Below are 72089 nucleotides of genomic sequence, written 5' to 3'. Positions count from 1 at the left end.
TTGTGTCGGTCCTTGGTTTTCCTTTTGTATATTGTCTGTTTTATAATAAAATAAATTATACAACTAAGTAAAAATATAATATGTTAGTTTGATACTAAATTATTTTTTGCAAGATATGTGCAATACGTTTAATGAGTGTTGTGTCAGTCCGTATTTATTACGTCCAGACCAGTGCACTCTTAGGACACGTTCTATCAGTCGTTGGGGCCGGTCCTTAAGACTGTTGGTACTTTGGACTGGCATTACCGGAACTAATTAATAATAAAAAAGAAATAATTTCTTGTGACGTCATCAAAGAAGGAACTTTATACGTTTTAGGACAGATATGAAGAGATGAACTGGGCTGGGCCGAGAATGAATTGGACGTTAGGTTAGTCTTCAGTTCTAAATAGGGACTGACACAACACTAATCTTAATACATATATCTTATTTACCTTTATAAAAAGCTATCGACATATTTAGGAAATATTTCATGAACAGACAATTAAGGAACGGTCCCAAAAACTCAAGGTCATAAGGACCGCTTCCAAGGAACTAAGTTCTTATGACTATACCAAAGACCAACATTCCAAAGGACCGATAGTAACGGTCCTAAGACTGGACTAGACCGAATAAATAAGAGCAGACACAACACTATTGATGAGACGTTGTTTCTTGTTGATCGTTCTATGTAAGTATGACAGTAACAATAATTCATCCCTCATTTATGATCCGCCCTCCCTCCCTCATTCTCATATTTGCTGTAATCAAAATAATGAGTGAAATAACTTGGGAAACTTTTTTTTATTCTTTTTCTGATGACGTCAAGGAACTTATTCGCTCCTCCCCCCTACATATATATATGAAGATTCAAATTTTTTAATGATTGTAGAAAAGTTATTATAAAAGGAATTTTTTATTTTTTATTCTATGTTTTCGTACTTTTTTTAAAAAAAACATCATCTGCATAAAATATATCACTGTTCTCATGACATGTTCCTTCATAACTTTTGGAAAGCAGTGAAGAATATTTCCTTCATTTTAAAAAAGGAAGTGGTTTTAAAAAGAAAGCAAATTGGAATACATAAGAAAGAAGATACCATGGCTATTGTGTTATCTTACAATCAAATGAAAAATTGATGTTTTTTAATCATTCCAAACTCGTTTCATTTAAAAAAAAGCAATACATACTTATCAATGTATCTTTTATATATACGAGTATCTTCAATTTACATATTATTGAATGATAAATTAGTGCACAAACAATTTGTCAATATATTAGTACGTAAATACATTAGTATAAATATATTTTTGTTTATATAATTTATACATTTTGTCTTAGTTCATTATCTCAAAAACTAATTTACTCATTTAATATTTACAAAATGTTTAAATACTTAGATATGTATGTATGTATATCAAATCCATGCGATAAAAAGCATTAGTTTTTCATAGAAAAACGGATCACACGTAAATCTTTAGATAACTTTGTTTATACAAGTCCTAATTAGGAATAAGCATGAATATATGTAGATATCATATTATTATGTATTAATATTGGATTAGGCAGTTAGACAAATAGACAAAAGTCAAAATTAATGAGAATCTATATATCTATCTATTTATTTCCATAAACGAGAAAGGAAAAGCCAGGGAAAAGTATGTCAGAACGAAATATAACTTTTTTAACAGTTAAATTAAAGATATAAAGATTCTAAAATTTTGACTTCTTGTACTAAATCTTAAGAATGTGTCTAAATCAGACGCTCCGTGGAACAATCTTTGCTAAATTACCTCATCATTTATAGATATAAGTGAGTAACGTCATGATCAATATACACTGACAATTTTGGAGTTGTTAGTTACATATAAGAATTATGCATACTTTAATTAAGACTTCCTATTAAAAATAGTGGCAAACTATTATCGTACATGATAAATAATTGAAATTTTACAAAACGAATTGAATTGGTAAACTTTAATTTATTATTTGTGATAATGATAAAATGTGTTTTAAAATTTATATAACGTTTTTTTGCAGATTGTAAGCCTTATATTATGGACCGATTCAATGTTAATATTACTCATATAATAGAATAGTCACATTGTTACTTTTTTTGTATCTCTTTACCTTTCCGTCCAAAAGAAACAGAAAAAAACAAAAATTACTGAGTAATAAGTCAATTCTTCCCAACTGTGGGACTATTTTTCATTAATTTTTTGAAAAAATTTCACAGTTTAATAAGTACTAATATTAAATCAATCACTCAATGTTCAAAGCATTGATATTAAGAAAAGAAACAAAAAAAATTGCAGACTGATAGAAAAATACAATGCAAATTTTTGTGCTAGTGAGGTAACGCCGCGAAATCTAATTAATGAATATAAATGTAATCATTACAACTTTGTTCTATGAAATTTATGATTCCAATTCATATATTAAATTTACCTCATCAATAAACAATATAATTCAAATTTTTAAATAATTCATTATATTGTATAATAGGCTCCAGAATGGATAGTAATAATAAAAATAAATAATTACTGAGATTATAATCAAGAAAATAAGTTGAATCTCAGCCCATCTTCATTGGTTGAATCGTGAAAATAGTAAAATTTTAATACATGTTAAAATAGGGTCCAATCATTGTAAAAACTTGAGGTCACTGATGAATAAATTATTTCTTAATGATAACTAAGAAAGGTGTCATAAACTAACATTATATTATGTAAAGTTTGGGGAACCAAATTAAAACATTTATCCCTGTTAACTTTGACAAGATGACTCACATAAACAACAAAAGTTAAGCCAATTATTATTTTTGCAAGAGGTACAAAGAGATAACTGAAAATACAAAATTTGTTTTTCTAAAGGTAGCCTACCCCTCTGCAGCCAACATGGACTCTACAATGCCCTTGAACGCCTTGCATGACGAAATAACGAGCTGTAGCTTTGAGATATGCCATATTTTAGCAAAGTGTCGCATAAGCCTCCCTCTCAACTTTGTACCACACAGCATACGAGAGGTAATGAAGAAACCACCTTTTTTAAAAAAAAGAAGTGTCCCTTTCTCCACCTTCTTCTCATTAACCTTGATGGTCAAGAGTTGACGGCGGTGCTGGACTTGGAGCTCCTTGGCAAGGCTTCGTATGCTTATTGTTGATTTGGTCTTGACTTTTGCGGATAAACCGGTCAGGAATTCATCAGTGCGTACTTTGTTGTACCCAACACTACCAAGCCTCCTGTCGAGAAGATCTGATACACTCTGCCTCTTGGACTCCATTTTGATCTTAAATGTAGATAAAACAATTTTTGAAGGATCATAACTTGTCGAGTTTGAGTTACTTATCAATCTAATACCAAAACAAAGATGTGTTAAAATAGGAACTATGAAAATATAAGTAATCCAAGAGATGTTTCCCAGTTCCTTCCTCACACTGAAGATAGACAGAAGATTTTTACACAAAGGTATTTTATAAGTTAATTTATAACTAAATGAAGAAGCAATTACCTTCTAAGACCATTTTTGTATAAACATTTCCCTTATTACAAGAATCCTTTCAAGTAATGCAGTGCGCAAAATAATAAAGCATTTATTAAATAAGAGCAATTTTCTATTTCCATTTAAAACAAACAATTATTGAATATAAAGATTGACCCACAAAACTTTTTCTTTTTGATATTGCTATAAAAAAAAGACAAATGGATATTTTTCAATAATTTTTTTTTATTTGAAAGCCTGAACATCCGGTTACTGGTGGAACACCATTGAGCTCATATGCCCACCGTGGCTGGCCTTACAGTAGCCCATTCTGTCGACCCAATTTTTCAATACATTTTCAATTGTGTGAGCTTCAATAACTGCAATGGCGACTCCAATTTCGTGTTTCAAATCGTCAATCGTCTCTGGATGGTTGGTGTAACATTTATCCTTGACGGTCCCCCACAAAAAATAGTCCAACGGAGTCAAATCGCAGCTACGATGTGGCGAGTTGACGTTGCCGTTTCGGCTTATGATGCAATTGTCGAAGGTAGTGTGCAAAAGATCCACTGTAACGTTGGATGTGTGGCACGTAGCGCCATCCTGTTGGAACCAAATGTCGTCGATGTCTTCCTTTTCCATTTGGGGAAACAAAAAATCTTCCAACATGGCCCGATAGCGCTCACTATTGACCGTAACGGCAGCTCCTTGCTCGTTTTCGAAGAAAAACGGGCTGATGATACCGCCGGTCCACATTCTGCAGCAAACAGTCGCTCGTTGAGGATGCATTGGCTTTTCCAAAGTTGCTTGCGGATTTTGTGATCCCGAAATTCGGCAGTTTTGTTTATTGACATATCTGCCGAGGTTGAAATGCGCCCCATCCGAAAAGATGATTTTTCGGTAAAAATGTTCATCTTCGATCAAGCGGTCTTCGGCCCATTGGGCGAACCGAAAACGCATCGGATGGTCGTGTGGCTTCAGTTCCTGGACCCATTTGATTTTTTATGGCTTCAAGCTGAGGTCTTTTGTCAAAATTCGTTGCAGAGACGTGCGAGAAATGTCCAATTCCTGCGAACAGTGTCGAGTTGATGTCGATGGGTTTTCCCTTACACTTTCGAAAACATTAGCAATGTTCTCGATTGAGCACACTGGACGAACATGGGAACGTGTTATTTGATCCATTAACGAGCCAGTTTCACGCACACGCTTCACAAATTTATCCACAAACTGCCTGGAAGGCGCTTTATTTCGACCGAATTTCGTGCCTAATTTTCTTGCAGTTTCGTTTGAAGACTCTCCATTTTGGAAGTAAGTCTTCAGTATTTCCCAATTTTCTTCGAGCGTAAACTTAATAATTTCGTAAACCAGAGACCTTTTACAAAATATTAGACAGAATGAGAATGTTACTACAGCTGTCAAACGTCAAAAAAGTGCAACCGCTAGGTGAGATAGTATATAAAGGGGTTTCCAATAAGAGGTGTTATTTTGAATAACCCCTATTTTGGTAGTTGTCACTTTTGAACCTCTAATTTGTTTGCATTTGAAAGGTATAAACAATACCATTACTAAAAATGTGATACACGCCTCAACAACGCATTGAAATTATAATAATTCAACATAAAAATGAGGAAAACCTGGCAGAGACGGTTTGTAAAACAAAAACATTTTTGGGTCGTCGTGAAGTACCTTATCGGACCCCAATACAGAAATTGGTGGAAAAATTCGACCTGTTGGGCAGGGGCAGGTTAGTGATTTGATGAACAAAATCCGTTCACGTCGCTCAAGAACAACTGAGAATATTGCTGCTGTAGCCCAAGTTGTTGAAGAAAGCCCAGGTTTGTCCATTCCTCGTCGTACTTTGGAATTAGCCATTAAACAAAACGTTATTACACCATACTTTGCATGAAGACATGGGTCTTAAGGCTTATAAAGTTTAGTTAACACAAGAACTCAAGCCGACCTATCATCAACAACGTCATGTCTTTGCTGATATGTCCTTTAAATGCAGGTAAATGATCCAGAATTTCATCAAAAAATCATCTTTATTAATAAGGCCCATTTCCTCCTCGATAGCTACGTCAATAAGCAAAACTGTAATATCTGGGATCAGAACATCCAATATTTATTGTTGAAAAACCTTTCCATCCTCAACGTGTAACTGTTTGGAGTCATTCGACCTTACTTTTTCGAAAAATGAGACTTGAGCAACAGTTACAGTCAATGGATTGCGCTATTGAGAGATGATTAATAATGTATTATGGCCGGAATTGGATGCTATTGATCTGGACAACATTTCCTTACAACGAGATGGCTCAATGTACTGAGATTTTGGGATTTAACACCTTGCAACTTCTTCCGTTAGGGGCACGTGGAAGATAAGGTCTACACCAACAGCCCAGTGGCAATTCAAGACCTCAAAGATGGAATTCGTGAAGCTATTGAGGGCATACATTTCATAAAAAGGATACAGTCCTGTAAGCGTAGCTGTGGAGGACATTTGGCTGTATTGTTTTCCATTATTAATGGCACACTTTTCTATTTACATTGAAATAAATATCCGATCATTTATATAAAAAAATGCAATATTTCTTTGAATATCAAAATAACATTTCTTATTAGAAGAATACTATATTAGAGAATATTACCTTAATATCATAATAAAATATTTTGTTAATATATAAAATAAATAAGAGCGAAAAGTTTTAATAAAAAAATATCTCAATTTATATCTTGGAATAGGTGTTTTGCGGAATGCTCCAATGGCTTTTTTATAAAAACATGAAGTCTCATCTCTTTTTTGCCCTTATCGAATTTGATTTAGATCTTCGAACAATTTCAAAGCAATTATTAAACAATTTAATTGACTAACTACCAAGTGCATTTAGACCCTATTTTTGTGTCTTTTTAAGGAAAGGTTTCGAGATGCAATGAAGATAAAGTCATGTTAAGTCATAAATACGAACAAAAAAGTCATTAAAAGATTAATTCCAAATATATTTTTGAAATCACAATGATGTATAAATGATCCATATATATAATTCATAGCCATATTTCGATTAGTAATGGCCTATACGTAGATTCTAAATTTTTTCTTATTTTAAGATATTTAGAAATATTATAAAAAGTGTAAATTCCAGTGGTTATTAACTGTAGTGGGGGGTATTGAGATTTGGTGTTGAATGGGAAAAAAAAAAAAAAAAAAAAAAAAGACCTTCCTAAAAACAATAAAGTCATATAATTTAGATATTTAAATAAATACATATAGTTGGCTTTTATAAAATAAGAAAAAAGACCCTAAAATGAACTAAAAAAAAGGAGGGGGGAGAGTGTTGTTGAAATTCTCAAATTGAGTGTTGGAGATAAAAGCTTACGATACCTTGATATAAAGCCTCTAATTTATATTTACAAGACTCCAATATGGCCATTTAAATAGAATCTATCAAATTTTGTGCAATTTTTAAATCTCCCCGAATGATTAATAAAAGTACTTCATTAATTTAAGTGGAATCTAATTAATTAGTTAATTAGAATACATTCTAGATTCATTTTTTGAAGAAAATTCCTAATTGTTTTTCTTAGGGTTGAGAGTCCATAAATTTAAATAAATTAGAGAAATACCTTGAGCTACGTGTAGGAAGAATCTATAATTAGAGGTAATACTCAATATTAGGTTTAAAATAAACAATTAAAGATATCATTATGTTATGTACAAGTTGTGATGTCTGTACAATTTGGTATTTGTATAATTAAATTGTACAAGTTGAATGTCTTTGTCTTTAAATAAATTATTAAATTACAAGATCAGTCATTCTAATTACCAAATATTAATTGATACTATCAATTAATTTTGATCTATTAAAATTTATAATGTGATACATAATATTTATTTTGCATTCATGTGTATAAAATAGTCAAAAATTAGACTCTTAATATATCGATTATCTATGGAATATTAAATTATTGTGTTATCCTCATCCAAAGTACTGTAAATAATTCATTTAAAACTGTTCATCTAATTTTTGGTTGAAACTTGTACAAAATTGCAAATTGCTTCTGTTTCTCCAATTGCCATAATTGATTTAGTCATGAATTTTTAATCATGTCCATTAGGATACATCAAACGCCTCATGACTTTCAAATTTTTGTGGAGTTTTTTTACTTATGATCACTATATGATAAAAACATATATGAAATAAATTAATAAAATCGAAGCTTGTTCTAGGTGTCCACAGAGCGCTTATTTATATCCTTTCATGGTCATAACATAAAAATCCCTAACTTTCTTATTATTTCCTTAAACCATATCATGTTTACTATCCTTGCATAGTATATTTATATTTTTAAAAGTTTTATTTGATAGCAAACATGACTAGGTTTAAGGACAAAATAATAATGTCTATGATATTTATGCTATGACAATGATAACATATTAGAAAAGCGCTCGTGGTCACCAAGAACCCCCTTTTGTTTTTTTAAATTATTAACAAAAATGTTTATATCAATAAATGCTACATGAAAGAGAATTGATAAGGAAATTCAAAAACATGAAGACATTTGATGCATCATACTTTTCATGCATTATAACTTTAGGCTTTAAAAAATTTAACTGGATATGAATGTAGGAAAGAATCTTAGGTTTCTTGAAAGCTGGCATTTGTCAAGAAACAGTGAGGATGTGAAGTATTGTTGGATTCCACAATTACTCCACTAAAAAATATCTTGACTTAAATTTACAATATTCTATAAATTACTCAAACTTGCCGGACCTACTTTCTTTAATAATTGAAAATTTGTTTTTACTCAAACTAAATAATCAATTACAACTCGAAACATTCGAGTAATAATTAATTCAATAGAGCTACAGACGCTCCTTTCTTGTTAATAGAAGTGTTGATACATTAAAAAGGAGAAACTACATAACATATGTAGTTTGTGGAAATTATCAAAAGCTCGAACTCAACCGAACTCGAAAATCTATATATTGTCCTAATGCGAACTCTATTCGAAGCAGAGCTTAAAGATTCAACTAAAATTTTGATTTGGATCCAACTCAGTGTCCCCGGGGTAGAGTGGGATTGTTAAAAACCACCGCCAATTCTTCTAGTACATTCAAGGACCCCTGCTAATACCACAAACTAGTTACAAGACCTGGGGTTGTGCAGGGTACTTGATGGTGACACTGGATCCTTAAAAACCAGACTGCCAAAGCATCAAATAAATCCAAGGAAACCTTCGAATATTAAGAAATAGTTCCAAGGCCTTCGTTTGCACGGGGTGGTCGAGGGTGCCCCTGAATCCTTTAAAAATACCGCCGAAGCATCACATACATCCAAGGAACCCCTTTAACACAAAAAAAGAGTAAAGCCAAACACGAAAGTAGGGTTGTTTTTAGCAATCCCACACTACCACCGGGCCCATCCGAGGGTGGAGGGCATTCAGCCATATTTTAGGAGGCTCTAAGTTATTTCCATATCCCCCCTACTTACCAATTCTGTTGATCCATTTTTTAGAAGATTGGAATTAATCAATAAAATTTCTAGTAAATTATTTTGCAATAATATTACTAACACTTGGAGGTACTCCCTTGGGGGACGGTACATACAAATTGGTTACATATTTTTCATAAATAATTAAGCAAATTTAATAATGTGTTATTTTTCATCCTGAAGTTTGAACAAAATACTGGCAATACTGGAAGTTTTCCGAGTACCGCTTGATACAGTATTTGATAAAAATTCGAGTTATTCCAAAAGCAGTATGGAATGTTTGCTCAAACTTAATCTATCTTCACATTTTCTTAAAAGTGTTTGAGAACATCATTCTTGAAAGGCGAAGTTACATAATTCTTGGTAAGATTGTAAATCTCTTCATAGATTCGTTATCTGATTTTGGAATCAGAATCTAGATTGGTTTTCAATTCATTGCTGTCTACGAACTGTTTTTCCAATTGTTCTTCAGAAACTGTTTGGGTATTGTCATCCTTTTTTAGCTAGGATTATTTCAAATTTATTGTAATTAAATTAATAATTCAGCATGTAAAATAAGTATAATTTAAAAGATTGCTGATTATATTTTAATAAAATAACAGCTTATACTATATTAGCTAACTATTATATAGCAAATCTCATGAAGAGGAACGTGACTGTTGTGGGAAGTGTGATCATGACGATATCAATCTACTTCTGTTTTTACGTTTTTGTGAGAAGTTGGGAATACCCTAGATAAATCCGGACAAAATTCAGTTGGTAATAGCACTGGTATCCTTTCACTGAGTTCACATCTGAGTGTCTCAATTAAGAGGTTGCAGTCTTGTGTATAATATTCTTTCGATTTTATCTATAAAAATAAACACTTATAGTCATAGACCAAAACCAAAAGATCCACTAAATCAAACTCGTTCGTGAAGGCCATGTAGCAGTACATATCACAAAGCTCACGGGATACGCCAGTAGCACCGTGTACAACATCTATACCAGGTTCAAAACTGAGGAAAAGGAGGAAAGATGACAATGACCGCTGATCCATCCTTGAATCTGAGAATACTGTTTAGGAGGAAGGGCGTGGCTCGCAGTACCATCCAAAAGGCATTGGAGGACCTTGGTATGACCTCCTACAAGTTGGCCGTGCGTCATTTGTTGACTGAGAAACAGAATGAGGTCAGGTTGGTGGTTGCTGCAAGGCACTGCACCCTAGGCTCAAGACGTCCCATGCAAGTAACAGCATCATTTTCTCAGATGAGAAAATATTCACTATTGAACGCAAAAGGAACTCTGAAAGCACCACTACAGCGTAGACAGCCTGAGGGCAACCATGAAAAAGAAATGGGCCGAGGATATTGGCTTCAGTAGTGGAGAATGCCTGCAAGAGCTATAGGGCAGGATCAAAAAGTGATTTCCGCTGAGGCCAGTCTCATAGAATAAAATAATACATAATTTCAAAATAATAATTGTCCTTTAATTTTAATAATTGATTTATCTCGGAAACACTGCTTAGTAGGAAGATAAACCGGATGATACTGATTATCACTGGGTTAGTTACATATAAAGTGGAAACCACATATAAGGGTATAATGTGAAGGATACTCGTCAGAAACATCTTGATTTTTCCTATTGACAGCTTTTTGCTATAATTCACCCTGCTTCAGATTGTGTATAGGAAGGGATGAGCGGCTAACATATTCACTGCCTCAGTATGATTTTATTTTGATAAATCATTGCTCAAAACCTGGCACTTCGATACATTGCTTTCAGCTAGAATTGCTCACTTTTCATTATGATGGTTTCACTCATAATTATTAATAATTGTTGTCTATTAATTATAGTTTCTAGTTTCAACTGTGAGTTAATTCCGTAATACTAGCACCATACATCAACTGACATATAATACCAGACGTTAAACATTCCCTATTCGTCATTAAATTGTTCAATTGCCCAGCTATAAACCAAGTGTTTAAATTCGTCCGTTAGCTTGAGTAGATTCCTTGTATATGTGAAATGTTTTCCCTCCGCATGATGTCTCTTTTATATTAGGTATTGATGAATTTACTACATTATATTCTTTTATGACGTATGTAATTTTTTCTTCCTTTAACAGAATTCAGCTGATTAACAAAATTAGTTATTTATAGAATAATATTCAAGTAAACTTAAGTAGATCAGTACTTTTAACAAATATTGATTCCATAGTTTTCGTTTTACGATTGTGTTATACCCTTTTATAAGTTGACAAAAATAATATAACGAATACCAACTAATTTCAGGCCCATTTTCCTTTCTCTTTCTGTAAGAAGACAGGTTACGATATAAAAAAATACAACTTTGTGTAAAGACGTGTTGGATTTCAGATGAATGACAGTAAACAACTTGTAAGTTGACTTCTTGGTTTATGTAAAATAAATGTAAGTGAGAGGGTGAAAAAACACAATTCCCATGATTCATTAGGTATACAGATACAAGGGCATTATATACCCTGAAAATAAAATAGATATATGTATTACATATAATTCAATGACAGTTTTGGAAAATTTCAGCCAAGTAAAAAAAAGAATACTTTGACTGCATCCTTTTCTTTTCTCCTTTTTTATTTGACTTAAAAGCTTTTTTTATAGAATTTCTTGCTACCTTAAGTAAAAGACGGTATTTTTTTTATCCATACGGTGTTTCCTTAAATTTAACAACAATTGTACTTTATAATACATAATACTAATCATTATTTACACGGCTTGTCCACAAAGGAACGAGAGAGAAAAAACAATAGTAAAAGTAAACAACAATAACGTAAAAGGAAGGGCATAAGAAGAAAGGGTAAATAAGTCCTCTCCTTAAAATTCCAGTTGTCCTTAAACCGTTCGAGAATATGTACCCACTGCTCCATATATTGTACAAACCCACTTTCTTCTACATTGGATCTCAAAGAGGATTGAGGGGACGCTAACAATCAAACATTCCATTTTTCTGTAACTTGAGTTCCGGATCAACTTCTTTAGGATTTTATTAAATTTCTTAATAAATATTAAAGATTAAATGATCTAGTTGGGAAGAATTGGCAAACTACCAACTGATTTTGTGCCTTTTTCTGTTTATTTTTCGAAGAAAGGTTGCGAGGTACAATAAAAGTAAGGACTTTTAAAGCTACGTCTAACTGGACCCGGTAATAGACGTTATTTATTTCACATTTATGCATAAGTTTTCCCATAGTACCGATTAGTGTATAAGTCTTGCACCACCTTGCATGCTATACTCCATTTTAATCTGAATGAACACGGACATGAAAAATATCAAAGAGAGATTTATTCAATATATATACAGGAGTCGGAAGCAAAATGTGGACTGTTGATAAAGGCTAATAACGTAATCAAAATAAAGAGGTTTTGTAATTTTTCCCTACATATTACGCATCTCCTGTTCTTTTTCCATAAGTAGCAATAATAAACATTTCTTAAATCTTTCATCATGAGTGAGAAAGAAGCAAAAAGGCAGAGGATCTCAGACCTTCTGGATGCCAAAATTGAGGCAGCAGAGATTATGGACATTGTGAAGTGCTCCAGGAGCCTCATTTTCAAGGTGTCCAAGATGAAAAAGGATGGAAAAGACCTCTCAAGGAAAGAAGGAAGTGGGGACAACAACTTGAAAAGGGATTCTGAGTTTCTGGCGGTCCTGAAGAAGAAGATCAAGGAGTACCCCCACAAACTCTATGAATCGCCTCTCTAACGAGTTTGACGTGGACGAGGGTACGATCAGGAGGGCTGTCGAGAAGGACTTGGGGTGTCCTCTTACACAAGGGCCCCAAGCCACCTGTTGATAGACACTCTAAAAGAAAGGAGGCTGTAAAAGTGCAAGAAAATTCGTGCAGGGATCACCAAAGAGGTCAAGAGGTGTTCCATACAAAACATCCAGCACAAACAATAGTCCTGGGGTTCGTGGCGTCCGACAGCAAGAAGATGCCTCCCTTCTTTTTTAAGGCTGGGGAGAAAATCAGCCAGGAAGCCTACTACAAGGTGCTGAGGTTCACCATACTGCCAAGGCTCAAGGCCACCTACCCAGAGGACAACTATATGTGGACCTAAGATGGTGCACCATCACACACATCACCCAAATGCCAGAAGTTCTACGCCGACAGCATGGCTAATTTTTGGCACAAGGACATGTGGCCATGGCCAGATTTGAACCCGTTTGACTTTGCTGTGTGGGATACACAAGAGATTGAGACTAACTGGACATCGAACGTGGACTCCCAGAAGGCTGCCATTGAGAAGGAGTGGAACAAATTATCCAGGATTTAAGCCCATTTAAAAAAAAGTCTTACACATTATCTTGATGGGTCTAACGTATAAAGTTTTATAATAGCTTGATATCATAAAATGAACAATAAACAGTTTATTAATTCATAAAATTAAAAAGCAACATCCTACATATAAGAATACTGATCATCTTTATGTTCATATTTTGTTTCTTTTCTCAGTTTTCTTTATATTCATAGTCATGAGTACTTACAAGACAAAATTTTGTAATGATTTTTATACATTTAAGTAAGATTATAGGTCTACAATTAGACCTCTTGATTCTTTTTCCACGTTAAAATATGGAGCTATTGAAGCTTTAAAACAAAGTAGAAAAACGCGACTCTTACTTTTTCTTCACGAATCCAAATACCATTAAAAAATCAACAATAACTAATTAAAAAATTTCGACAGTGTCTGTCAGATTTACTGGTTTTAGTACATTTTACTATATTTATACGTAAAAAAATAACTTTGTCTTGGTATGGACCAATGACCAAATGAAAGTAACATAGATTTGACTTCATTCAATTATATTCAATACCTAATTAAACATTCGTTTGTGCTTGTAAAATCAACGGAGTAACTTTGAGGACTTTTGTGGAGTTATAATTGTAAGTCCTTGTTGGACTCAAGATATACTTGAGGATCGATATAGATGTCATTCTTGCCAATGTCCTTGTTTATTTTGTTGTAGGCTTTAAATAAACTTTTGAAAAATGAATAAAGTTTTAATACCTCCGGTGGTTTTAAATAATCTGTAAAAATACATATTCTTTTTTGAGGTTAAAAATTGTGTCCTTTTTTTATAGTTGTTGAGTATTAAATTATCTTGAATTTTACATTTGCAAATTCAGCATTTTCAAATAGAAAGACTATGCAATGTAATAACCTATATAAATACTGCATTAATAAAGATTCTAAGATTCTCTCCGTCCTCATTGAAGGAAATGCTATAAAAACAAACGAATTTATAGATAAGTTTTGAGCATCCATATATAATATAATTATAAGTAGAGCTCGTTAAAAGTTCAAAAACTTTTAGAAAGTCTATCTGTGTATTTGTACTACCATAAGAAAAGTAATAGTCAAAGACCAATATTTCCTTTGTAGATATTTTTTTTATTAATTGTACCTACTGAATAGGAATGCTTCCGGGTGTTCCTCGTACATTAACGTAAAAAATACCCGCATTTGCATACAAAAATGGATACTCTATGTATAATTATTAATTTGAATTTAGAAAAAGTATTCGGATCTTTATTTATGAATAAGTCCTTGTTTTTATTGGGCTTTTTTTATGTATATCACTATTAATGGGTAATTTTAAATTATCTAACTTGCCAAATGATGTGGCTAATAGTTTTTGGTTTTTTTGACGTCATCATCCACTTTAAATACGCAGCAAAAAATATTTACTATTACGTCACATATATTTATTTGTATAGATTCCTTTTTTCCTCCAAAAAGAAACATGGCCCAAAATCATCCTGTAATTACCCAAATAAGTTAATCATATCTACTGTTTTTTATCTCTTAATACTTCCAGGCCATCATTTTCGTATTATTTAAAATGAATTACATATATATATTTCATAATATTAAAAACCTGATGATTTCCGACATATCAAGAAATATTCAAACTGGAATTGAGAGAGTACAAAATAAGGGAAATTTTGGGGCAATAATTGCAATTGACTTCTGGAGAGCCTTTGATATCATTATAAATGGACATATGTTGAGACCAATTTCAATGGTACGTCGACTATTGCATTAGGTGATTTGGAAAGTGATCCAATAGTTGTTTTTTTTAAAGTTATCGCTAAGGGTGTCCCTTAGCTCCACTACTTTTTGCTGCAGGGATTAAAGATCTTGAGGATGCCATAAGAAAGAAGTTTGGGGGTTTTGGAATGTCAAAAAATATTATTAATATGTATGCTGACTATACCCTTTGATATTGGAGGCAAAGTCAGAAAACCAATTAACATGGAGGATTAAAGTTTTAATGAACTACTTCCGGAAATATGAAAAGATATTCTGGTTTGAAGATTAACAACAAGAAGACAGTTATTCACCCCTGGGTAAATGGGATCCTTTTGAAGGACTTAGAATAGTTGATTGCTCTATCAAAAAGAGTATCAATATTTTAAGAATTCAGTGGGAAAGAAAGGACTCTCCTATACAAACTAAACTAATCTTTACTTTTTACTACTTCTTTAATTCACAAATGGAAGAAATTTAATCTCCAAAAAAGAATTGACCTCTTTAATTACGTAATTGTTCCTGCTACTCTTTATAGGGCAATGTTTATTCCATGGTTAGCCTAAAAGGTCATGGACGAAGATAATTACTGACTCAATAAGTTTTTTCATCGAAGCTACATAGATTCCATTAAAACACCCAAAAGTAGTTTAGGAGGAGGGTTGTCTTTGCTCTCTAGAATTACTCAGAAAGTTTATGAAAAGATTTTAATTGACCTTCCAAGAAACGAAACTCTGAGTGTGAGTGCCGTGTATCTATTTTGTTCCATTCCTGCCTACAATTGGTTAATGCTAGGAACTGATTTTATTAATGATAAAATTGATGAATTTTCTTATTCTTGGGGAGCTGTCCAGAGGCTCATTTGGAAAGGGAAACCAGTCTTTTTTATTCTCTTCTACTATTGAAATTGTGCGTCAGAATAGTCTTCCTTTAAAAACCTCATAGATCCAAAAAAGTTGGAATGGACAGCGTTATCTTATAATATAATCACAGTTCATAACCTTAACTATAATTCTTTCTTCAATAGTTGAAAATCTAGCTGCAATTATCCATCTCACTCCAATTCCGTAGCACTTAAGAATGAATTTTCTCTCCAACTCTGAAGAACAAGCGGATAAAATTTATTTAAATTGTTTGGATTTATCTAAAACATGGAAGAAGAGGATCACGAGTTCTATATATAAAATCAGGGATGGAAAGCGATTTACTGCCCAATTTCAAATATCCTCGATTTGTTTGTGTTTAAATACTCCCTGTAAGGACTGTCGCAAAAAGTTAAACACAGTTATGCATGCGTTTATGAGAGATTTTATCACACTAATAAAATGTAAACCCGAAACCCATTCCAATACTGAGGATTGAAAAATGTATATAATCTATACAGTTCTTCGATTCAAATTATAAGATTTCCTACAAGGAACGCAAAAGCTTTTCAGGGGTAATAATCTATTTACATTCAAAATACTGACAAAAAAAAACTATCCATCAAGTCATATTTTCTGAAACCTTTAAATATTATGTGAAAGCGAAGATGCTCTTATAGAAGTTTTCAATAAGGTTTTTTGATCATTCTTGAGAAAGAAATGATGCATCAACTTGCTACTAATAAATCATATAATATAAAAAAGACCAACATTTATTAGGAGGACAATTGTAAATTTTCCTATATAAAATAAATACGTAAATAGATACTCAAAGATGGATAAATTGACGTACGTTCTTTGAAATTATAAATTTAACAATTTGATGAAAAAAGTAAATAAAGCGAATAAAGTTCGAGTTAAATGGGTCGATGATTAGAAGTTGTGCAGACCCTTTGAACTGTAAATGATAGATGGAAATCTTTTATGCACCTTGCAATTTGAATTTAGCTTATTTAAGTAAGTAGCTGCCATGAACAATTTGTAGCTAAAAAATAAAACGAGATGAATAATCTATAGTATTTGTGATAAATATAACGTGATAGATAGTTACTACATTAGGGAGCGTATAAAGTTTTCAATATTTATAGGGAATGTTTTTACAATTTTGATGAGAAATATTAATTAATATGGATTCTATGACAAGATATTTTGTTCCGACACCCTAAATTAAGTTACAACTAGATACATAACAAATTATTATTTATAATATGCCAAAAAGAAATGAAAATATCAATTAATAGTTGGTAATTAAAAGAACTGATGTTATAATTGAATAAGGAGGGTCACCAAATGTATTGGGAATGTACAATAGCCTTTTCAAATAAGACTTTGTATTTCTGAATTATGCAAAAAAATTATAAATTATTCAAACTTTTATCTAAATTATGCAAACTTTTTCTAAACTATGTAAATACACCAGCTAATTTGATTTTGGACTTTGGCTACGCTGCCGCAAGAGCATTGCTGTTGACTTTTTAAAAAAATGGTTCAAAGATAATAATATAAACCCTGGTTTCATGTAGATTCTTAGATGTTGATGTTATAGCATTGAAAACGCTACAAAATTATATCTAAAATATTTTAGTAAGGCCATAAATAATTGTTTAACTTTTGACAATTTTTAATGGACAAATAATTGGGACTCAAATCAAAAATCAATTGTCAGATAGGATGTCAGATGTCTTCGAACCATGTAATTCACTTGTCAATGTTCCTTTCGTGAGAAACTTTCACATTTGTTCCTGTGTTACTCCATAACTTGTAGTAAGCAACTTTTCTGACTTGAGTCAGTTATAATACAAGCCGTGAAGTAACATTCATCATTCTGTCACCTTTTTGAACAATATCATTGGTCACTTGTACGGACCTCACAAATTTTGCACTGAATTTGAAAACCCTCACCAATAAATCTACTTGGATTTTTATGCCGATATAGCCTAGATTCAAAATTGAAGTAATATTTAATTAGTGTAGACCTTAGAGAATGCAAATAATATCCGTTTACAAACGTTGGATGTAAAAGGTAAATTTGAGCAGGTCTGGAGTACAAATATAGACGAAATATGTGCATAATAATTTATTTCTAAAAACTTTGCATATTATAATTTTCAAAGCTCAACAACTCTCCCTTTCGAAGAAAAGAGTTTATGCGATGTAAAATGGCTCTTGTTCGTAGGAGGTAAAATGCAAATATAAATTAAATTTTGGAGGCACGAAAAGGAATAGGGTGGCATTACACTAGTCATTCATAAATGGTATACCTAACCTGCTGATTGGACAGAAACAACATTTTGATAAAAAAATTTACCCAAATGAACTCTTAAATAAATGTATTCAAAAACTGAATGAAGTATTATAAAAACCTTGTGTGTAAATCTTCTTCATATGATAAGGAAACTTTACAGAATGGGGTTAATAAATCTGATTATTTTTGTGGTCATAGCTTTTCTAAACAGATTTTTAACCATACATTTTGTTGTAGCCCAATATTACTAACATACTACATGGTTTTTCAATAGGGACGCTCACATTTTACGTTGATAGGTATCGAAAACGACGTCATATTTGTTATTGTTTCTTTGACAGCTGTGCTCAAAAATAATTGTATTTTCATCATGGAGCAGTACACACTCAAGCAACACTTGCAAATTATTAAAATGTATTATATTAATAGCGTTAAGATAGAGTAGTCTCCTGTTAGAAAAGTCTGTATTTTTTTTTAAATACAGCGTTTAAAACCATAATTTTCTTTATTTTTTTTGTGATTTGCTGGTTAGAATTGTTTAGAATATAGAAAACTCATAATTTTCTGAAAATTTACGTAATCAGCTATTACTTAAAGTTGTGGTGTTGTTACAGTTGTAGTTGTAGATAATTTTCTAGATCTTTATCCAGTAAATGGGATCCGTATCTAGAAGTCTGTTGTATTGGTACAGGTGAAACAGCGCCCTTATTATAAGAGTCTTAAAAAGATACAAGCCACAAGCAATATCAAGTCGATAAAAGAATTATTTAATATTTTTATTAATTAAAGGTAATGCCATCAAAATAGTATAAAAAGTGCTTAACTTGTTCTTTCAATGATAAAAAAATATTTACCCATTAGCTTACACATAAAAAATGTACTCCATCAAAAGATGTTGAAGAAAAAAAGTACTAACATTGTAGATAGAGAAATATTGGATATGCATAAAGCACTTAAGAAGTACTTGTAATTACCATTTTAAAAGTTATAGGTAGTCAAAAAATTATTCTCATAAATTTTGGAAACATATATTTTGTCCATTTAATTTACTTTCGAGATAGTATGTTTAAAACAAAAGGATTAAATCAAATTCCAGTCCGAAACATTGAAGAGATCCAGGGTTTAGTGTCATGTTCCATACCAATTCATATCTCAGCTCTAAAACTATTATATTTTATTTTTAATAAAAAAAATTAAAAATTACATTATAATTACAACTTTTTGCAAATTAAAGGACCGTTTTCTTTAAAGTTCTCCTAAATATCGAGTTCTCTTTCTACGATTTATTTCAATATGTATTGGAATCGGAACCTGTTTTCTTCAATTTTGCTGTTAATCAATTTTACCTTTAAGGCATTCTTAGAATTGAGCCTGGTTCTTATTACCCATTAAAATTCTGTTACTTTCGCTTTCAAGTTTTCCTCTGTCTTTACTGCAGAGTTATAAATTAATACTGGTTCGTTTTGTTTTTTGGCAAAGACACATTAAGTGTGTGAAAATTTATGTAATATTTTGACAGAAGGGGTCAGCTTTGCTTCTTCCTTCAATACAAGACTTGGTAGTATATAGTGCCGATGTTGCAATTCAATAACGCTGTCACTTATATTTTGTTGTCATACACTAATTTCTAAAAATGAAATTTGGATGCAATTAATTATAATTTATTATGAAATAATCTTTAAAATTAACTTTTTTTATTAAAAAAGGTAAATTCTTTTTCTTTTTTCCTTGTCTTTTATAAAAATTTATTCATGGTATGTTATTTAATTTTTAGAAACTTTATTCCATGCAAGGCCCTAAGTCAAGAGCACGGCCTGGGGAAAGTGCACCCCTCTAAAATTGACTTGGGGAAGGAGCAATGGTTCCTTCTTACATTGTTTATTCGATAGAAGGCATATATAAAGATAAATGAATACTATATATACTTTTCAACGTATAGAATATTAACTATCTAATATTTACTGTACGAAATAAAAACTTGATACTTACTTAGATATCAAATTCAATACAGAGACCACCATTCATTCTTTATCAAATATTTTTTTGGTTTTTGGTTCAAGCAGAAATGAAAGATGTGGAGATAGTTTATTTATACATTCCAATATACTTATTTCTAAAACAATAGGAAGCTCTTGTTTTTAACCAAGGATGCAAAAATGAGTTATTTTATATTAAACTACTTATACACTATCAATCGAAAGAAAAGTGTCCCATTAGTGATGTTACATATATATTATGTATACATTTATTTTGGTTGATTAGTTTTTAATACATTATATACATTTCAGTACATACATAAATATTAGTGTGAATCAAACACCCCATGACATTTAAATTTTTGATGGACTTTCTTACCTATTCTATCCCATGTGACACTTGATGATACAAAGATGCATGCAAAAAATCAACGAAATCGGGTATGGCCCTGGTTGGCCACCAAGTGCTTGTATATATTTACTAGGGCCATTAAGATTAAAATCCTGAACTTTCTTAGGTAGCTATGTAAATTGTTTGTATTTTTTAGCTGCCCAGTATTTTTAGAATCGATAATCTGAAGAATAAATTCTCTTTTCCTTAGCTGTTATCATTTTTATTCAATTCCTGAGTAGTGAACTTCAATTTAATACTATATGCAATTATATTCAAAACCTGATTGAAAATCGTTGTGTGCTCATATAAATTTTAAAAAAGCTCCTAAATAGGACGCAATAGTTTTCCCATCCATCAATCTTTACTAAATGATGTCATCATAGATATCTGACAATTATTAGACATAATTTAAGAATAGTGACAAATTATCATCGTGCATGAAAGATACTTAAAGGCTTAATAAACTAACTAATTTCTTAAACTGAGGTTCTTTACAATAATATTAGTGAAAAAATGTCTTATAGAGGACGATCTAAAATTTGGATCATTTTTTAAAGACAATAACAGAAACAGGACGGGACAACTTTAAAATCATATATTAACCTATTAATACCTACAATTCTTTTGGAGTAGTTTTGACTCCTGAACAATTAAACTTTGTTTATCTTGATATATGTATACATTTTCAACTTTTTTCAAGACTAAGTATAGGAAGTATAGACCTGCAGGACTTCTAGCCACCTTGTAATTAATGTTTTTTTCATTAATTATTGAAATAATAAAATTACTGAATCACAATATGATATGATTAATTACCCTACTATTTACATATTTTTCTTTAAATGAAATTATTTAAAAAAATGAACACAACTTTCAGTCTTGATTTAAAGGTTTTTGCTATCGTTTCTCCTTTGCAATAAAACGGGTGTCTTAGAGAATAAAAAGCATTGTACGATTATTTATATAAGTATAAACCATCAATAGAATATTCATAAACTTGTAAGAACACTATTCCACCTTATTATTTCTCATTTTGATAGCAACAAAGTAGTTTTTATATGTGGCAAAAATTTTGCCACTCGGGATTATTGGGTTAAGGGCCGATACAATACGTATGCTCATGAATGACAAAGAGTAACAATGATAATTTGATGGGGAATTGAAAGTGTCATAATTTGTTAAATCAGAGTAGAATTGACGATCGACATCGAAGTAATTATGTCTTACTAGATACGGAGTAATATTTGGGTTTATCTTCTTAATCGTATAGCTGCTCGTAGCTAATATAATAAAACATCATGACAGCACAGTTACTCTTCTCCCAAAGATTATTTCAATTGTTAGAATTGCCATATCATTCTTCGGTTATTTTTATTTTAATATCAAATAAGTTATATTTAACAACTCTAGTTGTTGTTTTTTGGATTTTTTTAATAAGGTATTTATTTATATTGGTCATAATGCACATATAAAATTAAAACAATATAAAATATTAGTAAGAATTGCCCTTCTAAAAAACATAAATTAGCATTATGACTTAAAATTAGACTACCTAACCAAGACTTAACAACAATACAAGAATTGACTAACTAATTAATAATAACAAAGATAAAATAATGTAAAACGAGTTTAAAAATCCTCAATTTAGTGCATTGATATCTTCATAAAATGTTCATACCGTCGGACGATCCTCTTCAACGTCAAATAGTATCGGAGGGAATCAGAAAAACGATACCGAATCACCTCAAGGGCATAGACCCAGGAGCTATTATCCAAATTTGGGATTTTGAGATAAAAAGTAGAATATCTCGTGGAGGAAGATATAATTATTGACCTTACATTTTGCATGTAATAAAATTGCCTACTTGCGCTCAGTTCATCGTTTGACTCGTGTTATTATTAGACACGAGATTGTTGTAATTAAATACTCCCGTTTTATTCTGCTCGCGCTCTACGAAAGTGATGTCCATTATTATTTTTGATCGAAGGTGTGTGAATGAGTGAATATTATAATATGTCCTATTTTTTAAGAGTATCTACAATCCATATATAGGTATAATGTCCGTATGTTAATTGCTATCTTGAAAGTCACTTAAAGAAATAGACAAATGACACAAATCCATCAACTCTCCTTTATGACATTTATTTGGGTTGTATAGATCCTTAATATGGAACTTCAAAATGGTCGTGTCCTTGTAATCGGTCCTTAAAAAATGTCCCGAAATTTTAGAAGGAATCATTTATAGTTAATATAGAAAATTACATCGGTTTAACATTTTTATTAGCTTAATAAAATCTTAAATACCTTTCAAACACAAGAATAGTTTGACATTATTCTTGATTTAGACATAATTTTTAGTATTTATTTTTTTATAAAAATGAGTGAAAATTGCTCCATGATGACATCACTAGCTGAAATCTATGATAACGTCATTTAACAAAGATTTTTTTTCCATAACGCGTCCGATTCGGACGCGTTCTTAATATTTAGGACGGAACTGGGTGGGATGTCAAAATTTTGGGACCCACATAATATTTATATAGCACTTTTTTGTTTCTTGCAACTCTGCAAGCTTAGACTTAACATGGTCCCAAAGTCAAAAGACCAACGACTTGATTAAGAACTCATAACTTAAGGAACTTGTACTATAGAGAAGGAAATATATGGTGACAACAAAGGGATTTCGATTGGCAGTTCAGTTATAGTATAGTAATTAATGGTTCGGCATAGTAAGTATTAGGTTTAAATCTTCAGCCTGCAACAATAACGTCATCTATGAAAAAGGATAAAAACAAATTTTCAATAATACCTTGAGATACGAGTGCCACTACATATGAATTTTTATTAAGACACGAGCTAAACGAGAGTTGGCGACGGAACGTGAGAGTCACTTAAAGCTTAATTATTTTATAGTTATTTCTTATGGGGATATTGCTTTAACATACGAACTCTGCTACAGAAAAGAATTACACTCGTATACCAAGGTATTACTGTATATTATTTTATCTCTGGGTATTGTAATTTCAACGTCAGCTATAGGAAATAAGTTGATTGATTAACTTTTTATAACACCATCAGTGTTTCTCTAATTGGAACAGCAGAATAATTTTAAATGTAGAAAAAAAAAAAAAATGTGACGTCATATTATATTTCTTTTGTTAGCTGGTACCTTTGCTCAACGATGTCCATATATTGTCGCCTATACGTATTTATTACTCTGACTATTGAAAATGGTTCGTGTGAGCAGCTCTGTCAAAATGTATCATGATACTCGTAATTAATTATTATCGATTTGTGACTACTAGGTAGGTACTAATTGAAATAGGATACAAAATATGTATATTTTGAATGTTTCTCTAGAGCTTTCCGTAATCATATAACGTGAAGAAAGACCTTTTTGTCTCATTAATTCATTAGAAGAATCTATGGATATCTACTATCTAGTAATGTATAATTACTCAATGCGCCTCATTTGGCAACGGTATGTAGGGTATTTTTACTCATTGAGTAATATTTGTATGTATAAAGATAAATATGTATTAGGAAAAAAATTACATATTCATTATTTGAAGAAATCTAAGCATCATTCCAACCGAAATAAAGACTTTAAAACATACCTATGCATTTACAAATTTTGAAAAAGACTTAATCAAATGCTTTAATCAATATAATATGTACATTAGCGTCAGGATGGTACCCAATACATTCTTAAATTAGGACATATCAGCCTTATTTTTTATTTAATGTTTATGGCTATAATCAGGGGTAGGATTTTTGTATTGATAAAACATAGTTTAGCAATAGAAACAAAAACATGTTTGTGCATTTCTTTATAGTTCCTTCTTTAATAGATTGTTGTGATGTTAACACCTCCTTCTGAAAGAATGATTTTGGCTATCTTTGCTGTAATTTGTTTTAAAATGCATACAAAATAGATGTATATGTATTTAAATATACCTATTTATAATATTTTACCTCCACTAATGTTATTATAAATGTTTTCTTCGTTATACCAGTGACTCATTTTCTCCCAACAAACTCATAAAAATTATGATGGATCTTAATTCAGAAATACTATAAGTTTCTTTTTTGCCTTATCCGTGCATTCTCTAAAAAATCCCATCCATATTTCTAATGAACAAATTTGTACCATTTTATTGTACTATATTCATATATACCTTGAGCAGAAAGACGAGGAAATTTTTGAAAAAAAGTGACCAAAACTAAGAAAATCATACTTTTTGTTTTTTGAATGTACCAAAAAAATATTTTTTTTTGGATCAATACACATATGGTTTTTTGGAAAACTTCCAAAAAATGCATGATGTTTTCAAAAAATGTCCACATTTATGAACCTCATATGTTGTACATATATGTTTTATTTTAGAGGCGAAGTTTAAATTTTTATCTTAAATGTATTTATAGTAAAAAAAATTATTAGACACATTCAAAAACATAAAATATAATATTTATAGTTTTTGTCACATTTTCCAAAATTTCAATGTCTTTGTGCTCAAAGTAAATATGTATATATTTCAATTAAATTACAAAGATGTGTTCATTAGGTCTACCCACAGTACCAAAAACAAAGGTTAAGCCAAGATTAATAGGAATACAAGGTTATACCACAACGCGTGTACGAGTGATGTTTCACTTCCACCACGCTTTTTTAATATTGAAGTCATAGTTTATGAGTGGTTGCGTGTTTTGTCAAAATCTGACTTTCTTTCCCAACAGTCGATACAATACATCCCTTTGAAAATTCTAGCAACTTGATGGTCTAGCCTTGTATTTCTATTAAACTTGGGTTGAGCATGTTTGATTAAAGTTAGGACATCAGACTCATCCTAATATACACGTGTAGTCACAAATATAGGATATGATACCTACCTACATAGTTAAAAAATATTAGCTTCAACTTAAAATTGATTTATGATCTCTTAAGATGGAAAATACATAGCCAGATAGAATACTCCAAGACTCAAGTTCCTACTCAATTGAAAAATTATTATCTGAATGTTACATTTGTGCTAATGAGAAAGTCTGATTAAAAAAATATATTCGAATAGGGAAGGATTCTATAGTTTTTTCAGAGTACTGGATGAGGACTCAAAAATTAGAAAATTTAAAAAGCCGGTTTAATTTCTACATATTTTTCTTTTGTGCATTTTTATGGCAAACTTTTGAAACAAAAGTCGATAATTCAATAATTTTCTGCACTTTTTATTCAATATGACCCCTCCATTCAGAATGATGGTTTTAATACAGGGACGAACAGAAGCACAGCTGGCTTTGATGAAGTCTGAGGGAAAGTAATTCAACTCCTCTATAATCACAGCCTTCAAGTCATCGACATTCAGGTGGAAAGTTTTGTTCGTCTTGTCCTCCACGGCATACCAAGCAGCGGAGTCCAGCGGGTTCACGTTGGATGAGGACGAATTCCAGAAGTCTACCAGCCAGAAAGCAGCCATGTTCTACCTGGATAAATGCTGTACCTTCTTGGAGGTGTGTATCGGGGTGCTGTCTTGAGTATACACATAGTTGTCCCTGGAGAACGAGCTCTTCATCCATAGCAAGGGATGGTACCAGAGGACTTTGTCGTAGACGTCCGTGTTGACTTTCTCGTTGGCCTTAAAGAAATAGGTAGGCATCTTGCTGCCGTAGGACGCCACGACACTGATAACCAAGACCTGAGCTGGATGTTTGGTCTTTAAAGTTCCTTCGACCTGAGCTCTTGATACAGCTAAGAAGCGATCATTTATCCAGTTCATAACAGCGTCCACTTTAAAGATCGACTTATGTGCGGAGGATATTCCAAACCCTCTGCCGTTTTGCTTGTCGCTGGTCCATTTTTGATCGTCCAAAAACAAAACAAATATCAAGTTATAGCTTTTTGTCAGCTCTTTTGAATAGTGCCAAGTACAAAATTGTCAAACTTTTAAAACTGAGGCTAGATGGCCTCGGATAGGATTCTAATTTTTGAGTCCTCACCCTGTAGTTGCAAAGAAAAAATAAATCTTCATTAGAATTATTCATGAAACTTTTCAAAAAATGTTATATGCAAGGTGATAAAATATTTTTAAATCTATTATATCATTTTCAGAAAAAAAATGAAAATGACAATCTCATGTTATACATCAGGGGTTCATAACCTGTGGGTACACGAACCCAAATAGGGTCGGCTGACAATTTGACTGGAGTCGTCTAAGGTATGATGCTCAATGTCATTGTTTTGTATTCTTGTGTTAATATTAATATACTCTAAATATAGGTTAACTAAACTAAAATATATTTTGAAAAATTTATAATTGCCCATGATGAATCGAGGGACATGTATTATGAAAGAAAAAATACTGAGTAATTTTAAAGTATAGATTTACTTTCACAGTTAAAGTAGGAGCTGAAAAGCCACAATGTATCATTTTCAATGAAATTATTGTTTGCAAGTCCTATTCTGTTCTGTCTGAGATATCATTGCGCCTGATTATTCTTATTCCAAATACATACCTTTATGAAACAGGCTTTTCAAACTTGTTGGTTATCAAATTCAAATACAATTATAGAATTGGTACAGAAGATAATGTGCGCTGTGCCCTTGCAAAAACTGCTCCAAGGATTTCAAATCTGGCAAGAAAGAAGGATGTGCAGCGTTCTCAATGACACTTTTTGGTTTTCACTATTTTAACCTTTTTATTGTTAAAATAAAATAAATTGTTGTGTTGATAAAATTGTTATAATTCAATTATTGAAAATCACATATGGCACTCGTCTCCCTACCTATAACGTTTGGTCCTCGGTGATGTCACTGAACTATATTTGTTCTTTTTTAAATCATTTCTGGTACTGACACTCCGAAGTATCGGTCTAAAGACTGTACTGGACTGAGCAGAATAAATAAGGTATGCCACAACAATAATTAAAGGTATGTAAATAATTACTATTTCTGTAAATATCCTTAATAAACTGATAAACAATAGTAACAAACAGTAGGATAATACTCCATTTGCAATTCCATGTCGTATTCTTTTCCTCTTTCAGTATTTCTAAAATGAGTAAATTAAAATTGAAAGTGATCTTGTACTCCAAATATCAGTGAACGAGTGGAACATAAACTTTCTCAGTTGAAAAAAAGTCAATGGCAAAGAAACTTGAACTCAGTTGTTTATATAAATAATCTGTTCATGAATGGTGAGGATAAAAATGGAAAGCTATCAAACTTGGAATAAGGTACACAATATGTTCATAAAGTATTGAGACTGAATGTGATTTTTCTGAAGTAGGACTTTTCTCAACTAATTGTAAGTTCCACTGAATATTACTGTCAAATAAATTTAATATTGTGTTTTTGAGAAGCTATTATATAAATAACAGTCCTTAAAAGTCGATGAGTAATTTTCCTTTTATGTACAATTTAATCTGGTTACTTCTTTTAAAAATATAACTCATCTAAAAGTTGAAGTTGTAAACTTTTTTAATACTAAATTAAATTTTTTGAGAAATGTAACCAGACTTTCGAATCATCAGAGACTTGAAAAACTTGTAACCCAGACACTTTGAACAGTCGGGAAATGTATCAAGCTTGGGTGGTACAAAATACTATGTAATTATAAAAATCAGGATGGTATGATTATTCTAATATTTCTAAAATAGAAGAAGCTTGTCTTTAAATTTTATAATATTTTGGTATCTTTACAAAAAGTTCATTGTCAAATCAGGAAACTGATTTCTCTCAATTAGTTTTGTGTCCGTTCTAATTTCTTCGATGCAGTCCAGTTTAAGACCGGTCCGTAAATACAACTGAATAATATTAATTCATAGGGAAGAAACAGTGATCAAGTTTTCCTTGGACTTATAAAGTGGGACAAAACTGGACCACAGTCTCCTGTCCTATAGAAAAATCGACAACACACTACACTTAATACCCACCCTTCAACATTGAACACAATCCATATATATATATTAACCATATAATAATCAAGAATAGAATATGTAAATAATGTACATAAATTTAAAGTTAATTACATATATTAATGAAAATGTTTTAACAACTTTGAAAAGCTCAAATGTGCCTAAGTTATACCTACTATTAACTACATGTATGTAAAAATGATCGTATCAGTTTATAAAAAATTGAATGTCCTTTGTGAGGAGGGGGGTTTCTATAATTAATTAACTGGACACATTTTCATGAGAAGAGGATAAAAGTATTTTTTTTCTTCATTTTAATGGGTATTTTCTTTCTTTTTAATGTGAGTATTGTGTCGTAGTAGGATTCTTAAATTAAGGCTCCTTACAAATATACACGCTCACATTCACTCATAAATAGATAACTTTTTTTCGCGGCTCACACAAGAGAAGAAAGAACCTTATAGCTCTACATACGGTGGTGTATAGAACTTCTAGAAGACGACGAGTAGAAGCAGAAAATACGCTATTTTTGACTTTTTCTGCCTCTTTTTTTCTTCTTCCCCTTTTGAAGGTCCTGTTCCTTCTTTTACCAATAGATTCACTCTTCATAACTAACTTCATTCGACCATCCATTATCAGCCTAATCGGATATCTAACCCTTCACTTCTTTCTACATATTTTATAGATTAACTTATAAAGGTACTAATAACATTTTTTAATTATTTTATTTTGAACTTTTACTAATGTATATTAACAAGTGACGTTCAATCCAAATTTGGATATTATTCCTCTTTCTTAAATACTTCTTAATTTTTGATACAACTGCTCTATTGAATTTCTTTTAAACACTATATATACTCATTAACATAAACACAATATCGACATAAGTCAAGAAAGTAAAAAAATTATACCATAATTTTTTGCATCATTTATATGTACATACAGCCTAATATTTTATGGACACATTTTGATAAATTATAGAGTTTGTATTTAAACTTTTGGGATAAGTTGAGATACCCCAGAATATCTCAAATAGTTAACTATCTATATATAAAACATAATTTGGGTCTGATATGGTTACAAATGTAATCCAGACTCAAGTTTGAAAAATATAATTCTACTCGTAACTTGCTTTTGTGTTAACGAGGCAAAATTTTAACTTTTTTGCTACTGAGGTTTTTAGAATAATATTTTCAATCCATCAATTGATCAAGTAAGTCAATTGGATCATCTATTGAAAAAGAAAATTATTAACAAGTAGAAGCATGTTAATTGATAATTTGTAAGAATATATGAATTTTTAAGCATACGATGAAATAAATTACCTTGTACATATTATTATATCCCAGTTGTAACTTCTACAAGCAAATTGTACAATTTCATTCTTGCACACTTGAAAATGTGCGCATTTTCACATCTCTAATGATATGAAATAAAGATTTATTTAAATCAAAATGAAAGTATTTTTTAAATATGTGTCATAACGTAACTTACAAGAAAACATACTCTAATCATATTAGAAACGAATTGGCTCTCATAGGTACTTCACCAAACCAATTAGGTAATTAACTGCTATTCACGATAATTTTATATTTTTAGAAAATATAAAATCATCGTGCCTTTTTTTCCCTTCAAATTGATTGAATGAGTGATTCTTCCTTAAATATCTAAATAAATGCAGGATACGACTAACAAATAATTATTTGCTATTGAATTCATCAAAAAATGTCGTATATATGGATCTTTTCATTCTTTTTCATAGATTAAAACAGTTTTTCTCAAACAGAATTTTATCCCTGGGTGTATTTACAGTTTTACACCAAACGGGGATTGGAGCAAAGATGATTTTCGGGACTCTTTTATTCTTTCCTTTTTTGCAAAAGAAATTTAGAATATTTAAAAAATAATAATGTCAATCTTTTCTTTGAAAATAAATATAAAATATAAATTTGTATTTTTTCTGATTGACTTTTTTAAGAAATACGTATTTTTTTTAAACGACCATTTTTCATGTACCTATATTTATTATCTCAAACGGCCTTTTTTTATCAATCATGTTTATATTTTATAATAATTTTTTGCTGAAAATAATATATATTTTTTAAATGACCTTTCTATTAGAAAACCTCAATTCTCTTTATGGCCTTTTTTTGATACATAAATTGTATATATATATATATAAATTTTTTAAATCTATTCAGATATCAGCCCTTAATCAAGAGAGGAGCCTGAATGAAGTTTCTCATATGCCCTACTAAAAGCAGTTCTCCTCATGGAGAGTATTTTTCAACATTTTTTTTTGGTTTTGTTGTCTTTTACAGGATCTCGATTATTTTTTCATAATAAAATAGTTATTTTGAAACTTTATTTGAACATATTTGTAGGAATGATGAATTTTATGCAGTATTCGTTTTCATGATTTTTGTTCTGGAAACAAAAAGAAATAGAAATGAAATAAGTAAGTCTTCAGCTGCATTTCAAACTTCAAACATTAACTATTAATGTTGGATTTGAGTCAAGAATTACGAGTTCCATGTCGAGTTAGATTCGTGTTCAGACAATATATCAATTTTCGAGTTTGATTGAGTTCAAGCTATTGGTAATTTACATATGATATGTAATGTTCTCCTTTTTCTTGTAATATCTATTTTTCTTTTTTTTTAGCCCATTACAGGGGATATGTTAATTAAGTTACCACTACATATAAGCAATTTTAAAGTCTAAGTACAAAATTTATCAATTAGTTTCGGTTTATTGATCTTACTCAGCACTTTACGTAATGGGTTAATTTAGTTACATTTTTATTTCATTTTGTAATTAGGTGGTTAAAAATTAACCGTTTGCCATTAGGGTAATTTATAAAAATTTATTATCTTCATAGGAAATATATTCCTGTTGACAAATTTTAGATGTAAGTTCAAATATATTCCATTTTCTAAGGCAAGAGGGTAGAATAGAGTTGAAATAAAGTATATGAACTAGACATTTCCTAATGGCGTTTCTAAATATAGCATTAGCATAAGGGGAATTGATCCCTTGGATAAATTAACATTTGTCCGTGAAGGGATAATTATATGAAGAATAGGTTGATGGCATAAATTTCATAAGTCAGTAGTGGTTCTGCTGTTCAATCTTGTCAACTTATAAAAGCTATTATGACTACCTTTTTTATAATTTCTACGTCATATTGACAATCTCTCGATCTATTTTTGAGAGAAGCATTAAGCAAAAGCCTGAGAGGCGACAATTGCCTTCCCTTTTTTATGTTTACCCTTCAGTAAGGATGTCCAATGTGTAAGCCAAAGGCAAAATTTGGGGTTTCTAGATACAATATTGGACAACATCCACATTGCTTCTATAATTATTACAAGCAATAGCAAATATACTAGTAATTAGGATATATTTTCTTCAAATTTTGTTCATCTAAATACAAAATGAACCTATATGAATATGTTAATATAATTTTTCAAGATTTAATCTAATAATATAACAGAAAATATGTATCCACATCATTTAAATATGTATACTACTAATACTGTTGATAGGTTAATTAATTAACCGACTTCTATAGGTGCCCCAGGAATCTTTTGAGGTTTTTTTATAAATATAATTATCTTATTTGAGTCATATATATAAATTATATACCAGAATGCTTCTAACTGTCCTACATAAGTATTGCTTATAATGGGTTAGAAAACAGTATCTGTAGTTTTTTTAATATCCTTTTGAGTGATCAAAAAATTTGAATAGTTTTGATTATTCGAGTTTATCTAAAGTCATTTTTTTTATTAAATATATTTACATCGAGTTCGAGTAATTTGCAGATAATTTTTGGGTTTAGTAAAATCGTATTTTTTTTTCTTTCCGTGTGTGAAAAATATTCAAATCTAACACTAATGATTATAAATATGTAACAAGTAGAATGTCTATTTTTTAAAAATAATTATATCTGATTATTTATATAAAATATCATTTTGTCAAATACCTATTTATTTGGAAAAAATAAGTATTTATAACACTAACTACCTATTTTTTGAAGAATTTTTAAATGTTGATACCATTTAAAGTTTTTTTTTACAAACACTTTAAAATCATAATGAAAACCCCGCAAACAGAAGATATGTATTTTTCTGTTTAAACTCAATTTATTAATGAAACAGATCAATTAAGTTGATTAAATCATTTAAGATGATTAATGATGGAACATTTTTCCTCTTATCCAATTTGAATCATCAAAAGGACTTAGAAATATAAATTTTATGTTTTTTTAATCTATTATTGTTTAAAAAAAATGATTATTTTAATTTGAAGATTCAACGGTTACTCAATTAACAATAAATCCGTGCTTTCTTTTTATCTTAGTTTTTAAGAGCATATTTATAAAATATTCATTTTATCAAATTTACATATAAGTACTGTAAAAAAAAATTACATACTGTGCGAATTGTGTAATGTGTTTAATAATATATGACGAGAGTTTTCAATTATTATTGTTTTGTATGACCATTTCAATAAATACAATTATATATTTCATTAGTAAAATATATAATGTTTTTCGCACGGAAGAATTTGAAACAAATACAAACGGTATCATAAATAAAAGTTAAGGGTCATTTTTTTTCCTCACACACAAAGGAGGTATAACTTTTTATAAAAAATTAATTGCAAAAAAATATATTCTTTATTTAACTGAACATAGTTTAAACAATTAAACTTTTTTAATAACCACATGCCTATATATAAATAAATTTACCTATACATTGATATACAGTATGTCTCAATATTGCTGGGATACTTTTATTATGTAAGCAAAAAAGTAAACAACTTTCTTAAAATTTGCTAATTTTTTCTGGATATAAGAACTCCTTACTTATCAAAATTCTGATAATTTGAGATCAATACGTTCATTAGTTCCAGAGTCTAAAATAGCAAAATTAAATATATTTTCCACAAAAAAAAGGCTCCGAAATTTGAATAGACTGTTATTTCAACATCAATAACTAATTACATTCATCCTTAAATTTACAAATTACATATTCTTATATAAATTATACTTTGTGCATATATCATTAAATAAGGGATTATCTTGTTATTTGTTGGATAATTCAAGTAAATTTGTCCCGATAAATCTGCATGGGTCAATAGGTATGTAATAATGTTGTATTTTTTTGTTGATGTAATACATAAAAAAGGATATTTGATGAGAAAAGTTATAATTAATTAATTGAAGCAAACAAAAACAAGTAGCCACATAGTTTTCAATCAAATATACACTCTTGAATAAGGTTTCTGATTAGATGTGTCTTTTTCCACTTGCTCGGCTACTCAAGCTATAAGCGTTTCATTAATTTCGAACCTCTTCAGCACTCTGATGGATCTTTTGAGTAGTCTTATCCAATAATGTTCAAAATTCGTTTGCAAATTATATACGCTTTCCCTATACTTTTGGCACACTAACTTTATAGTTGAGGCTGATATTTTGGCCCAGTACTCCTCCATGAAGATCTTCAAGTTTGTGATATTTTGGTTTGTAGGTAGACTAGGCATTTTTCTTAATGGTATTTTACACATAGGAGTCAAGGAATTCAGGTTTGGGGATGACAGAGGCCAAAGTTATTTCGAACAAGATCCCCCTGAACCTAATTTTCTTTTTAAGTAGGATTGAGTCACCAAAATACTTTTGGATTGGATGTTACTCAAAATTTAATATATATTTTGCACTTGGTACCACATCTTCAGGATTCCTGGTGTTGTCCACGCAAACCAAAGTAAATATTTTCGCATCTCATTTCCAGCCCATATCTACCCGTGTAGATTTATTTTTTTTTACCTCAGATAATTTCAATATGGAATCGCCATATCTCAGTAACAACGTGCTCGGGAGATATTATTCTCTTGAACTCAATGTGAATTCGGTAACAGGTGATTCCTAGAGAAAGAAGTATATAATTCTTTATGTATGTATATCGATGATTTAACAAAAAATTTCTGGGTTAGATTGGAGTAATTGTAATACTATAATGTTTACTTATACTTAATCAGTGCAACTCCATCTAACCAATTAAAGGAACATTAAAAAAAAAAGACAATTTCATGGTAGCTTCTTTGTTTGTTGACATAGAATATCGATTGATGTAATGATTTAAGCTTTAAAGTTTTTAAGACCTGTCCAAATGGAAAATTGAAGAAGCTATTGTTTCAGAGTGATTTTGAGACATACTGTAACTAGTTATACTTTACAGTGTACCCATTTTATTCTTACTTGGGATACTGCAGGCAAAATAAATAATTTATATTTTTATTGATATCAATACATCTAAAAGATATTATTAATGTCCTGTTTCGTAAATATTTAAAATAAAATGATTTAATACCATTTTCCCCATATTTATACGTTGAAGTAAATATTGAAAAAATATCTAAGAAAACAAATTGGAAAGCTTTAAAAGATGTGTTGAGGTCGTGTGATATTCTTTTATATCCATAAAAGTTCTAAATATTACATATTGGCATAACATGATGTCGGTAATTAGAGTGTTTTCTCTTGAGGAAGGGGCGGCCTTAAGTATTGAGGGGCTCTACGCAAAATGGATCGCGAGATATCTAAACTTGGTTCTAGTTAGGGATGAAGATTATTTAAAATTATATGATTTTTTTAAATATTTATATTTCTTTTACAATAAAAATGTAGGGTTCTTTATCCCCCTTCAAATGACTTTTTTTAAACAATATTTTTCAAAGACCTTTTTTAATGTCAGTTTTGAAAACTTTAAGGAATGACGTTTTTTAGATAAGATTGCTGCCTTTTATTTCTTTATATGCTCTTTTTTTAAGGAGAGGCCAAATCTCCTGGTGTCATTTCTGAGTAAATTGTATCCATATTTAATGAAAGGTTTTTTAGAGAAGAATACATTGTTTTAAATGCCTTTTTTATGAAGACGTTATCTATTTTTCTCAAAAGAAGATAATTGTTAATCAAGCGCGAGGCCTTTTTAAAGTAATTGTTGAAATGCCCTAAGACCGGTCTAGACATAACGTCATTATTCTATAAATCAGTCATATTAAATTGAGTTTCCACATATATTGGAACATGCATCACACGTTACAACGTGTAATTATTTTTTAATGAAGCAATAGATAAAAAAGATCAACAAGTCTCCTTTTTAAAATTAAGAAGCTCTATGATATAAAATTTGTCTTATTTCAAAGAGTGAAAATGCTTGATAGATTAAATTTTGATAGAATTCCAGTTACTAACTTATTTGGGTAATTCATAAGCCCTTTTTTTAACATAATTTCACCCCCCCCCCCCTTCACGCTCCCTTGACAAATAAAAATTAGAAAATAAAATGAAGGAATATAAACTTTTTGACCTCTTTTTAAGACATAAAAATATTTTTTACCATATTTATCAAATGATGGTCTTTATTTTATTTTTAAGGCCTTCTTGTGGCATTTTTGAAAGAATTTGATCTCATGATGTTTTATTTTAGAAAAAAAATCTTTATTTATGTTCGTAAAATTAATTTTTATTTTAAAAAATGTGACCCTTTGGTCCAAAAAAAATGTTCAATCTTTATTCTATTTTCTTAAATTTTGTCCCATGTTCCTTATGGTGTCATATATCCCACCTTGGCATATTATTAAAGACTACGTGTTTTTAAGCTGATATCTCCCTAACGAGGATAGAAGTCGTTTAGGCCTTACCTACTGCCCCACTTATCCCCCTAGTTGCCACATGGTGTTTTTCCTATACATATTAATTTTTTGCCTTATTTTCTCTTTTACAGACAAAAAATATTTTAAACCACAGAAACTCTTCATTTTGGAAGGGGTAATTACTAGAAGTTTTAAAATTTTGTAATATGCAGAGCACTTAGACCAAATAGTACATTCCAAACATGTGACGTGTATGTACACATATCCAATAGATGTGGAAACTCAGCTTCAGGGCAACTACAGTTTTTAGTACAAAAATTCTGCAACAATTTATGTAGATAAAGTTTTTTTCATTCTTTGGGGGGGGAGAAATTTATTTATTCATAATATATGATTATATTACCTATACTCAAAACTATACTTTCAACATGGAATCACTTTCGGTTAATTTCACAATCTGTGACGTCAGGAAAAATGTATTATAAGTTGTGTTGTTGCCGGGATTAAAAATGCAAAACTATTTATATTTAATTTAATATAATTTTTATAATGTCAAATAGCCTTTATTAAATATTTAAACAACCGTGGCTAAAAAATAATATTTTTCAAATAAAAGCCTGATTATATTTCTCCATGTAACATATAGTTTATGTACTAAAGTTATGTATAATGTAGTTTACTCTATGTAGAAATTGTACAGTGTGTGAGGTAAAATGGGGTACTTTTTTATATCCAACAAATAGCATAAACTTTTACTAGAATGAAAAGGAGTACAACATTGAGGCTTTATCCCAGACTTCTTTATTGATATATCCTTCTATTTTTCAAAATGATTTCCTTTGGATACTATCATGGCCTCCAACCTGGGTCTAAAGGTACCACAACACTTCTTTATGAAGGCCCCATCCATGGCCACCCACTGCTGCTCTAAGGAGGCCTTGACTCCATCCAAATTTCCGTGAGTGGTAGAACAGGCTCTTTTTCTTGGACTACGCCCCAAATGGCATAGTTGATGTGATAACAGTCTGGGGAGGAGAGTGGACAAACTAACGCTTATCCTTTAACCAAGTCAACAGTTTCTGGCCTCTCCACACCCGCGGCTCTTTGGTTATGTTGAGAGCAGTTTCTGATGTCTTCGTGCATAAGAGGCACTCTAAAAATCCTTCACATACATCTTCAAAGTTTAATCAATGACTTTGAGTGCCTTTCCATGCTGTTTCATCAACATGGTGAGACTTCTAGTGATCAGTGTCTACGTCCTCCCTGATTCTGATTTTCTGGCGCCTCCTACGGTCAGGGGACATTTAAAGGCTCTAACCTGAATCCCCTTTTCTTTAAATCTGGTAAACAAGACTCTTGAAGCACCCTATGACCTTCATGATCTCCCCGACCCTCACTTGGATGTGGAGCAAATTAGACACACTTTGGCTTTTCGCCTCCATTCTGACAACTGTTGATTTTTGAAAGTTAAATTTTTTATTGCTTATTAACTGGAATTGTCTTACTTTTAATAACTTAATCTAGTATTTTGAAATATTAACCCTAAAGTAATCCACATTGATTTAAATTGAAGTCCACGATTTTACATCGCACTCAGTATATTATAAATATTTATACTATAAATGGTAAGATAATTCATATTAGCCACCAGACACAAAGGAGTTCTCTCTCAGATCCTGTTTGCCCAAGATTTTTCGAAGTTTTACACCTTAGGGAAATTCCGTGGAAATTCTATATTTAATTATTTGATAATAATTCATTAAGTGGAATGTTAATTATAAATTGAAGAAACGTTCTGTTTTATTTTTTTTATATTGTATTCCTTGCAAATAATGTAGTATATACATCGATAATAAATTATACCCAAAATGTTTCGAATGATAGAACTTTACAAGTCCAGTAATATGATAAGTTCATAGTCGTTTTTTATTGCTCCCTACATACATGTATGTTAATATAGGGGCCGCGACTTAAGTTTCACTATAGATTTGTCAATGAAGTTTTTTGTAAAAATTGTCTTTCCTAAAAAAAAGTTTTTTTTTGTTTTTGTCACTTTTCTAAAATTTATTTCTCAAATTGGGAATTTATAAAAAGATTAATATTCTGTCAAAAAAAAACCAACCTCAAAGAAGAAAAAAATAATAGTAACGATCCTTTATTAAAACATACATACAAATGCACGTTTGATACTTGGAAAAAAGACTAAGAATTTACCAAAAAAAATTATTATTTTCTATTTTTTTTTCTTCTGGGAAACGAGAAACCCTAGTACACACCATGCCTATGAAGTATGCAGAAAAATATTATCATGACACATATGGGAAATATATTTTTATTTCATTAATTGACATTTATTTTCTTTTTTTTTTTGTATCCCTACCTCATAATAATCAACGGTCAAAAATATTTATTTTACAATTTACTCGTATACGTGAATGGAAATTATGATTTTCATTATGTTGAACATAAACACTATACACACATAATGTGTCATGAATTATTGGACCTCAAAAATATATTAATATAGGCTCATATACAAATATAATATCTACCTCCTACTATGAGTAGAAAAAAATGCTTAAAAGTTAGAATCTACAAACCAAAATAGCTAATATTTGTTTAACTCATTAATATAAATTGTATAATTGGGAAGTATTGTATTGATATTAAATTACACAAATATATTTTTTAGGACATCGCTAATGAACACTTTTTACTTTTTAAACCTATTAATTAATTGCTCCATCTTTATAACTATTCAATTAGCATCCCGACGATACCATTCCAGTTGTCCAGTTCGATGTTGAGTCTTAAAGACTATTCATTACACCTCTATTTTTATAATAATTTTAATTAAACATAAAAATTTTATTTATTTTAAGCCCGGCTGAAAGTCTAGGTTCGGAAATTTTCCCCAATTCTATTTGTAATTGAATAACTTTGTCAGAGTCATGAGCTTTTATATTTTCTTTGAAATACTTATCAGCAGTAATGGCCTGGTGGGGATTGAGGGGGCAAGGAGACTGTTTGACTAATATTTCATGGGCATATGAACTCCTCAAGAATTTTGGAGCAACAACTGATACAGATGAATTTTTAAGACACTATTTTAGGAAGAGGGAAGGCAAGCTCAACGCCACTATTACAAAAATTAATCAATAATATATCCAAAAGGACTAAGAAAGACTTAAACCTTAGAGGTATCATGACCATTATTCCTTTGTATATCAAATTTATTAAAGAGATTGACAAGTTTCTTCAGTTAACTAAAGACAATGCCACTAAAATTACTTTATTTTTTATTGTTCTTTGGTTGTTTTTATATTTACCTTTATTTTCAGTTTGGATTTTTCCCATGTGTACCGTTCCTTTTAACTTGAAAAATTACTTTTGCAAAAAAAAATATATATACATATATCTTGTTTAAAAATTTTATAACTTAAAAGGGTGACAAATGTAGGTAATAATTAGTAGATATAAGGGCAGTAATTTTTACAAATGACCCCTTCTGTAAAAGTTCAACTAGGCAGCCACTGGTTCACGGCCCTCAACGAGCTACACTTTTTCAAAATTAAAACTTATGTTGTCAATGTAGAATTTAATCCGGTTTAAATAAATAAGCGAAGCTTGCAGTTATTTTTTAAAATTTAGATGCATCCCAAAAAAAAAGTTACTATAGAACTTTCCAATAAGTTTTTTGTCTCTTCCAAAAAATTAATCCCCTCCCCCTGAAATTCAATCCTGCAGATGTCCCTGAACGGCCCCCATGGTTCTAACACTAATGATGTACAATATCAGGACCCGTGCGCTGTTCTTAGCATGGAGAGGCTAGAGATAACTAAATAAAGTAACACATTCTTTAATGTATTTAAAGTACTACAACAGTAACGAAATCGAACCATATCCTACGGTGTTGTGCTTATATAATGATCATTAATGAATAAAAAAATATTATTCTATTAATTTACCTATATATGAGAAGAAACATATTAATTGTTCCATTGCAAATTAATATAACCTAAGAGAGTATAAACAAAACCTATTTATCATAATATCATTTAAAATTGAATTAAAATACAGATATATTAATAAAATATTAAAATATTACATATATCAATATTAGTGTTGGGGTTCGGTATGAAAATCTTTGACCAATCAGAGACTGTTATGATTTTTATTAAACCGAACTAACTGGGCTAGGACATGTCTCATTTAAAATTCTGTTTAGATCGATTCCATAGATAAATTGTTTATGACGCGCCAGAAGCTCCAAGAGCTTGGATGGGAAGTGCACCCTATGCATCCACCCTACGGTCCGGACTTGGCACCAAGGGACTACTACTACTTGTTCCTGTACACTTTAGACCAATATAGAGGCCTCTAAAAATTGGTTGTCCAATTTTTTTCCTAATAGGAACAAGGGCTTCTACTATAAGGGAATTATGAAGTTGAATTCTTGTTGATAACAAGTTATCCGACTGAACATTTCTTATAAAGCATTTAAATAAGGCAAAATATAGGAAATTACTTTTCTCCCCAACCTATTATTATGGACCTGTAATCCTTATTTTGTAGTTAAACGTATAAAATGTTACATTTTAACTCATATATACTCGTAATTATATTTTGAATAATGTATGACTAAAGGGAAGATATAATGGGATTTTAGCATACATCATAAAAAGTACTAATGTATCAATAAAAGAGAGATATCGAAATTAGGAACATTTTATTTTGAAATTATATATTTCAATGTTCCTTGTAGCACAACATAAGTAGCTATACGTAGACAAGTTTGTTTTTTATTCTAACCTTTTCAATTGAATAAATAAATCACGTTCAATCAATCATAAATATTTATTCATTTGTTGAAGCTTTCAAATCAATTAATTATAAATTTTGGATGTCTCCTAATTCAACATTCATTGATTAAATGGGAAATGTAGTTATAATTAAGGTCAAAAGGGTCTGAAGCAGTAAATAAAGGGAGATTCAGTGGGAAGTGTAACACATAGGGATAGGTTCAGGCAGTGATCAAGCTCTGTGCTACTAGGATTTTTTTTTTTTTTTTAGGAGGGGGGAGGGAGAGCAGAAGGCTTTAAATATTTTCTTTCGAATTATAAATTTGGATTCATTTGAAAATCACTAAGGGACAGGGGCACAAAACTCAAGAAATTATTCGATGAGGTTTAGTGATAAAAATCAAGTACATTCAATAAAATAATATAAATAGTGATGTAAATCGTGTGTATTTTTTAGTTAGCCTGTATTTTTTTTTATAATTTGTTAATCTGAAGAAGGAGTTTTCTTTTCCTAAGTTGTTGCCATTATTATTACTCCTGAGTTGTGAACTTCCTTTCTTACTACATTCAATTATATTCAACCCCTGATTGAAAATTTGAGGGTATACTCTTAAAAGAGTTAAAGTTTTGTTGAGAAGTTAGAGTTGTAAGCCATTGTTGGACTCAGAATAGAATTGAAGATCGATATCGGAGTAATTCTTGCAAATGTCCTTATTTATTTCATTATCTTTCTCCTCCCTTGTCACAACTGATTGTAGCTCATCAAATAAAATATCATGACAGCTAAGCTACTCTCCTTCAAAAAATTATTAAAATTGTCAAGCTTTCTGCAAACCAAATTATACACGATTTTCATCACTTAATATGAAATTGACTCGGGGTTTTTTGAGCATTTGAATTGACTCGAAAAATCATTGGCTCAAATTGAGTCGATGATTGTTTGATTCGACACAACAATAAACCCAATATTATATTTACTCTGTATAAACGCTCGATTCATAATTTTATTTATGAATTATATTCATCTCAAAATCAGTTATATTAATACCATTTACGTATTTAGGTCCGGGCTTATATATATTTAATACACATGTGTTCGAGTTTATTCTTTTCTTTTCTTATGAGATAATAACAAAATTGTGATTATGGTACTGTTAATTAACTATAAAAATGTATTTTTTCATATTGTAAAAAGGTCAATTATTAAAACCAGTGGGTGTTTTTGACATTTCTTGTAGTTATTTTTTAAACCATAGAATAAAGTTTTGTTACCCAAAGACAATTTTATAATGTGAGAAAAAATATATTTTATTATATCTATGAATAATTATACCCAAAATAAGATTTAAACAATTATTTACAAATTATAATTATTTTAAAGAAAATTAAAAAACATTTTCTGTAAAATTATTCAAAATTGTAAACACATATACGAAAGTACTTCTTTTTAAACCATATTTTTAGTATTTCTGCCTTGTATTCAGATAAATAAAACCATTTTCTCATCAAATCTTTAGCATCCAAGTGACCATGATTTTATTTTTAATATTTATTTTAAATATGAGGCGCTCACTTTTAGCTTTTTGCTGCATTGTTATTTCTTATAGCAAGTAGTCATTCAGTTCTAAGATATTAAGCACACATTCAAAATGAAGCGTCTGTAGACAGAAAAACTTTGATTTACTAATATTATTTAATCTGTATATAATAGGCTGCATTTATTTTCTAATGTATCAAATGCCAAGACACTACCTTACCAGTCATTAATAAATTTAAACTCATTTGTGAAACATTTGTCAACATTTTAAAAATGACAATAGTTATCCATGGAATAGATGGCATCATATTGCAGAACTGGGTCCAATATCAGGGGCATCCACAGGATTTTATTTTGGGAGGGGCTTGATTGGAATGACTTTTTTTAGAAAAAGGTCATTCGTTTATAAATTATAGTAATTCAACGAATTGATGTACCGTGTGTATGTTCCTTCCACTATTTGGTCTCAAATAATGTGAGATCCTTTATCTCTGGGATTGCCAAATAATAAGGGATTCCCCTGCGTACAAGAGTAGGTACGTTGTATTTTGAATTTTGCCACCAAGAAATAAATATTCAAACAGCATTTGCAATCGTATGTATATTTCCTTCCTATATTTTGGCTATTTCATTGTGTCCAAGATTAAGAAACATGAATAACGTCCGAAATTATGATTCGAAACTTGTCGGAATTTATTAATTTTGGAGATTTTTTTATCGTGTTTTTAATTCTTTAATACCCTCTTTATTCAATGGTTTAATAAAAATATTCTGATACAAACTTATTACTTACATATTTTTTAATTTGTTTATTTAGAAAAATCTCAAATATAACGCACAATGTCTAAATAAAGTACAGAAACGTAAAAAACACTTCGATGTTTCCGGTGATGCTTAACTTACCCTAGTATATAAGAATATTTTTTACCCGGATTTTAATGGTTGTTTTATATATACTTTAATCTCAAATAAAACCAAAATAACTTTGTTTTTTGTTTTCTTCCGATTGATTTTTGATTTTGTTAGTTTTAACTAAAGATTAAAACTCATTATTCATCAAGAAGAAAATTAGTTAATCAAAAAAATAAAAATATAGAAACATTTAAAAAAAAGTGTTTTCAACATTTCTGTTTCTTGTTCTGAGGAATTGTCGAACAATTGAATTTTTATAAAGAGCACATTAATAAATGCTAGGGAATATTTAGTAATAAAAAAAACTAAAATTTAATTCATAAAAATATTTAGGTTTTGTAGAATAAGAAATAAAATAATTCCAGATTAAAAGGGATTGTAATTTTTAATATGTGTTAATAATTATGTAAAGTTAATGAATGTACATAATTAATTACCTCAACAGCATAAATAGCAATGAATATTTTCAAAAATTATCGATTTTTTATCTTTAAAAATATCTCCTTATTATTTTTATTCACAGATTATTCTTACATTTTAAGTCCACCAAACCTCAATATTCCCGCAATAAGATGAAGAAAAAAATTCTAAGAACATTAATAACAAACTTTAAGCGAAATCTTTAATATGTAATAATAATTTAAAAATCAAAGAGCAAAAGCAAAAATATGAATTTCCGATTTCATATTATTATTTATTGGTCATAAAAGCAAATATAAAATAAATTAAAAAAATCTGAGTACAAAATAAGTTAATAAAATTATGGATTCAAATAATAAATCGTTTTTTGGATTTTTCCCTCGAATAATTCGGTATTAGCCTCAAATAATACACATTATAATAACAAAATTTTAGTCAATGGCCTAATTTACTTATCAGAAAATAAACGCTCATGATGGATAATGCAAAGGAGGGGGGATTGGGACTGAGGTAATTTTTGGAAGACGATTTACAGACTCATATTTTTGGAATGCTAAATAGTACTAAGAATGTCTCTTCTGTTACATCTATTCTTGTTGTTCTCACGAACGTCACCTATAAACTGGATCTAATTATAAAAGTTAGTAGACAACTACGTGTAGGCGGCAATTTGGACTAACACTTTGTTTTAGAGATCTAATTCGAGTATCAAAAAGTCGACTTTTAAGGAGTTCAAGCTTAGAGATTCTAATGTATGCATACCTAACGCATAAGTTATTAAAGGGTATCCTATTCGAGATTTTTCTCAAAAGCTCATGATTCCTGATAAGTTTTTGTCTGCACACTTCAGATGAGAAAGATTCCACTACTGACAAAAGAGTCATTAGCAGGGCTGACTTAGGGAACTTTGTAAAAAAGTGCACTAGAACCCACTCTTGATTGGGGCTCCGCACTTGCTAGAATTTTAAATATATACACCGAAAATAAATTTTTACAATAAGATCATAAATAATAATAGTTTGTCGTAAAAAAAGTACGGTGATTTAAAAAAAGTAAATAAAAATTGTTTTTCAAAAAAACCGAAATTCAATAAAATATACACAAAATTTATTAAAAAGGCCATAAAAATAACAAAGTATTGATCCTTTAAATAAAAAATCAATTGGAAAAAAGGACCCACATTAATTTTCTAAAACAGGAAATTAGTATTTTTTATATATAATTTAAATAATGAAAATGGCGTCACACATTTAACTCGGACCCAGATCTCTGATTACAGGGTATGTAGGCCCCCTGACTAAAATCTTGGCAAATTTGTCGAATGGACAACTATTTTGTCAGAAAATGAATGTACGAGTATATTGTCAAAATTTGAAATGAACATTATTTAATTCTGTTAATTTTTTTAAACATTCTGTAAAAAAAATTATCAACTACCTCCTCCCCAGATTAATTCTAGTAACAGCCTTTGCAGGTCTCGCTTACACTAAAACCGATATTGTCCATTAGAAAAGAATAAATATCCATTTAAAAACTCACAAAATACAGACTAAAAATGTCTCTTGAACCAGTAGTTGTACGATTATTATTATCAAGTTATTTCAATTCATTGAAAGGAGCAACTTTTCATTAAATTTGGAAGGGAAAAATAAAAAAACCTGCGAAATCGTGAATTGTGATCATGATTTCACCTGGTCCGTCACTACGAGAGGGGGGAGGGTTAGACTTAGCTGACTAAAAAATTTGTTGTCAACTTTGTCAAAAAGAAAAAGTTTTATGACATTTATTTTTCGTTGTTGTCAAATTTTTGAAGTTAATAATTTTCTATATTCAAAATAGTGCCCTTTTATAAAAAGTTTTGTTTTTGTCGTTAAGAAAAAAGTTATTGTCTACCCTAAAACAACATAAATTGTCGAAAGTTTCAAAAAGTTTGATCATTTGGTTAAATTTTCTCTCTTCTAAAAAAAAATTGAAATTTTTACAAAAAAGTTTTTTTGTCAAATTTTCTCTCTTAACACTTTTCTAAAACTTATTTGTCAAATGTGGTATTTATGAGAAAAATTGTTAAAATGTCAAAGATTTGTCAAAAGACCAAATAAAAAAATCTTAGTTACAGCCTTGAATTTCACAATCGTGATCACGATTTAGTAAATCACTAGTGTAGACTCTTTGCAAGTGGCAGGTTTACATTTTTAAATATATTATTACTACTCACATAGAGTAGGTATAAAAATTCAGTAAAAAATGCTGCTTTAGTATTTTATAAAGATGCCTAGATTTTAAGTGGTCTAATATAATTTATTACACATAATTATGTGTTTAATACTCTTTCAAGTATTATATTATAAACAGATCAGGATTATAATGACTATATCCTTCCATTAATTTTGTACATATATTAAAGATAGTTATTTATCTGTCTTGATGGTACTTGAATAAGCAGTGTACCATCTTTTATTTTTATGATTTTTATAAAATTTATATTTTCAGAAAGAAAATTATGTCTCAACGTTTATGTTCATCGACATTTTCTTCCTCGTTTTCTTGGTCTAATTCAGTTGCACGAGTTGGAATTTTCAGCGTGCTCTTTGCCTTGATTATTCTCCAGTTTACTACAACGGTCTCTGGCTCTAATTATGAAGGGAGTCTTCGTCCTGGACCTCGAATAAATCGAAGAGGATTTAAGTCCTCCCTTCTCTCCACAGCTCGAGGATTCGGAAAAAGAGCTGAATATATTAAACCGTGAGTATTCATAGTATGAATCTTCGCTAATTAAGTTATACATATTCATGCTGTCTCTTGCTGAGGGATCCTGAAACATCATCCTATTTTTAGATGAAAAAATAGTTTTCAAAAGATCAGATATCTTATTCAGTCACACCTAAAAAGAGAAATTTCTCTGAATATATCTATATTTACATTGATATGAGGCTCCTACAACGAATAAATACATTTGCCGCAAAGTACATTTTATGTTTTCTAACTGTAAAAAATAGGACACATCTAAAGAATATACTTTGTTATAGCCTATAACTAGAGGATAGTCCAGAGTGTCTACAAGGGTTGTTGGAGGGCTCCAAAATCCCCCAAGAAGAATTTTTGCAGTGGATCAAGAATTTTAATTTTGAAATAAAATAGAACCCCCGGCCCCCTCCAAAAAAAAGAGTATTCTTTGTAATAACTAAATAGCAAGGATTACTCAATACAATGAACCAGGTGCGCCGAAACAATGGGCGCACCTGGGCGGAATTTTTATAAATCTCATAATAGAAAAAATCCTCTTGTATAAAAAAATTTAGAATTTTCAAGAAAAAAAATCAATTTTCCTTCTATTAAAAAAGTTGATATTCCTTTACATTTAGTATCTTCTGATAGTTTTTAAGTTTAAGGAAGTTTTTTGTCTCTTCTAAAAAAATTGAATTTCTAATCTGTCATTAATATAAAAACATAAAACTTTTCTGCCAAAAATTGTCAAAAGCCAACCATTAAATAAAAAAAAATAAAAAAATCTGCAGACGTCCCTGATGACTTCACCATTATAAAATGTGGTTCCCAACTTGAAAATACATTCTGACACCGGTACATGAAACGAACACTCATTTAACTATTCTACTAATAGAAAAATAGAAATTGTATACATTTTCTTGACTAACTATAGGCTATGTACGTAAATTCCTAAAACGTTCTTTTCCACAAATAAATACTTTTTAGTGGATTGTAGCTAATACACCCAAGGCGGCCACTAGATTATTTCTTTGAGATGTTGAATTTATTTATAGGAAAGATTGAAGTTATCTCCTTTTTTCCCCTGTCATTATACAAATAATCAAACAACTTTCCGACTCAAATAGTCCAGAGGGGACCCTGAATGTACATTTTTGTAGAAGATGCTTGCTTCATTTATGTATTTGCACTATCTTAAAAATTATTCAAATCGAAATTATTTTATTTTTTAGATCAGAACCAGAGCCAGAATATGAAGATAAAAACGTCAAACTCTTCAACTTATTTTTGAAAAACTTGGACAACAATAAAGATGGATCCATATCTCCGGAAGAAATAAATCAAGTCTATCCTCCTCCAAGATATATTTATGACTACCCCAATCATTATGCATAAGGAGAATATGAGAATGGAAATTATAGAGAGAAAGGCCTCCAAATTACTTTGATCTAATAAACAAAATACATTACTATCAAAATATTTGTAAAGTCACATAAATATTGAATTAAAAATACTTTTTGAATTACATATAATATATTTTAAGTATCTTAATCTACTACCTACAAGCTACATATTATATGGAAATCTATATTATAATAAGTTATTCGCCCTTTCTTGACTCTTTTCAGTCATTAATATAATAATTATCATTATTGACTATTATTATTTAATTTTATAAATATTAAGAGAAAACAAATTTTATCAGCCTCTCTGTTTGTCTTTATCTTTATTTAAATATAAGTCAGGAGCCGAAATGCAGTTATCATTATTCCTTAATATTATGCATGAATCTATGTAGTACAATCAATAGTTGTACAATAGTCAAGTTACCTATTACCTTTGCCAACACTTCAAGTATATAATAATATACAACATTAATAAAGAAAGATAAAATACATTTTAATGCATTCTTAAGTTTTATAGTGGAGATTTATTAAAATAATTACAAATAAAATCACCTGTCCCACAATAATCTAATACGACAACAATCAAATTTTTCACTACATAATATTATATTCTTATTGTTCCACTCAGGAAAGAGAAAGAAATGTTAAAATACGAAATGGGAGAAATTAAATAATCAGTAAAAATACATTTTTACTTTTAAATACCTATGGCCTGGTTGATATGTATTATATATGTAAAAAAAATGCATCATGAGTATAAAACATATTTTCAAGAAAGAAAACTATATGTATTTATTCAATTAAAAGATTTAATTCGTAATCACATGTCATATAACAAAAGGAACCCTTTCCATCTAGAAAACGGTCAAAATAATTTAGGCTGTAGAGTTCATTTCTAAATAAATATATAATATATATATATAAATATAAATACATATGAATTGAATATGAAAATCATAACATTTTATCCCAGTATAGTATTTATACTAGAGAGAAAAAAGAATCCCACGTGACTTGGTCATTAAAATCTTTTGTTTTAAAAAAAATCAGTTCCCGTAGTAGAGTTATTATGATTAATATCAAAAGCTAAAAACTTTTTTTCTATTTTTTTTAAATATGTTTTTCTTTACAAATTTTTATCTTCAAGATCACAGAGGAATATGAAAGTAATAAATTCTAAGAAATTATTTTTGAACTAGGCGGTGACTTCAATATGAGCAGGGTTATTTTTAGACGATCCACTGTTGGAGCCGCTCGACGAAGAATTTATAGAATTTGATCCCCTTTCACGCTCTTTACGACGAATTTTTTTCCTTCTCCTTTCAATGAGAGCAAGATCCGACTTAATGTTCAAATATGTTTTCCGTAGTTCTTCAAGGTTTTGTTGAATAAGTGATATTCTTTCCGAAGAATCCATGGCTGGATCTATAAGTGAAAAAAATGTAGGATTATAATTAATATAGAAGGTAATAATAAATCTTTTCCTTACACTAAATTTTGAATTAATTTTTAAAAGTTTAAAAAAGAAACAAAAGCACAATGCAAAAAACAAATTGTTCTCTAAGACATTTCATCATTCTTATTATCATAATTATTAGCAGCTGCAGTTGCCACGACTTTCACAATCATACATAACCATAGAACATATGTCAACTGTGGCCACTTCTTTTGACTCACTAATGGCTAAAAGAGGAAACTCTATAGACAATTTAGTGTGATCAAATAGGCTTTTTAAGTGATAAGACTTCGCCGAAGAGTATTTTTTCCCATCTCGAAGCTTGACAATCAAACTCATACTTGTATCTAAAATATCATTTAGTCTAAAAACGATTCCTTCGTTAATTATACTGACGTGTGTTTTAATAAGAGGAATCAGAGTCTCTTTCCTCTCTATCTCAACTTCTCCACGCATGAGACTCACAACAACAATAGGTTTAAATTTGAAACGAGATTCAACTTTACCAACATACAAACACAACACACCAGAATTAGAAATGCATTTACACGCATCAAGGGTCAGAGGTATCCAACGAAAAAGCAACAATATTCTTCCTTCATAAATTTCGAGGTTATACCAAGAGCTAATTTTTTGCAAGAATTTAATATTCTCAATATTTTCAGAGACTTTTCCTAGAAATAAAGAACTTCCATAGTCATTAAATATTTTATCCTTTCGTTTTCCAGGATTGTGAAGAACATTAATGTCAATGGATCTTCCCTGATAATATTCTACTGGGAATTCAAATGTTTCATTGAAAACAGGATTGTTTGTCTTTGACATTGACTGAGTTTCATGACTACAACCTCCCAAATAAACTTGAACATAAGGAGAAGGATTATGATTATCAGCGCATAAAGTGTTTCCACTATCATTCATTTTCTTTCTAACTCGTTTACACTTGGAAAAGTCGAAACCAATTGAACGTAAGCATTCTGCCCTTTTTATTTGGACACATATTATTCCATCAGGTCGAGGAATATTCACCTCATTATCCGCAAAAGGATAAATTGGCAGGAATGATATTTTATCTGGAAGTGTAAAGTCTTCTAGATATGTATTCAATGATATAGATAACTTGTTAGGCCAAACAAAACGATACACTAGCCGATCTATCAATTGTTTCTTAATAAAACTATCCAGTCCAGGCAAGTTTATGACTGAAGCAGCATCTGAATAAGCCCAATCAAATTTTGGGATTTCTAATATAAAAAATTGAATGCCACCAATAAAAGGTAAATAAGGTTTAACTTCCTTTAAAACAATCCTAATCTTGATGTTACGAAGTTTTATGTTATACAATGTTATAGGAACTCTAAAGAAGTCCTCCGTATCAAATAAAACACAAATTCGAGCATTTCCGTCATAATCAATTTCAATGTCCAAGAATATATCAGAATTATTTTTAAAAACGTAAATTACTTTAAAGTTAGGAGTTTGGTCACCTAAACATTAGTAATAAGAAAATTGAATTTTCCAAAAAAAAAAAAAAAAAAAACAAAGACATATTTTTAAGAAAAATTGTGTTTTGATATTCTTTTTAGAAAATTCGATTTTTGGTTTGCCTAATTGAAAATCGTCAAATTTTAAATTGACGAGAGCGTTGTTGTCACCTTGACTCTGAATTTTAGGCCAAATTATTTTAGTTAGAGTAAAAGTTGTAAAAGCTGAATAATTTAACCAAAAAGTTCGAATCAATCCATTTAACCAATCAAACGTTGGGCGCTGACCTTTAACAAAAAAGTTGACCAAATCATCAGATGGAAGTTGAAACCCTTTATCGCCCAACGAAGAATGGTGTTTTGTTATCAGAACAGTTTTAGGGCCAGGAAATAACTTCTCTCTTTTTATCACCATGCATTTAAAAATATAAATTGGTAGTACAAAATACAGAAAAACAAACCATGTTACCAAGAATCGCCCTAAGTAAAAGGCAAAAAGATATGTCCAAAGATCAAATACCTTGCTAAGTATAAGAAAATATGGATCTGGAAGATTATTCAACCAATCTAAAATTGACTTTTCGAGACTTTTGAAATCAAGTTTGGTCATCCTATCACACACACTGTCTCACAGAATACTTTAATATATTAACATACAATCAACACATAATATTATTTTCGTGTAATGCTTTAACGGAATAATTTATAAAATAAAGTTTAATACTTTACCTAAGTCAACGTAAAAATTATATCTAGATGATTTGGGAGATCTTTGAGACAAGGCAACAAGAGCTTGATCATCTAAAGAACTAAGAGAATTGAGAGTAGAATCTTTGGGTTCCTCAGATTCATCTGTTTCGTCATCAAGATTACCCCGTATACCAACGCCTCTTCCAGAACTATGTCTTCCTCTAGTAGATCCACGATATCTAGATAAGGTTGATAATGCGCTAGTTGATGCATTAGCAACATCTCGAGGACGTCTTTTTCGCTTTTGTGCAGGACTTCTGGGTGCGTCATTTAATTTTTCAACGAGCCTTCTTTTTAATCCTGTATTACGGCGATTTGAAGAAAAAACTGCAGTAGGATTCGTAGGGGCATCACCAGACGAAGACCCTTCCACATCTAAGCAGCGTGAATCCTCAACCTCTAATTTAATTTTGCCACTCATACTATCTATATCGGAAGTTGAATCACCAGTAGGAGACTTTGGCGGGAGAGGCGGTGGTGGCTCAGAAGGAGGTTCATTAGTTAAGGAGGTAGGGAGGTTATTATTGTCTTTAACAATGGAGGCAGTTGGTTGGGCTATTGAAGGCAATTTTGTTGAAGTGGAAGAAACCAGTACTGTCTCTAATTCTTTTTTTTCAGTCTTTGATGAAATCTTTTTTGTTGCTATACTACTAAGCGACGGAGTAGGAGGCTTGGGCACATCAGGAACTGCTGGACCTAAACCAGATTCGGGCACTGTGGCAAAAGGCATCTCAAGTTTTTTCACTTCAACGACTTTATTAACTTTTTCGGATTTGGATGTACGGATTTCTTCCTCTTCTTCAGTAAAATTAGAATCCGAAATACCAGGATGAACTGGAGAACCGGGAATAGTCTCGGCACATACCAAATCAACATCATCTACATCATGATCTTTTTTTATCAGTTTCTTGATAGTTACATTTTTTGTACTATTAATAGGGATGTCAATTATGTCTTTCACAATATTGATTTGTTCTTTTGGCTTAATATCTTCCTCATCACTTTCAGATTCCGATTCTATTACTAATTCAGAACTATTAAATCTACGATTGGACTTCCGTTTTTTGACATTTACATTGCTTCCCGAACTTCCAACAACTGAAGTAGAAGTAGAAGTAGTAGTAGTAATAGTAGCAGCAGTAGTAGTAGAAGTCGAAGCCGAAATCAAAGTAGTGGTTGTAGAATTGGTATTGGGAACAACTACTGGTTTTTTGGATGGGGATGTCATAACTTCAATTTTTATTTCTTGGGAGCTGGATTCATCTTTAGTCCCTTCGACGGATGAAGAGGAAATAGAGCCTAATGAAGCAGTGCGAATAGCAGAAAGAAATGGAAATAGTTCTTTTTGCTTCTCAGTCAACTGAAGCACAGGTTTCCCTGGGTCATCAGTAGGCTTGTCAAGCGATTTTTTAATCTCAATTATCACAGACGGCTGTTCAATACTTTCTTTTAATTGATCACCATGAGGCTGTATCAAATTATCCTCATTACTAATCGATTTATTCGGGGAATCTTCCAAACTATCTTTTTTTGGAGTGACAATTTCGAGTTTCCCTTCCTCATCAGAATCGTCAACGTCATCTTCCTCTTCTTCGAGCTTGGATAAAGTTATTGCTGCCCTAACAGGTGCTGGCGTTGTTGTGTTATCTTCAACTACTTTAGGTTGATCCGCTGTAATTCCCTTTTCATTGTTTTTTTCTAACAAGGAATCATCCATCAAAATACTGACTTCTTTTTTGATAGATTCTTTGCTCGGTTTCACAGATAATAAATCATTTTCTAAATTTTTTTGGGGAATGAATGCAGCAGTTGTAGTTGTATTGGTAGTAGGAGGAGTTGATACTTTCCTTGGAGGAGTCTCAAATTTGACTTCTTCGAAAGGTTCTGGTTCTTTAAAGGCATAAGGATCCTCTTCATCAATATTCTTTGTAAATTTTGATTCCTTATCAACGGATTCATCTTCCTTTTTAATTGAAGACTTTTTATCAGAGTCTTTTATTTTTGTTGAGATACTACTCCGTACACTAGGACGTTGCTCTCGAATGGGAGTGACACGATTTAAGGATCTTTTTGAGGGAGATTCATCATTAACTATTGAACTTTGAGGTTCTTCAGCCTCCTCTTTTTTAGACACTGAGCATATTGTTGAAATTATGGATGAAGCAGTAGGCACTTGAGATTCTTTTGTCGACTTTCTACCTCTTTTGGCTTTAGTTGGACTTGAAGTAATATCAACAGTTTCTTCATTCAAATCTTTCTCCACTTCAACTTCTTCATTTTCACTTTCTTCTTTTCGTTTTCTCCCTCTGCCTCTTTTTTGAGATATTGGAGTAACATTTTTCTTAGTAGTGACACGAATAGGAGTCGAACCCTTCTTGCTACTACTTTTTTCAGAATCTTCTTCTTCAGCATCACTTATATCTGATTCCATTTTTTTTACACTACGAACGCCTCTTTTGTTCGACGATGCTGGAGACTGATCACCATAGCTTTTTGCAGGAGTACTAGCACGAGAAGTTGAATCTCTCTTAACTATTTTTCTTTCCTTTCTCCCGTCAACTTTACTTTTCTCTTTCTTAAATGATTTATCTATACTACCATCTGATGAATCTTCTTTTCCATCCTTTCTAGGCCGATCCTTAGTCCATGAAAGATTCTCAGCAATGCGAGACCGATTAATCCATTCATCATATCTTGCATTCCAACCTTGATAATGGACATAATATCTTGGCCATTTGGAGTTATTCTTTTCTTGTTCCTGGCATTTGATGACTTTGGCATCATATATAATTCCCCTAATATAGAAAACTTTGATTTTGTCTCCAACACGAACATCTACATCCGGACTCAGATATTGCGGTTCTTCTTCACCCACTGAATCGGAAGAACGACTTTTGATATCTGAGGTATCTTCCGAAGAGATAATTGGCGTAGATAAATTAACTGTGGTAGACAAGTTATTTGCAGATGATGAATTCACTGATGTAATTACAGGGGTAGTAGATATTGAACTAACAGTCTTTTTACTCTCTTTATGTTTTTTCCTTCCTTTCAAAATTTTTAGAGGCTCATCTCCGGATGATTCTATTAACTTACTAGTTGAAGATGATTTTGTTGGTTTCTTACCAATATCAATTTCGGATAGCTCTTTAGTTAATGATTTCTTTGCACTAGGCCCAGGAGTTATATCATCTTTCTGAGTCTTTATTTGTATAGTTCCTGAGACTGAACTTGAGTTTGAGTCTCTCCTGTTCCTAGTACCAACAAATTTGGCTTCATCTTTACTCTTTTTAATAAGTGAATCGCTTTTTGATGCACTAGTAGAAGTCTTTTTATCTTTTATTGACTTTTTGGACGTTGAGACGGGTAGTTTTACTTCCTCAACTTCTTCAGAGTCTTCTTTAGAGCTTTCTTCACTCGAAGGTTTCTTCGGCGCCGATACAACAACTTTTTCTACAACAGTATTTTCATTCGCAGTATTTACAATAAATTTTGTTGAGCTAATGGAGGGTGTTTCCTTTGAAGAATCACTCGCAGTATCTTCGTTATGAGATGAGTTTGAAGAGTCTTTACTAGAACTTAATTGCTGTTTAAGCATTTCTCGGCTCCTTCCTCGTATTTGAACTCTACCACTAGATCCATTACCTGAACCCTGTCTCTGCTTTGAGGTCGAACCACTTTTCATTGTACAGCCCAAAGTTTTGTATAGCTCTTCAAAACTCTGCAAGTACCTTTTATAATTCACACGTACTTGATTCACACACCAAGTTGTTTCAAACCCCAACTTATGAGCTATTTGTCTCCATTTGTTGTTATTAGTCACCCTTTGATGTCCACCATATTTGTATACAATTCGAAATAGTTTATACAGATCTAGATCTTTACCAACTATATTGGGAGTTCTGTTAATTGGAGCTCCGCGATCTTCCATATGTTTGTATAACTCAGCAACCAAATGATCTTTTTCTTCACGAGATTCTTCGTCTTCATCATCTTCAATTTCTTCAGACTCTGATGATTCTGTTGTACTCTCCTCGGCTCCTCCCATGTTGAAAAGATGTTCCTTATCCCAGTGAGGTGGTAGTTCTTTGGTCTCGATGTATGAAATAGCTTTTTCCATAGCTGGAAAAATAATGTAATAATATAAAAATAATGTAAAACTAATTGCAAAGAACCATCTTGATACAAGGATAAGGGATTTGGAAAATCGTTTACAAAAATAAAAGTCCTAATCTTTAGAAAATAATTTGAAAAATATAATACCCTCTTTGATGAGTGGATTGTCAGATTTCTTAGGAGAGTCTTTTTTGAACTGATTAGTATCTTTTTTCCTCACGGTATAGTATCGTCCATCTTTAAAGGATCGAATGAGGAATTCTTCTTTTGTATTTATTTTGACCGTATCAGATGCGGATGGAGCCACAATCAAGGCTGGAAACCAAGTTTCTTTGACTTTGGACTTTTTATTTTCCGTGTTTTCAGTCCAAACAACACGGCCGATGTTGGTCAAATAACATGAGGAGACGCCTTCTTCATTGTCAGAGGAGCTACTCTCTTCATTTTCACTTTCTTTGTGCCCTCTTTTTCTTCGGCGGGAGCCCGAGACGGGTGTACTAAAGTGCTCAGGATGAGTAAGTGGAAGGTTATCAAGGGACTCACTGGCGTTGTAATGCTTCCCGCTCTTCATACAAAGAGCGTTCCTCCTCAGGCTAGTGATGTCGCCATCGTCGAACACGACTGTGTATTGACTCTGGTCCTAAATGGCAAAAAAACAACAGGAGAGTTAGGCATTCATCTCTTTCTCATTTCAACTCCTACCTGAATCTTATTAACAGTGGCTTGAAGATATTCCTGCTTCTCCGGATGGCGCGCTTCCACGACGGACCCAACGCCGAGGTTTCCCTCGTATTTCATCAACTCATCACTTAGAGTGGCGCTGCCTAGACCCAGTCCGAAGGTGACTCGGCATTTCACTTGCTTCACAACACTTTTCACTTTGGCTTCACAAAAGGCTCCCTTGTATTTAGCCGATACCTGCGTCCCGATGCTCAAAGAGGCTGGAACTTCCATTTCTCATTCTCAACTTAAATTGCATACACTCTCATAACGTCTTGTAACGTCCAAGGATCTTGTAAATCACCATCATGCACCTCTATCCACATATATAAATCACAAATCTAGAGTCTCAACTATTCCATTGACATTTGCTAAATCTATGCTATTCAGACTTGAGTCTAGGTACTAGAACTTAGATGTAGAATGTAATTGTATCAATTATCAAGATCTCAAAAATAATACACACAATAATAATAAAAATAAAAGGAAGAAAGAAATGAGTTATAAACAGCAGGAGGAACAGCAGGAGGAACAGCTAAAGCAGCGATAGTCCAAGCTCCAGCTTCTTTTTATCATCTCGCTCCCTCGCTCCCTCCCTTCCTCTCGCCCTCCTTCTTTTCTTTTTTCAATCATTTTTCATTTCCCTCCAGCTTCTTCTCTTTTCTCTTTATCCTTTTGCTACTGCATCATTTCATGCTGTACTGTAGTTGTAGTAGAAGTGCAATCCCAACCCTCTTTTTTCATTCTTCGTGTCTTCAGTCTTTTTTCATTGGCTAAAGGTCACGTGATCTTCAAGCAATGAGGTCAATTTACAAGCATTGGATTCATTCAAATCATTCAAAATAGCGAGTTATTAATTTAAAAAATAAGGATCATCCTAGCAAAATGATAGTTTTTGGATTAAAACTGCTTTTTAGTACTCACGAAAGGTTGCGATATTAGAGATGAAGGCCAATTTCAAGGCTATTAATGATAAGAGGTTTTGGCATTCGACGGGATGATGCTGCTGCTAAACAACATTGCAGATGACGTCATTCTGTCAAATTCAAGATTTTCATTTACTATATAACTCAAATGTAAAGGATTTAATTCTAAAGACATATTTATTAAGGCATTATTTTTTAAAGGAAAAAAATGAATAGAAGAACTTATCCTATTTAATATAATCCTAGCTATATCCTAATTTACAAATAGCGAGAGGCTGACAAGTTCTTATAAGTTTATGATATATAAAATTATAATTGTTTTAATCCATATATCCAAAGAGAAACAGTCTAGAAAGTAAACCTGAAGTCATTGCTTACGTCTTAGAAAAATGAATCTAAATCATAAAATAATTTTTTATTAATCTCAAATAAAATTTGCAAAACTGCACATACCATTCGATTTCACCAAATTTATTCATGGTATAATTATATAAATACAAGCCGATTACAATAATACCTTGAGACACAATTGCCCTACATTGCCTCGATTCTGAGCCAAAATGTGAATGGGCAAAAGAGTTGTTGTTTTTATATGATCTAGTAGAGTTGGGGACTGGACGCGAGAGCTGCTTCAGAATACTAGTTTTTTGACATACTTCTAGGAATGAATTAAATTTGTATGTCACGGTATTACTGTATTCAAGAACAACTTGTATATCTCATAATGTTTTATTCAATTATATCACTAGCCATTTTAATTATGAGTTATTAAAATGAGTATTAACATTTATTCATTGATGTAATAATTTCATTTTAATCCATATTAAAATTACTACATTTAATATGGAGCTGTGACTTACATATTACTTATGAGTGATCCAACATTGAGCAATGGTACTTTAATAATATGTTCCATGCAATACAAATAATTAATAACCATTTGTTAATTGTCATAATTTAGTCTGTAATTACTCAGCTGAAATTATTCTTCCAAAAAACTTAATCTAATTTTTGTGTAGCAATATCATTTCTCTATTATAATTATGATTGATAGGGATTCAGATTATAAATTGATACATATAAAATACTGGAACCCCTAACTTTTATATAAAGAGATTTAATAATAATTTTATTATAATTATTAATATGTAGTAATAATGCAAATAAATACCTACCAATGCATCTTCAAAAGCAAACCAGGAGATGCTTTAAAAATACATAAAATTGAACTTGTACTATTACTAAAAACAGCTGATTTTAACTCCTCGCTCCAATCACAAAAATTTAAATTTCCACACGCGGCAATTATCAACAACAGGATACTCTATGGATGCGATATTATTTGAATTATGATAGAAATTTGATTATGATACGCTAAAGTAATAATTACATTATAAAAATGAGTAAAATAAATCCATAAAATATATGTAAAATATGCTTCTTAAAATCATAAAGACATTTTGTTAAAGATGAGGAAATAGAAAAATCAATTCTTTGCTTCAGTTGCCGGTATAAAGAACAACGTCCAATAAGAAAAGAGCATTTTTGAAAATGCGACCAATCCTGTTTATATTTATTGTGAAGCACATTTTTCCTTCCATTCTCAAAAGGAAGCTGATATTTTACATGGTTCATAGTTATTTCTTTATTTCTTAAGTATAATCCAAAGACATGTCTGTGGTGAGTGTTTCAATGCGTTTATTAATTAATAAAGGGCAATACTAACTCATTAAATTGGACTTTTACTAGGTAACGACGGAAGAAAGGATGGAGCACTCTGATGTCTGTCCCAAAACAGAGAAGAAAATCGAGGAGTTAAGTTCCGAGGAAATGACTTCGAAGGATTACTACTTTGATTCTTATGCGCATTTTGGGATTCACGAAGAAATGTTGAAAGACGAAGTTCGAACCCTGACATACAGGAGCTCAATGTGGCACAACAAACACTTATTCAAAGTAATTATTTCAACTCGATTTTATGTTATAATTGGTGAAATAGAAAATGGTTCTTAGTCCATGAATTCCCATTATTTTGCGCGCTTAAAAGTTCGAACCTTTGTGTTGTAGAAGTGAATTATATCGAATTGGCCTCACAATTCTATTTGAGTCAGCACGTGGAGTGGAATATTTCAATATTATAGGGAGAATTTTTACGCTGAGATATTTTTTTGTTGGAAATTTCGTGTTATTAATTTTTTTATTGTTTAATATTAGGATAAGATTGTATTAGATGTGGGTTGTGGCACAGGGATCCTATCAATGTTTGCAGCAAAAGCTGGAGCCAAACATGTATATGGTGTAGATATGTCAGGAATTGTTGAACATGCCAAAGAAATTGTATCTGCTAACAAATTATCCGAGAAAATTACGGTTATTAGAGGTAAAGTTGAGGAAATAACACTTCCTGTGGACAAGGTTGATATCATCATTAGCGAATGGATGGGTTACTGTTTGTTCTACGAGTCTATGTTGGATACTGTTTTGTACGCTAGGTAATTTCATTTCATCTATTTAACTTTGGTGAATATTTTAACTCCTTTTGCATTATATGAAAATATAGGGACAAATGGTTGGATAAGTCAACAGGCCTGATGTTCCCTGACAGAGCTACTCTTTATGTGACTGCTATTGAAGATCGCCAGTATAAGGACGAAAAAATTAACTGGTGGGATGATGTCTATGGCTTTGACATGTCTTGTATAAGACAAGTTGCTATTCAAGAGCCTTTAGTTGATGTCGTTGATCGAAATCAAGTCGTTACGAATTCCTGTTTAATCAAAGAAATAGATATTCAAACTTGCACGAAGGAAGACATTCCTTTCAAGAGCCCATTTAATCTCCAAGTGAAGAGGAATGATTATATCCAGGTTGGGGTTGGTTTATTACTTATACATACTTTATTTTTTTGTATCTATATTCATAATTGAATTTAATTGTAGGCCCTGGTCACATTTTTTAATATTGAGTTTACTAAGTGTCACAAACGGACAGGATTTTCAACTGCTCCAGAAGCTCCTTACACGCATTGGAAGCAAACTGTTTTCTACCTTCAAGATTACATTACCTGTAAAAAAGGGGAAGAACTCTTCGGCGAATTCAGTATGCGTCCAAATGACAGAAACAAACGGGATATGGATTTTGAAGTCAATGTTGATTTCAAAGGTGAACTTTGCCAGGTTAAAGAAGCCAATACTTACAGGATGAGATAACACTCTAGCTCACCCTTTTCGTCGCATTCTCTGTTTTCTTATGTTTTTGTTTTCCTACCATATCTATATAAATATCTTATGAGAGGTTTACTCATAAATTTCCCTGAATTAACTTAAATTATTTTACTGTATAAATCGCCTTAAGATGTTCAATCTCTGTACATCTTGATTATGTGATAGAACAAAGAAATATTTAACAATCTGAGTCAATATTGGGAAAACAATAAACGTATGTCTCGAGTCTCAAGATCTTATACTATGTCCTATTCTTATTCAATAAGTTTACATACATGCGGATATTGAATCCTTTTTGAACCTGATTGCTTTAACCTTGGTTCTGAGCTGCTTCACACCTCTGAATAAGTGCAATCAAGTTATCCTATGATGAGCGACTTACCAGTATTAGCGTAAATAACTTTTTTTTTTTTTTTCAAATGGTAATAATTTTGAGAGGTTATCTTTTACTTGCTTTTGATTTGATTATTTCTCCGAGTTCGTGAACATGTAATTCTCATTCTTTTCTTTTTCTGAAGATTTGAAATTTATAGCTATTCTCTATTTATATATTTGTAAACAAATTGAAGCGACAATGAGATAAATATACTTTATATATGGAATATGTGTTGTTACTATTCTTTGATTTATTTATTGAACATTATAAGTAGGGAATGTTAAGGAAAGTTAATGAAATAATAATTGATTGGGAAACTTTTTGACTTGTAAGTTCAGAGAATAACTACTTTTTAGTTGTCCTAGAGGTGTTGCGGGTTGTTGAGTAACAACACCTCGTAATTGGATCGTAGATATTATGCATGGGCTGTAATCCAGCCTCAAAAGAAAATGCTCTTGGCCATTAGTAGCTAAACAATGTTGTTTCTCGTCTAACCATTGGTAGTCTACGTCAGAGCTGTAAATTTGGCAACCTGCGAATGTATAATATCTATTGTTTAAGTATTATATCATATTATACCAGGTCTCAGGTGAAAGAAAGGAAGACCAGTGGTGATAACTGTTTTAGAGAGGCTTCCTGTCGAAATAGTCCTCCAATTGGAATGTAAATCTCCTAGAGGCTATAAAAAAACTAGTGACTCAATTGTAAGATCATTAATTTTTGTACCGAAAATTAATAATTATTGAATGTATTGGCCATCAACTTCACAAAGCATTACTACTAGAATTATGTAAATAATAATTTATTAATACTGGTCAACAATAATTACTTTTATTACAAATAAATTCCATTACCTTATTTTATATTAGCTTAAGTAGAAAATACAATAAGGGTGAAAAGTGCTGAAGTATTTTTTTAACTCAATAATGATTACTTCCCAAACTTTTTAAATTTAGTTAGTCTGTTCTTTATACATTAGATAATCACTTATTATAATTCCCAAATAATAAAATAATTCCATAACTAATAACGTTTTTATTCTTCAAACGAATTAATTAATGATTTAGTACATTGTCTTATCTTTAGAAATGAATTGCAAAATTAATGAAGACTTGTGGTCAATATACAAATACTCGTTTAAATGAACCAACCTGAATAGTAATACTGAGTAGGACCGTTGAGAAAAATTTATTTAAGGCGGAAAAATGGGATGTTAGACGGAAAATTTTGATAATTTATGTAGTGACTCGAAAAAAAAGTCATTTCATATTTGAATAATAAAAATTAAGCTAGTCTTTTAAATAAAATGATTGTTTAATATTTTAGTCGAAAAAAAGGTGATAACATAATCCAGCGTATTATCCGAAATTAATATTGTTCAATATTATAGATAATTTATATTTAACTAAAAAAAATCTTAACACTATAGAGACCTTATATTATAAATTATAACGATCAACTTGAAATGAGATCAGAAGAAAACTAAGGACACGATTAAAATAGTGAAGGATTTTGACTTGTTAGCAAATACTTAAGACTCGACTAGGTCTTGCAGTAATGTAGTGTAAATAATTTGACATCCCTCTATTTTGATCATAATTCCCTTTAAGATGCACCGATTCATGAGAAAATTTGTACCTGATACATAGCTAGTATACCATTTTTGTAAAAATATGTTTTTTAGGGTGGAAGTAATATAAGACAGGTGTAATTATTACTTATTATTACATTCTGCGAATATAGCTTATAAGCAAATTAGTTATATATTTTGAATCGATTCAATTAACGTTTTTTAGGGTTTCAGGAGAAATGTAATTCCAAGATTACTTAATGCAATATTTTAAGCTTTCGTCGTCATCCAATTGCCTCCTTTAGAGAAGCTAGTCATGATAAATAGAGGTCAAGAGCCTTGCTAAATTGTATAAATTTACTTTTCGCTCTTAAAAGAGTTCGTAAAATTATCAAGATATCTATTTATTCCTTGAATCTAGAAAGAAAACTGCCCCCCCCCCCCTATAACTTCTCTTCCCAAGATGATAAAACTCGACCGGGGAATAAAGTGACACAGACTAAAAATTATGGGGATTTTCTGACAATAATGTTTTATTTATATACACTTGACTGCTTTACCATGTTTAATCGTCTGGATACTAATAATAATTTTTTGTTCAGACGAACCATGTAACGATTGATACTTCAAAATTAACCAAAGAGTGGTTGCAACGCGAAAATAATAATTTATTGAGTTGGAATTCTAAGTTTTCAGACTGGAATTTCTCCTAAAATCACGAAAAATTAATGGAATCGATATTAAAGAGGTCTACAAGGTTCATAACTGTGAGAGAATCAATGTCATTATTGAATTTTGGGATATAGCTCATAAATAAATCATCCCTGTCTTACATTTATTTCCACTCTCAAAAAGATAATCTTGCAAAAAATGTACATTGATTCAAAATGACTTAAAAAAGAGTATGCATTACGGTATAAAACTAATTTCCGTCAAACATACAAATTTTTAGAGGAATCGGTTTTATGTTAAAAGGAATTAAGATCAAATTTGAGTGTGTTTTACGACTAAGATAACTTTATAAGGACTTTTCTCCACCTTTGGTAATGATCGCGAAATTGCAAGTCTGTTCCTGACGGAGAGAAATCTCCCATCAACCAAACCCTGTTATTTTATTAATTTAAGTAAATAATAATAACTCACTTATATATGTATTAAAAAATTTAGTGATAAAAATAACAGATTTAAACTCTAAATATATATATATATATATATATACATTACATGTAAATACAATAAAGGACAAATGCATTCTTAAAATCAATAAATAATTGACTTGTGCTACAAAAAACAGTATGGACCGAATTGAGAAATTAAAATAATAAATGTATCTTTGGTATATTAATGCCTTAAACGAGAAGTCGAGCCTTATAAACTCAAAGAATATTATTGTACTAATTTCTATATAGTAAGAAATATGCATAGAGTTCTCAAAGCTTCAGTTTCTTCATTGTGTGTAATATACTCGGTAATACAATGTTTTAGATCTCCATAATGAAAATGTATTATCAAACTTTAAGAGGTAAACTCCCTGTCCAGGATATGTATGCGATCCTGCGTAAACTTCTTCATGACAGTCTCGACGATAAATTGGAACAATTATAGACATTTGCGGTCTCTTATCCAGTAAAGCGGCAGCGGAAGCCCTCTCAGGGTCACATTCATCTGGAATAGTAATGATAATGTTTCAATTAATAATGACAAATACATTTGAGTATGAAATCAACTTCGTGGTTCTTAATTAGTTGATTTTAATGTAAAATATTGATCGGTATGTTATCAATTTTACATGGGTTTTGTATTACTTATCCTTTTCTCAAATAATAATTATTGCCCAACAATATAATGGTTCGATGAATTTAGCATTAAAAAAAATCACACATTTTATATAAATTCTAAAATTTTAAAAAATTATCAATCTGAAAAAATACTATAAGACAGAACAATTATAGTGTCTCCACTTTGGGAAAAATAGAGTATAAGAAAGGGAACATGTTAGATATTTAAGTAAAAGAGTGTATATTATGTAGATATATTGATTCGTCAATAGCTGCATTTGATAACAAATGAATAATATATAAAAACAATTGAAGTAATTAAAATTGATGCTTTAAGCATCAAAAGATTTACTTTTAAAAACACAATCTTTAATATAACTAAATTTGTATCTTACTGAAGGATTCATCATCGTTTAAATCTTCATCTTCAGAGTCAGAAACATGAACGGTAACATGTTGTTCATCTTCAGATTTGGACCATTCGAAAAAAAGACCAAAAGCTATATCATAGCTATCTGTAGCAAATTCCCAAAATAACGCAGAGCCTCCATCATCTCGCGTGGGAACCCGTACAGTTGCTGTCTCTCCTTGTCCAACTTTAATAATTGAATCACCACCGCTCATTCGAATGGAATCTTTGAACAAATCGATATCTTTTTTTGTCCACATATTGGCTGGAAGAACTAAAAAAAAAAAATTATAATAGTTTGTAACTGTGACTTAAAAACAAGCATTTGTCTTACATTCTTCACAACTACAAAATCCACATTCATCTGAGCACACATGATCTTCATCATCCTCTTCGTCTTCGTCAAAGTTGTCGCTGTCATCCCGATCATCAATAGCCCCTTCTTCTTGAAAATATACTTCACTTTCAACTTGAACGCCAACCTCCTCCCCCTTTCCATCCGCAGGAGTTATATTTAAATTGGAGACCATATCACAAAGCTTATTTGGAGTTACATTTATTTGTTCTGCTATAGTAGTTGTTGTTTGACTAGAGTTTTCCATTTGATTGTGGTTCTGATACACTTGTTGCATATATTGATAATAATATTGAACTTGAAGTCTTTTAATAAGGATGGCTTGTTGATCAGGATTATTTGGATATTGTTGCTCTGCAAAGGCCTTGAATTGAGAAAAAGTTTGTTTGTTTAGCGCGTCTTGTATTTGCCTCCTCTGATCCTCTTGAAGTTGCCTTTCCCTACACTGTTGCGCTTCTTCATGAGCTTTCTTCTCTGCCTCCTCTGCTTTCAATTCTTCCTTCTCCTCATTCTCATTAGTAGTAGAAGTTTCATTTTTCTGTCTAATTTTAAACGAATAAAAATTGATTATTAATGTCTAAGACTATTTCATTTCATTTTCTTAAAATAAATTATATAATACACATATTGAATCACAAATAACATTGATAGGTACATAAAAAAAATATAACTTACTTATCTATTAGTTCGGAAATGAGGGTTTTAAACTCTGGAAATAGCTCTAAAATTGAATCAGAAAATTTTTTCATTGCCTCTTCCTTTTTCATTCCGCTTAACTTTTTCCAAGCATTCCTGAAATCAAAAGAAATAAACTAAAGTTATATTTTATGTTCATATCTGCATCATGATAAACACATAGTATACATATACTCTCCCCCCTAAAACCACGACTTAAGCACATACCAAAAATGTTATTAAGGCACTTCCATCACTGATAATAGTATATGAATATAAAAGTAATTAAAATCATGGCTGAATTGAGGGTTTATTTCTTGATATTTCTTAGTTATGTAAAATTATTGGAACCTTTGGTATATAACTTAATTTTTTTCTCAACAATAAATACAGTCGACTATAATGGTTATTCTAATCGATATCACCAGTTGTTATCTTTGTTCGTTAAGTCAGACAAAACATTAAAAAAAAATTATTCGTCACCCGTGTTTGTCTTTTATCGTCATTGAAAAAAAAAATTCGTTGGCGAATTCGTTTTATTCCTTCATGGATAACGAAATTAACACTGCAAATTACAATGTCTTCCACTATTTTTTTGAGTATCTTTTACCCACAATCCAGAATAACTCTTTAAATCTAGTAGCACTCTAATATCACGATACAAATGATGTAAACTATAGTGAATTGAGATGCTAATAGCTTTTTATATTAATCTATTATGAAGGAAAAGTAGTTTACTATAACATTTTGGTCTGAGTTTTCTTGAAGCTGATAATTATGAGGGTGCTAAAAATGAGGAATACGGGACTTTCACTGTCAGTGATACGTATGTATATATATGATATCGAGTTTTGTAAATTGATAATGAATGGTTAATGTTAATAGAATAAATCCAGCTTTTGAGTGGATATCCTATGAATGAATGACTGAGACCTTCTATCTTTTCCGATAACATCCAAGGTCCCTAGAGGAGATACTTTTTCAGGACTGAATGACCCATGCACAACTTGTTGTGTGTATGCTACAAGACGAACTTGATCCTCGTAGCTGCATTCCAAACGTCGACGTCCCTCATCAGCTACAACAAGGAAATAATGTTATTTATAGTACAAATATCAAATAGCATGAGAAGTGAGGATGAGTGAACCTTTAAAGAAGCGGAGTGCTTCCCTGTAGATTGCGCACAGTGAAGGGTCCTCCACACATGACATTGACATTCCCTCAATCTTCTCACTATCTAAGAATAATAACAGGAATACAAATCCAGTTAGTAACCAAGTTTGGAGCAAGTTGAGCTGAAACAACGTAGAAGGAGGAGTTGGAGGACTACTGAGAAAGCAGAGTTGATGATTAAGAAGAACTGAGTAAGTTTGCTCTGCTAAGTGCTAACTGCTGCCTATACGCTGGGAGTGGGACTGGTCGCACTAGGGACTGTAGGGGGGGGGCGGGGTGAGTCTAAGGAGCTTAACTCAAAAGCTAAGAGGAGGACTTTTAATTAAATAATTCACTATTATTTATAATAAATTAGGGGAAAAGAGTTCGAACCACTCTTAAAAAACACCGTTTCATCCCTTCTACTAAAAATAAAGTAAATAAAATGATTGAATAAGCTGATGTTAAAAGAAGGAAGAAAAGTTCGGAACAGATGAGGCTTTCTGATATCTACTCTAACTCTAATAAATCGTTAATAATCTCCGATCCAATAATACTTGAGTTGATCACCTAATCCATCTTGATAAAGACACTATTATTACATTCTGGGGTTTAAATCATGCCGAGTAAGAAAAAGCGCTATAATTCTCGGTTTCCTCCGGTAAGTTAGCATTTTCACAAAACACGAAGATTTTTCATGAATGATAGTAATGATGAATGTACTGTTTTGATTTTTAGGCTCGAATCAAGAAGATAATGCAAAGTGACGAGGACGTTGGAAAAGTGGCGGCTGCTGTTCCCGTCATTATATCTCGCGCACTTGAATTGTTTGTGGAAACTCTTCTGAAAAAAGTGAATGATGTCGCTCAGGACCGTGGAGCGCGTACTCTTACACCTAGTCACATGTAATTAAAGACCTCTTTGCTAATTACTGCTCTCTAGTACCTTGCACTCAATGGTCTTTGATCTATCACTCCTTAGCATTCAAATAATCCATTTCTTATTATTGTTATTCAAGGAAATTTATTATTTTGTGTTTTATAAGACAATAAGGTATTAATTAATTATCTATTAATTCAATCCTTAATAACCCATTACTGCAATGAGCAAGAGTGATTAAATTCTACAATATTAATTACACGAGTTTTCAATGAGTCTCGCATATTAAAACCATGAATTTATTTTCAGAAAAAGGTGTATACATTCTGAGACTCGATTTCATTTCTTAAAAGAATTGGTTTCTTCTGTTCCTGAACTCACTGGAGATAGAGATGATTCTCTTGCCGTTATACCTCCTCCTTCGTCTACTCAGATTGACAATAGAATGCCTCTTCGAAGAAAGCAAAGGTAAGTCATAATTTGTACATAACAGAACATAGCATTAGTAATTTCTTTACAAGTTGTAACTTGTATAAGGAGATTGTACGCGCAACACTTTATCATATTCTCATAACGCCTTATTTAACTATATATAACTCCTTTTAATCATTAACTGCTAAATGATTCTATTATTTCATTTTCATCCATTAAAATTTCTTATTTATAATGTATTTACAAGTAATAATTGTGTGGGCATTTGAATTTTACGATGTGCCACGGAATGGAATTATCAATTAGTAATTTGTATTTTTTAAAAGTCAAACAAAAACTACTGTATAATCCTCACTACAATCACTCTGAATTCTTCATTTGAAATCTCATTTTTGTAACTTGTACAATTTGTACACGACATATACACGGATCATATAATATTTTATCTGCTATTCGCCGTATTTTTTTTGTATGCATGTGTATTAAAAATCAATATTATACTTAGTCACGACGGAATTTTGCAAGTACAGTAGAACCCGGTTAAGTCGTACACGTTTAACGTAGTTCATTAATCGTTTATAGTAGACATTTATGCAAGTCCCGAATTAGTTATGATAGGTTATATAATTAATTCGATTAGGATAATTTATTTTATAGAAGACAGTTTTTGTCAATCCATTGAGATCTACCTTTAGAAGGTTCGACTGTAAATCTTAAAAAGGAGTCAGAGTAATATGCCAATTTTATGATACTGATTAAATGATAGTTATCGTTCTCTCTTGCAGAGGAGGAAAAAGGTCAAGGTCATCAAATAAATGTGATGAAGAAGAAGAAGAGGGGACAGACTCTGGTGAAGAACTTGATGGAGAAGAGGAGGAGGAGGACTCGTTACCTGAAGCTCCTTCTACATCAACCTCATCCAATATTCCTTTTACTATAGTTATACCAAAAGTTGTTGCCGAAGAAAATGGTGCAAGTATTCATCTAAATCAACAGACTTTTTTAGAGTCAGACTCCTCAGTTTCTAATTCAACATCGTCCACATCAATAAATCATAACAATGGAAATGCTCTTATATCTCCGATTTCAAATGAAGATTAAAGTTTTAGAAGATCCCATTCTTTTTTTTCTGCTTATATGTACAACAGTCTCAATAGACTCCGGTGGTTCGTTTTTAGAAAAAGAAGAAGAAAAAAAACACACACTTTTGAGACTGTTTAAAATTATCTCTTTTTCTATATTTTTATTATTTGAATGTGAGATCAAATTTAGATAATAGATTTGTTGGCTCAGTTGGTATTGAGACTTTTTTGTCAGTATTGTCTTTTGAATATACATAATGATTTATTTCCAAACAATTCTTTTTAGTTAATCAATAATATTAATATTTTTAAAATCTAAAGTGCATTGTATAATATATATATATATATATGTTCGAATATAGTAGAAAAGTTTTCTCCGTTTCGGTAGTCCTATTTTGTGATTAGTAGTATTTTTACTAAAAAAATTATAATATTTACCAAAAATCTATGTATAGATGTTTCGTTTCTCGGATTGAAGATAATATCCTTTCCATTAATTAAAAGCCAATTTCCATGCATAAAATATAGTAAAATTATCTTGTAAAACTTGTTTCCATTGTGTCATAATAAATTTTCTCATAATTAGTATCTTTAGAGAAAGATACTAATTGTATGGGTTAATGATTTTATTCATTTGACGTTTTTAATTTCATACTCTACAAAAATGTAAGTTTAATGTTGTACTTAATGCATTTCTGTATATGCTCTAAACAAATGAATTTAGAGTTGGTAATCTTGTAAAAATATATAACTATTTACTCAAATTGAAATCAAAAATTGTTAAATCCTTGTTCCACGAATATGATTCTAACATTGGAGTTACTGGTTACTACATTAACATATTCTGTCAAAATTTGCTAAGTTCATATAAAGTTAAATATGAGAATGGATTAATTATGCATGAAAATGTATTAAAGATAAATCGTATTTGAGGATCTAGCAAATATATAATAGTAAATAAAAAAAGTGTTAGTCATATTTTAGGGATTATTTCCAAGTTTTATATATATTATATCAATCGATATTTATAATGTTTAGGGAATCGTGAGAAACTTCAATCGAGTTGTAATTTAGAGATTCAATTTTTTATAACATATCTTTTGAAAATTAAATATAATATTTTTACAATTTTAATTAAACGTAGATATACCATTTTTGTTGGGGGACTTTTTTAAAAGTAAAGATAGATCCAACTATAGGTTGGATTAATGTTTCATTAAATTATAAAAAGTAAATAACTACACTATCCGTCTATTGTTGTCAAAATTTCGAACGGTTACGAATAATGAAATAACTGTTTTTTTTTTGTTTGTAAAAATTTATGCAAATTAGTAGATATTTTATACCACTAAACGCAAAGTATTGAATTAAAAAGAGTCTTTCATTGACAGACTTATTAATGAATGAGTTGATCAGTTGCAGCTGAATGTTTGTAACCTACGAAATGCTAAATAGTTGAACACTTAACAAATACATAGGGTGCAATAATAAAAAAAAACACTTTAAGTAACTAAAAGCGAGGCCGGTTTTATGGGATTTTCTCCATTCCCAATGGCGGGGTGTGCAATAATTCCACCCTACCTATGAACCATAAAATAAACATAAAGTTTTGTATAAGCTATGACTATACCGTATAGCCTTAGTCTAAATAGGACTATAATACGGTACCGTAGTACAGAGCTTCTCAAACTGTAGGGGACATCTTATAATGATGGCGTGAAAAATGTTACCTGAGTGGGATGCAAGACAAAAGGTATGAAAAACATTGTTGTAGGTACTGTATTCATTAATTATTATGTCCATTGTATTGTAAAACATGGTACTATTGAACAAAATTATACTTGAAATACAAGTTTAATCCGTTTCGTGACCAAGCTAGTCTATCAAAACAGCTGTTGCGTATAGTTGCGTCACTGATTGAAGCCTACGTACTTAGCGGCTCCAGTATCTATTAATAAAATAGTTAACATAAAGTATCTAACACTGGGTTTAGCGCAGAGATAAAATACAAATTTTTATCTCAATGGTACAGGGCTTTCCCTAAGATTTTTCTTTTAGGGGATAGGTAAAAATTTTATAATTGAGGATTTTTTTGGATGACCTTTCATTTTATATAATCCTGGAACAATGCTACTATAAATGTTGAAGTTTTTCATCTCTATAGGAGAAGCCAGTATTATATATTATCCCCCCCCCCAAAAAAAAAAAATCGTATAACAAACAGCTGATGATAACGAGGGTATTAATTTGATAGTTCCATAAGTGTCACTTCCACCCTTTCCTCGTGCTCTACGAAATAGCCATCCCTAATCATGCCCTATTTTGACAACACAAGGACGGCGCAACATTATGCAGAATGACTTTCCGCATTTTTTGACATTTTTATAAGGAAAAAAGATCGCGATGAGGCATATGATACTTCTGAATTAAGACCCTATTAATTAATGATCAAAAAAGAAGAAAAAGCACACACAACAACCGTTTTTCCTTATCTGAATTTTAAAAATAGTTCTTTTATTACTAACATATAGACCCTACTCATCAGTCTTCACTGATCAGTGATGCATTCAAGCATAATAATTATCCTTAGGATTTGAGTGAGTTTTTTGGGCAAAATGAGCAAAAAAAGAGAGCTAAATTTTGAAAATGAGCACGAAAAATATCAAAATTGAGAAATTTGAATTAAAAGAAAAATACAGTTATATAAGAATAATTTAAAGTAACTTGTGTTATTTTTTATTCATCATAAATTTTGCTATAATATATAGACAAATCAAGATTTTAGCAAGATTTTCTTC

The 72089-nt window shown here is 30.9% G+C and overlaps 4 protein-coding genes and 1 long non-coding RNA gene across 6 annotated transcripts; 3 read left to right on the top strand and 2 right to left on the bottom strand.

Annotated features, from left to right (window-relative positions):
• Positions 1-28924: 28924 nt before the first annotated feature.
• LOC121118754 (uncharacterized) lies at positions 28925-48043 on the top strand. The gene is made up of 3 exons (XR_011780237.1): positions 28925-29146; positions 46268-46519; positions 47734-48043. It is a non-coding gene; the product is annotated as an uncharacterized lncRNA (long non-coding RNA).
• A 615-nt stretch (positions 48044-48658) lies between these two features.
• Positions 48659-57277, bottom strand: LOC121119055 (uncharacterized). Its single transcript, XM_040713670.2, has 4 exons — positions 56416-57277; positions 55861-56353; positions 51577-55719; positions 48659-49332 (listed from the first exon to the last, which is right to left on the bottom strand). The coding sequence occupies exons 1-4, from the start codon at positions 56665-56667 to the stop codon at positions 49103-49105; spliced, it is 5118 nt and encodes a 1705-aa protein (XP_040569604.1). The 5' UTR covers positions 56668-57277; the 3' UTR covers positions 48659-49102.
• Positions 57278-58881: 1604 nt separating this feature from the next.
• On the top strand, positions 58882-61185 carry Art1 (arginine methyltransferase 1). 2 transcript variants are annotated; one of them, XM_040713148.1, is made up of 5 exons: positions 58882-59039; positions 59109-59315; positions 59574-59851; positions 59920-60226; positions 60299-61185. In XM_040713148.1, exons 1-5 carry the CDS (start codon positions 59031-59033, stop codon positions 60566-60568), a joined length of 1071 nt encoding a protein of 356 aa, XP_040569082.1. In that variant the 5' UTR covers positions 58882-59030; the 3' UTR covers positions 60569-61185. The 2 variants fall into 2 exon arrangements, with proteins under 2 accessions (XP_040569082.1, XP_040569081.1); XM_040713147.1 differs by having other exon boundaries at positions 59920-60232.
• A 2479-nt stretch (positions 61186-63664) lies between these two features.
• LOC121118566 (Golgi resident protein GCP60) lies at positions 63665-67028 on the bottom strand. The gene is made up of 6 exons (XM_040713146.2): positions 66894-67028; positions 66680-66824; positions 65747-65863; positions 65051-65613; positions 64703-64990; positions 63665-64194 (listed from the first exon to the last, which is right to left on the bottom strand). Exons 1-6 carry the CDS (start codon positions 66961-66963, stop codon positions 63977-63979), a joined length of 1401 nt encoding a protein of 466 aa, XP_040569080.1. The 5' UTR covers positions 66964-67028; the 3' UTR covers positions 63665-63976.
• A 389-nt stretch (positions 67029-67417) lies between these two features.
• NC2alpha (negative cofactor 2 alpha) lies at positions 67418-69920 on the top strand. The gene is made up of 4 exons (XM_040713149.2): positions 67418-67559; positions 67637-67803; positions 68087-68245; positions 68995-69920. The coding sequence occupies exons 1-4, from the start codon at positions 67518-67520 to the stop codon at positions 69308-69310; spliced, it is 684 nt and encodes a 227-aa protein (XP_040569083.1). The 5' UTR covers positions 67418-67517; the 3' UTR covers positions 69311-69920.
• The last annotated feature ends 2169 nt before the right edge of the window (positions 69921-72089 follow it).

Source organism: Lepeophtheirus salmonis, chromosome 5, assembly GCF_016086655.4.
Source record: "Lepeophtheirus salmonis chromosome 5, UVic_Lsal_1.4, whole genome shotgun sequence".
Taxonomy (NCBI): Eukaryota; Metazoa; Arthropoda; class Copepoda; order Siphonostomatoida; family Caligidae; genus Lepeophtheirus; species Lepeophtheirus salmonis.
The sequence above is the reverse complement of the archived record's forward strand: the minus strand, read 5'-3'. Positions and strand labels throughout refer to the sequence as shown.

What these genes read in the sequence shown, in the direction of transcription:
- LOC121119055 (XM_040713670.2), bottom strand. Translation starts at nt 56,667, where the DNA reads ATGGAAGTTCCAGCCTCTTTGAGCATCGGGACGCAGGTATCGGCTAAA. An exon ending in CCACTGTTAATAAGATTCAG is followed by an intron (nt 56,354 to 56,415) that starts GTAGGAGTTGAA and finishes TTTGCCATTTAG; the next exon opens with GACCAGAGTCAATACACAGT. An exon ending in CAATCCACTCATCAAAGAGG is followed by an intron (nt 55,720 to 55,860) that starts GTATTATATTTT and finishes TTATTTTTCCAG; the next exon opens with CTATGGAAAAAGCTATTTCA.
- LOC121118566 (XM_040713146.2), bottom strand. Translation starts at nt 66,963, where the DNA reads ATGTCAATGTCATGTGTGGAGGACCCTTCACTGTGCGCAATCTACAGG. An exon ending in GTTATCGGAAAAGATAGAAG is followed by an intron (nt 65,864 to 66,679) that starts GTCTCAGTCATT and finishes TTTTGATTTCAG; the next exon opens with GAATGCTTGGAAAAAGTTAA. An exon ending in ATTTCCGAACTAATAGATAA is followed by an intron (nt 65,614 to 65,746) that starts GTAAGTTATATT and finishes GTTTAAAATTAG; the next exon opens with ACAGAAAAATGAAACTTCTA.
- Art1 (XM_040713147.1), top strand. An exon ending in GATACTGTTTTGTACGCTAG is followed by an intron (nt 59,852 to 59,919) that starts GTAATTTCATTT and finishes ATGAAAATATAG; the next exon opens with GGACAAATGGTTGGATAAGT. An exon ending in ATGATTATATCCAGGTTGGG is followed by an intron (nt 60,233 to 60,298) that starts GTTGGTTTATTA and finishes ATTTAATTGTAG; the next exon opens with GCCCTGGTCACATTTTTTAA.
- NC2alpha (XM_040713149.2), top strand. Translation starts at nt 67,518, where the DNA reads ATGCCGAGTAAGAAAAAGCGCTATAATTCTCGGTTTCCTCCG. An exon ending in ATAATTCTCGGTTTCCTCCG is followed by an intron (nt 67,560 to 67,636) that starts GTAAGTTAGCAT and finishes TTTGATTTTTAG; the next exon opens with GCTCGAATCAAGAAGATAAT. An exon ending in CCTCTTCGAAGAAAGCAAAG is followed by an intron (nt 68,246 to 68,994) that starts GTAAGTCATAAT and finishes TCTCTCTTGCAG; the next exon opens with AGGAGGAAAAAGGTCAAGGT.